This window comes from Nannobrachium achirus (genome assembly GCF_963921795.1).
Source record: "Nannobrachium achirus genome assembly, chromosome: 8".
NCBI lineage: Eukaryota > Metazoa > Chordata > Actinopteri > Myctophiformes > Myctophidae > Nannobrachium > Nannobrachium achirus.
This window is the reverse complement of record NC_137817.1, coordinates 55,518,712-55,590,800: the sequence shown is the minus strand read 5'-3', so window position 1 is coordinate 55,590,800 and position 72,089 is coordinate 55,518,712. Positions and strand designations below refer to the sequence as shown.

General features: G+C 41.7%; 2 protein-coding genes across 2 annotated transcripts; both read left to right on the top strand.

Annotated features, from left to right (window-relative positions):
* Positions 1-6,295: 6,295 nt before the first annotated feature.
* LOC308290225 (nudC domain-containing protein 3-like) lies at positions 6,296-7,159 on the top strand (the record flags this gene model as incomplete). Its single annotated transcript, XM_080732000.1, has 1 exon — positions 6,296-7,159. The coding sequence occupies one exon, from the start codon at positions 6,296-6,298 to the stop codon at positions 7,157-7,159; it is 864 nt and encodes a 287-aa protein (XP_080588126.1).
* A 13,867-nt stretch (positions 7,160-21,026) lies between these two features.
* On the top strand, positions 21,027-57,160 carry LOC308290224 (scavenger receptor cysteine-rich domain-containing protein DMBT1-like; the record flags this gene model as incomplete). The annotated part of the gene is made up of 18 exons (XM_080731999.1): positions 21,027-21,216; positions 28,647-28,742; positions 29,612-29,836; positions 35,759-36,079; positions 36,295-36,351; positions 37,603-37,830; positions 38,946-39,173; positions 40,419-40,739; positions 42,634-42,954; positions 45,342-45,662; positions 47,308-47,454; positions 48,022-48,243; positions 48,521-48,619; positions 51,282-51,452; positions 51,781-51,879; positions 54,538-54,659; positions 55,354-55,549; positions 56,832-57,160. The coding sequence occupies 18 exons, from the start codon at positions 21,027-21,029 to the stop codon at positions 57,158-57,160; spliced, it is 3,693 nt and encodes a 1,230-aa protein (XP_080588125.1).
* Positions 57,161-72,089: the final 14,929 nt, after the last annotated feature.

Here is a 72,089-nt window from a genome sequence, read left to right as displayed (position 1 = left end):
GTGCTCTGACAATAATATGTATTAAACACATTCGTCCATATTTTGTAAATGCATCATCATGTTGTTATTAATCATTTTACAGTAATGTCAATGAATGTATTTATTTTAGAATGTCCATCTTCATAGAATTCACACACATTAATAATAAACATTCAACTCCCAATGCAATGCATCTTAGTTAACTCCTTCTGCCGGAATGTGCACATATGACACTTTAAGCAGTAACCATGTCTTTGGAATACCTTTCTTATTAAAACCCTGCTGATAATCTTTATAGTGATAGTGCAGAGTGAACACAACACACGAGAAGAACAATAAATGTATACAATAACACTTTTGTATGATCAGCTCTGAGACTGTAGCGAAACAACAGTGAACGGTATTAGTATGAATTATATAATGGACACAGTTAAACCCTTCTTATTATAACTCTATGGTTAAACCCAACGTGAAGCATACAACTGGAAGGCTAATAATATAGCTACTTAGCACTTTACATTAGTAGTCCACAAGGACGTTTACACTCTATGAAATACACCATGTACTTTAGCAACACAAGCCTGCTCAAAACCACTCTTTTAGTAACCTACTAAAAACGGACATTTGTGTTTCTTTTGTGCCTTACAAACCTGTAAAATCAGGAAAATAACGTGAGACAGAGAGACGATGCTTTCTTTCAGTAATGGCGCTCCCCTGATTCAAGCACAGCACTGTCCTAGCTGAACCACTGTCTAATGCTGCCCCCTGCTGTTTGGGAGGACACATGAAAGGCTGCCAAAGAAATTGGTACATCTTAAATAAGTTAAGTGAATTACCACTTGTGACCACACAATAGTGGGCGGTTTTGATTGATTGAAGAGTTTATTAGCAGTTTGCAATAGAAAAAAAGTACAGTTTCATGACAGTACTTAAATCACTGGTACAAGGTCAACTAAAAGGAGTTCCTAGAAAGCCTTACGGCTTATGAACCACTTTATGTATCTCATATAGACCTAACATTGAAAGACAGACGGATAGAACATAGTACTTTATCTAGGATAACATCAATTTCAAAAGCAGAAAAAGGAGAACAACAATTATTGATGTTATCCTTTTTCTGCTTTAGTAATTATCACAAAAGCAGAAAGGGGGGGGGGGGTGGAAGCAAGCATGGGGGCTTAGTCTATTTACAAGTCTCGAGTAGCAGCCGCCTGAAGGTGACTTTTCATACCAATTTTGAAGGAAGCTAGGGATTTGCACTCCTTTAAGGCTTGTGGAAGGGCATTCCACATGTTGGTGGTATAGCAGGAGAACAAATTAGAGCCTTGTTAGTGTTAAATCTACATTGAACATGATTACTGGAGATGCCTCTGGTGTTGTGTTTGTGGATCGATATCCTTGACCTTTAGGAAGTAGTTTGTCAGGTAGCCCTACATATAGATAGATAGATAGATAGATAGATAGATAGATAGATAGATAGATAGATAGATAATGAGGATAACATATGTGTGCTCGCTTTCAGCGAGCCCACGATTAAGAAGTCAGTGTTGAAAATGGCCAACACGTTGTGAGCTTGTAGATCTGCTATTTTCACTCTTAATGGGTCCTGGGCAAACGTCTAATTTCTCTTTTGAGTCTCGAGTCAAAAAGTTTGGGAGCCACTGCAGTGTATCATGTCTGTCACAGCTCACTATATTCAACACAAGACAGTGAACACCATGCATACAGTCTACTATAACTGTGATATACAATTTAAAGTTTAGCCACAGGGTGGGGCTAGAGTGAAGGCAATGAAACCACCAAAATCAATAAGGTATAATTATGTGGTCATAGTATCCAGGTTTGATCATTTTATACTTAAGCTATTGAAAAGAAATAGCAGATATACAAGCTCACAGTGCGGCACCGAGTGCCGTGCTGCGAGCTTGGAGATCTGCTATTTTTGAAAAGTCATGAAAATTGTGCAAATCTTTTAATATAGGCCTATATGTATTGTTACATTCATTTATAACTACAATTTTGCTTCTGGGGGTCCCTGGAACTAAATATTTTGAGATGGGGTCCGTGGCCTTGACATGAAAAGGTTTGAGAACCACTGATGATGAAACATTACTTTTTCAAAGACCTAGAAGGATTTAGAGCAGGGGTTCTCAACCTTTTCAGGCCGCGACCACCAAAATAATCATATATTAACTGGGGACAACCCCACCACTCAGCACTAAGAGCTGAGGCATTACATTTTGTGTAACACGGTTCTATTGTGTTCTATTGTGAAAATAGCAGATCTACATGCTCATGAGCATGTAGATCGGCATGTAGATTCACAATTTCTGCCTTTATTATTTGACAATTTGGCCAAAGTTTAATTTGTTGTTTTAGAGGTATTAAAAAGTCCTTAAAGGGGAAGACCACCCATTTTCAATATTGAAATATGTCATTAATATACCTTAGAGGAGTTGTGTGGGGGAACTTTTTTTCTATTTCCACACAACTCCTCTAAGGTATATTAATGATGTTCAATATTGAAAATGGGTGGTCTTCCCCTTTAAATTGTCACTTTTGATATGTGCAGATGCCCTCTATACACTACAGGTTTGTTTACTGTTGAGAGTTAATTTCAACCCGACCCACAGGTTGAGAACCACTGATTTAGAAGACACTTATAGAATCGGGTCCAAAATATTGAAAGACTTGCACAAATGTTCAAGATTTATCAAAAATAGCAGATCTAAAGCTCGCAGAACGGCACAGTGAGCTTGTACATCTGCTATTTTTTTAATAGTTAAAGCATAATATAATGTGTAATAATGCGTTCTCGGCCTTAATGGTTTTAATTCCTCCTTGACTGTGCAGACACAATCATAATATGTAACATTCACAAATCACCAGGCTTGCACTTCAAGTAAGAAAGATCAACTTCAAGTAAGAAAGCTAAACCATGGAGACTAGAGTTGGTAACCAAATGGACCCTTATAGATCTTCAACTCTTGAGAGTGTAAAATGAAACATCATTGCTCAATTTACAAGAAGTGACAATCAGAGAATGTAGAATAATTTGTTATTCTGATCATCATTTGCCTGTTATCTCTCCTATATATGGCACCACATGAATACAGCATGGAATTGTGGACAACATTTTATCCAACGATAACAGTTTTGGGTCTGAGAGGCTAAATGGTGGTCCGTAGCTCAAATAAATGGACTTTGATTCGAAAAAGGGAAAACCATTGTTCTACACTCTAGAGCATCTTTAACTAGAAAGATGTAATTCTGGGGAATTGCAAGTGTGGTTGCACTATTTATGAGTTAATTTCATTAAGTGTCCCACTGGCCAATCACAGCGTGTCCTGCGAAGCTTGGCCAATGGGACCGTGGGTGTACAACAAACTTTGAGCCGTTTGTACCAAGATGTAGACAGATGTAGGCCACGCTTCAGAGCCCGGTCATGTTTGGGGGCCCAGAGATCTTTTGGGGACGTAACGCGATTTGAATTTGGAGACTTTTCCCCATTCAAGTCAAAGAGGGGAATTAATTCACTAATAAATGAATGGCCATATATATGCATGGCGATCTCTGTGTCAGGCTTGTCCCTTCTAAAGGAGTAGTTCACCCCCAAAATGACTTTTTTTTTCCTATTGATTACTCACACCATGGAGACCTCAGTTCAATAATATTTTTTGTTTTTTGTCACATTCCTAAGACAAAAATGTGATAACAATTAATTTAACCCCATTGCTTCCGGATGGGGACCCATGTGCATTCAGAATCAATGGGGGTAAATTTACTATAATCACATTGTTGTCGACAAATACAAAAACATTATTGAACTCAAGTCTCCATGGCGTGAGTAATCGATAGAAAAAAAGTCATTTTAGGGTTAACTATCCTTTAAGTCCATACATGGAGATCCCTGATGTCATCAAATCTTAGAATGACCATATATAGACATACTGTGTCAGTCTCATGTGGTCTATCTATGGTGTCATCTCCATATTTGGGAAAGTATTTTTTTTGCATTTTCCCATTCAAGTCAATGGAGATTATTAATTAATTCACTAATACATTCATATACAGTAAATAACATATCTCTTAGCAAAATGCAAGCACACGATTCCCGATGAAGCCGGGGCGATTTGACATACGGCCCAAGTGCTTGCTACCAAAACTGTGGGAGGAGTAGAGCAGAAAGCAGAAAGATCTAGATCTAGAGATGGATGGATGGAAGAAAGTCAGGCAAGTACTATAGTCTAGTTGCCCTGTTATACTTTTGAGAACCTATCAGGGACTTGCAGGGAATGTTAGAGAGGCAGGAGCTGAAATTTCTAAAAGGGCCTTGTGGTGGAAATATCAAAAATAGCAGATCTCCACGCTCCAACGCATATCAAGTCAATATTGGAGATGTGGCTTACTTCTTTCAACATGCTGCACTGAAGTTCAGGAGAGTTTGGACAAGGCAATTCTCTTGAATGCTGCCTTCAGGTATGGCATGGAAAGAGGACATTTGCATTTCTTTCACCATAGAAACTACATTCATGGTCTGTGTTACGGTCACTGCACACTGGCTCGAACACCAATGGCCATAATAACATAATAATAGGACAAAGTCAGTCTCAAAATGCAATACATTTTATTTTTAATTCAGACAAAAGTTATGTTCTTTATTAACAAGACTTCTCAGAGTCATGAGGGTCGGAGAAACAAAACTGAACCAAACTGAGACTAACTAAATCCTAACAAAACAAAAGAAAAGGATGGGCTGGCCTGAAACTAAAGAGAGGGGAGTCTGGTGGGCCAATCACTATGTGACCGTCGTCCCACCAGACTCCCATATTCTACCAAACCAAGGAAAACAAGTCTAAACTAACCACAAAAGAAAACGCCAAACAATACTTACAACCAAGCCCATCATAACTCAACTTAAACCAGAAAAAGGCAAAATGAACTACAGAACTACATGGCTGGTGTTCTCTGCTGGGTGCTGGGGAGATTCTGACTGAGCTGGCAACAGCTCCTCTTATATAGCCTACGCCCTAATCAAGCAATGGGACACAGCTGAGACAGGAAGGGGCAGCCAGCAACCTCAGGTGATTGACAGGTGAGCGTCTAGCCATGGAACAGATCAGAGCCAGGATAGACACTAAAGAGGACAAAGGAGCATTAGTGAACAGATAACTGATACATTACTGTGGACTGAGGTGTGAATATGTGCAGGCACATAACAGTCTGGAAAGGGCACTTTTTACAGACAGATAAAAGGAAGGGGATCCAGCCCCCTTTGATGTGTGCACGTGCCTGCAACCTATATATGGGCATATATATGGGACAACTCGATCTCTATTATACAGTATATTATACAGTATGCCTATAAGGGCCTATCAGTCGGATCTGTGTTTCTGGACATCTGGTAATCTCAAGACCGGACACAGCAATCCATCGGGTGGTCGGCGATGCGTGTGGCGAGTTTAAAGTTGGTCGTTCAGACAGCTTTCGACTGCAAACACACTGGCAGAGATTTTGCACGTAAAGGGTCAGGGACCAACAGATACATAGATCTCCATATATGGGCATACAAGTGAAACAGACAAACAACTCTGTATCTGTCTTTGTGTCTGTATGCTGTGTTCCTGTTATGCCCATATATGGAGATCCCTGATGTCATCGAGATATACAGTAGTACTATGAAAAATCACACCTAGTGTGAAGTGAGCGGTGCTATTTATGAGTTCATTTCATTAAGTGTGCCACTGGCCAATCACAGCGTGTCCTGCGAAGCTTGGCCAATGGGACCGTGGGCGTACAACAAACTTTGAGACGTTTGTACCAAAATGTAGGCCAGATGTAGGCCACGCTTCAGAGCCCGGACATGTTTGGGGGCCCAGAGATTTTTGGGGGGACCGGACAAAGCCTGATGTTGGAGCTTAGCTGCTTCCAGGAGCACCACTCAAAAAGGGTCCTGCACTAAGTACTCTGACAACAGGTAGAACGGGTATTGTATGACCACAGAGACATGCGTTCCCAAAATCCCTACATTTCTTGCCCATATGTCTGGAAAAGCCATATATGGTTATTACATTCTGACATCACTGTGAGGTCAGAACATTATAACCATATATGGCTTTGTCTGAGAGGCTATGTCACGCCATGGTGGGATCCTGACTGGTACTTAAACTGTTAAGCGGTTTGATTGTTGTCATTCCTTTCAAACTACTGATTGGTAAGTGTTTAGGAGCTCTTAAACTGTATTTATTGCTTAGCAAATCCTACTTGTCATAAACAATTTCTGTATTCCTAACATCGTGTCCAGTGCTAACTTGCAATGGCGCCGCCTATGAAGACAGACATGTACGACAACGCTTTGTTCGGCATCTTGCAGAATGTCGGAAACGTACAGGATTTTCTCCAGATCTATTTTGGATTTCTGTACCGCAAGACGAACTTCTACCGGACCAAGGATGGACATGCAGAGAAAATGGCCCTCAAGAAATTCAAGTTATTTGAACAGCCAACCATGGGGTCCTCCTCCGCAGTGTCAAGCAGCGCCCCTGCCCAGCAGTCACTACAGGGAGACCAGGCCACGACTGCAGCCAGCATCTCCAGCTCAGAAGAGGTGGACGAGCAGATGAAATTTCAGTCCAACCCAGAGAGTTATAACGGGGCCGTGAGGGACAACTACTGCTGGTCTCAGGACTTTACGGACGTGGAAGTACGGGTAAATGTTCCCGAAACGGTGGTCAGGGGCAAACAGGTGGCGGTCAGCATCCAGACCGGCAGCGTGCGCGTCTCCGTGAGGGACGGCGCAGAGGAGAGGGTCGTGATGGAGGGAGAGTTAACGGAGAAGATCAACGCCGAAGACTCGATGTGGAACCTGGAGCCCGGACGCTGCGTCGTTCTGTCACTCAGTAAGTGCGGAGAGATGTGGTGGAAAGCGGTGCTGAAAGGAGAGCCAGAGATCGATATCAGCAAGATTAACTGTGAGCGCCCCCTGGCCGCGCCTACTGCAGAGGAGCTCGCTAATGTCAAACCTAAATTCGACACCAAGCCGAAGAAGCCGCTGACGAGCGAGGAAATGAAGGTGCACGAGATGCTGCAAATGGGCTGGGATGCTAAAGATTCACCATTCAAAGGACAGCAGTTTGACCCCTCGCTGTTTAACATCCAAAATACAAAGAAATTGGATTAAAAAACGAAGAGTGCAGATTTGTAACTGACCTCAATTGCAACTGCCCTTTGACCACTTCTTTTTTTCCTGCATTAAATCTCTTCAGCAAAATAGCCCATCTGCAAGCGTCATGAGCTTGTAGGTCTGCTGTTTTCAGGCGATTGTTCCCCCGAGGATAAGCATGTTGGGCTTCAAGTGGTTATATTAATAGGTTTTATTTGTATAGCGAAGTGTTTTAAGAACCAACAACATGGAAGAGATTTGATAGATCTAAAAAAATATATATAAAAAAAAAAAAAAAAGATGAGCAAATGATAAGAGATGGCTATGTGCTGGTTTGCGCCCTGATATCTTCAGACTCTGCCTTTCTGTCTTCCAATTTTTTGTTGTAAATTGGAAGCTTTGCGGGGCCCAAATAGCACCGCTCACTTCACACTAGGTGTGATTTCTTTTCTTTTTTTTCCAAAGATGATCAGAAGTTAGAGGATGGCAGAACTCTTGGTTACTGTGGCTTCACCAATCTACGGTTGGTTTGGCTTTCAGCTTTCTGCATTCATGTAAACTTGCAAACTGAGGCAGGGCCTCTCCAGCCAGTCCCGGAAGCCTCAAGACTCAGTCAATTCAGCATCACCAACCATGAACAGGCCGTGCAAGTGATAACAGGGAGAGGGAATCTCAGTGGAAAGTTGCCATGGTAACACCAATCTTCAAATCTCCCACCAAAACTAGACTTGCCAAGGGCGATTTTTCCTTTGCAAAAGGGCAGTTTTTGAAGCAGTGAAAGCCGCTTTCAAGGTGTGGCTTTGTCTGTCTCGTACATGTCCCGTCCATTAGATTGGTCAATTTTGTCTGTCCCGTGCATGCTTGACCAATTGAGGATTGGTCAAGCTTCACATGCCAATTTGGCCCTCCAGACAAAATCATTCACTCATTCAGAAAAATAGAGAACTAAAGCACATAGAAAGTATAGATCTAGAACACAGAATGTATAGATCTAGAACACAGAGTTAATAGCTCTAGAACACATGGAATACAAATTCACCGCTTCACTTCGAACAGAGGAAAAATTGACCAGGTTAGTTCTGGCCCCGCTCAGTTATTCAAATATTTCACGAACCAACCAAGGGGGGCGGCCTATGCACTACTCTGGTTGTAGGTTTGAATCATTTTGTAACCGTGAGGTTTACATTGTGGCCGATTCATTTAACATGTATGTGATCAGTGAAATAGTTCCATAATTTCTTTTTTTATGAACTTCAAAACATTTTTGTGGATGGAAAAGCGCAGTTTCAGATCACGTCATCTCCCCAATGGATCATGGGAATTTGAGCTTTTTCATCAGTCCATGTGTGCGGAAAACCGCAGGCGAGGGTTTACAGTAGGAAACACTGTAACCCGACTTAAGTCGAGTTAAACAGTGAATGCATGGATTTGAAAACCGTTGGGCAGTAAAATGTGTTAAAATGTAAAATAAAAAACACCAAATTTTATTTATTTTGGAAATAGCTAATCTATCACCTCGTTAAGTAACGTTCCATAACTATGCTCTACCCACAGATTGATTTTAAAAAACATTTATTGACAAAAGATTGCATTGCTGTGGCTTTAAAACAACTACCGGTAATACAAACAGGTTAGAATCAAAAGAGAGACATTTATTTTAGTCATGTTGATATTGTCAGACTATGTGATTCCTGTGCATAAGTATCTATGACTCGTTGCTAGGGCTTTCACCACTAGACTAGTATAACCAATAGTCGATCTTGTTGGTACTAGTTAAATAGTGATAAGACAAAGAAATTGTCAACATTATAGTGGAGTCAATATGAAAAAATAACCCCCCCCCCAAAAAAAAAAATGTCACAAAGGTGTTAAGAAATTCACTACTTGTCGCCTGATCAGACATTGTCTGTGTGTGATATCATGTGTCAGCCTAGATGACTTCTTTGTTACCGTTCGACACTACTTTTGCACAAGGTAGTGCATTCCAAGATAGAGGGTGCCAGATCCCTTTCAGTCACACCCTACCACTACTTCCTGTTCATCCACAGAGCATTGATTCTAGTTGTTTTCTCCATTAGATTAAAGTGCTTTCTTTTCACTTTTTTCAACTTTTATTACTTGTGAAAATACATTTGATTTGTCTGCCTCATCATTTTACCATCCCAAGTAATAAAAGTTGAAAAAAGTGAAAAGAAATCTAATGGAGAAAATGACTAGAATCAATGCTCTGTGGATGAACAGGAAGTATTGGTAGGGTGTGACTAAAAGGGATCTGGCGCCCTCTATCTTGCAATGCACTACTTTGTGCAAAAGGAGAAGTTAATCCGTTGTGCATTTTACGGTACCAACACATTTGCTTCAAATTGCAACTAAAGGGCTTTTCCACAACGTGAGTCCTCGTGTGAGTTTCCAACCTACCCTTTGTTTACAATGTATCCTTTGCAACAAACTGTACCAAGTAAATGGTTTTTAACGTCTATGAGTCTTCATATGTGATCTTACATGAGTCATGCGACTATAGCCTTTACCACATATTGTACAAGTAAAGGGCTTTTCTCCTGTATGAGTCATAATGTGCGATTTTAGATGAGCCATTTGACTAAAGGCTTTGAAACAAACCGTACAAGTAAAGGGCTTTTCCTCTGTATGCATCTTTGTGTGTCTTTTTAGATCACCCTTATGACAATAACTTTTGCCACAAACTGTACAAGTAAAGGGCTTTTCCCCTGTATGAATGCTCATGTGTGCCTTTAGATAACACTTTCGACCAAAGCCTTTGCCACAATCTTTACAAGTAAACGGCTTTTCCTCAGCGTGAGTCATTAGTATGTGTATTTTGAGAACACTCTTTTGACTGTAGCTTTTATCACAAACTGTGCAAGCAAAGGGCCTTTCCCCAGTATGAATCATTGTGTGCCTCTTCAGATGTGCACTTTGACTAAACACTTGGCCACACTCTGTACAACTGAGCTTCCCTTTGCGACTCCTCTTGGAGCGAGGTTGTCTTGGTGATTTCCGGTTCTGGGCCCGCTTGCGGCTCAATGTCAGTCTTTGTCCTTTGACCTCGTCCCCTGTCTTTGTGTGTGATTTCAGTGTTTTTAAAGCTGACTTGTACTTCCAGGTATCCTCCCACTCATCACTGTCGTCAGTGTCAGATTCAGAACAGTGCGAAGAGAGGAGCTGGTCATCACCACTAGTCGGTTGTGATGATCCACGGTTCTCTGTGTGTGATTTCAGTGTTTTTAAAGCTGACTTGTACTTCCAGGTATAATCCCACTCATCACTGTCGTCAGTGTCAGATTCAGAACAGTGTGAAGAGAGGAGCTGGTCATCACCACTAGTCGGTTGTGATGATCCACGGTTCTCTACACCAGCCTGTGTTTCCATGTGTTCTTTTGAGGTGCTGGCTAGAGGCTCCGTCTCATCATGATCCTCACATTTCACTGCTGGTGATGTCAATGTTGACACATCAGCCTCCTCTGGCCTCTGAAGTAGCTCTTCTTGTTCGTCTTTAATCCGTGGAGGCTCTTGTTCCTCCCGGACCTGACCGGCGCTCCTCTCCTCTTCAGAGACAGGGAGGTGTAGGACATCTAGGGAAACGCATAAAATGGGAGAAACCATGTAAACTTATAAAGATTTCTATGCAGTAATTTGTCCATTTTATGGATGCGGTATTTGGAGGAATGTTAACTCGCAGTGTACTATAGTTCAAAACAACACTGCCATGACCATTTTCAGGCTAAGATTGATTTGACTTGGGCGTTTTGGAAAGTTTTAGCCGCCAGGTCCCTCTTATGTTTCTCTCCCCAATAGGGGCAAATTCAAAATGGCCCCTGGCACCAGTGTTTTCTGGTACAAGTACTAGATTGTGACGAGCTGCCAGTCTCATTTGCTGCCAGTCTCACAATATATATATTTTTTACACTTATAGGGCTGGGTGACATCCGTATTAACCGTATCACAGCCATTTTCATATATGCCATAAAAAAGAAAAGAAAAAGAAAAGGTAGACAAAAAAAAGTCATATAGTCACTTTTGACAGAAATCAGCAAATGGATGATATTTATATTGCTGATAAGGTGATAGCCCTAAAAAACAGAATTAAAGAATACAAGAAAGAAACAGTGGGCATGGTACTTACTGCTGTCCATGTGGTCTTTAGATTCCTGTTTAACAGAAACCATCCCGGTGTCCAGGTGGTCTTCATGTTTAACAGAAACCATCCCGGTGTCCAGGTGGTCTTCATGTTTAACAGAAACCATCCCGGTGTCCAGTTGGTCTTCAAGTTCCTGTTTAACAGAAACCGTCCACGTGTCCGGGTGGTCTTCATGTTTAACAGAAACCATCCCGGTGTCCAGGTGGTCTTCAGGTTCCTGTTTGACAGAAACCATCCCGGTGTCCAGGTGGTCTTCAGGTTCCTGTTTAACAGAAACCATCCCGGTGTCCAGGTGGTCTTCAGGTCCCTGTTTAACAGAAACCGTCCCGGTGTCTGGGTGGTCCTCAGGTTCCTGTTTAACAGAAATACTCCTGGATGGTGTTGGAGAACTGATCTTCAGCCGCAGACTGGACTCTCTCACACCCTGGTCTGGAATGAAGAAATAGAAAAAATAACGTTGACGTGACATGAGTTGTACTATACAAGTGGTTCTCAACCTGAGGGTCAGGGACCCTAGAATGCCTGTGCGCCACCATGAGGCAGATTTTTGACTCTACAATCATGTGATCGACATGGATCTGTCCCGATTTTCGAATTTTCAGAATTGGTCAGTGTTTAACAAAATGCCTCAAATCATGAACACAGCGTGCCATTTTGGTGAAATTGTGCACGTGCATTCCCAATAGGCAGAGGAAGAAATCCCACTTTTTTATTTTCAAATTAGCCTCATGGTGGTGCTATAACAGGCCAATTTGTGTTGTTACCTATAACTCCACTGATCAGTGTAAAACGTAGGCCTCCCAGAGGCTAAGGAAAAACCTTTTCCCTGCATTTTTCACATCTGCCTTTTATAGTGCACCAGGAGGTCGACTTATGTAAATGGTAAATAAAGTCAACACAAAGTCTTTACAGAGATTGTGCATTACATTCACCCATTCACGCACACATTCATACACCGGTGGCGGAGGAAACCATGCAAGGCACCAACCTACTCACCGGGAGCAATGTGGGGTTCAGAGTCTTGCCCAAGGACCCTTCGACATTAACTCAGGGGGAGCCCGGATTCGAACTGGGAACCCTTCGGGAACCCTTCGTGCTCTAATAACGGTTTCTCTACCCCTGAGCTATGCCGGCCCACAAAATCATGCATGTAGCGTCCGATTGTTGTGAAAGGCCAAAGAAGACATTTGCCTATTATAGCGCCACCAGGAGGTCAGAATAACCTTCCTGACCTGGCAGAGACCCGTGCTCGGAAGAGCACTGCTTCTAGTCACATTAAAAGTTGTGCGAAGTGAGCGGTGTGAGCGGTGCAAACGGCAAAATCTTGATATTGGATATTCCAAGGTCCTGTTGTTTCTTTCTGGGTCCCACTCCCAGTAGTTAACGTTAGGGTTATGGTTACTAAGACAAATACATTTCGTACTAATACAGACAGTGAAACGCAGGAGCGGTTTGCACCGCTCAAATATGTTTTCTTCATAACTGATAATTACTTGTGTAAGCAGAGTGCACAAGTACTGTAATCGTCTCGGTATGTATTGGGTGTCTGTATGTAGGCGTCTCCCTTTTTGAGCGGTGGTCACACCGTCTCCATAGCGTGGCCGTGTGTGTAGGTATGTATGTTTGTTTGTGGGTGGGTGGGTCTGTCTGTATGTAGCCTCAAGCCTGTGGTGTAGTACCTTTTATGACCACACATGTTAAGGGAGGGGCGCTGTTTTCAGGCCAGGCCAGGCCAGGCACACACAGTCACACACACACGCGCACACACACACACACACACACACAGGGGGGGGGGGGGGGGTAAACCACCGCTCAGTTCACACGGGTGTGATCTTTTGTAGACCGTAGCCCTGAAATAGCTGGTATTCTGGGAATGTATGTATGTCTCATCATTAACAGACCATGAGGGACCAGCATTCCTTGTGATGCCACTGGTGATGTCAGCATAGCCTGGTTAATAAACCAGACTGCACAACACCACCCCCTGTTGGTAGTGGTGGTGTTGTGTAGTCTAGCCCTTCACATTAAATAAGCTTTTTCCACCAGCCCTCAGAGAGGGGGCGAGCCAATCAGGGCTGTAGGCTTGGGGCACGTGGTGGGTGGTGGCCAGGTTCAAAACCTCCCCCCTCCACTCTTATTACAGACATCAAACAGATTGTAGTCTTTGATGCTTTCAGTGACTAACGAGCAGGGCTGTGCCGGACAAATGCGGGGCCCTGTGCGAAGTCCTGTGCGAGGCCCCCCCCACCCCCCCCCCCCCCCCCCCCGCAGCACGGGTGTGATTGTTTGCGTGTATGTGTGCGCACACGATTTCCAGTGGCTGTGCATCTATAAATGCAATGGAATTATGCAGCTACTCTACCTCTAAAACGGTAAGACAGTAGCATGTTTATTCTGCTGCTTTTATTGTCCACAACGGATAAAGTAATTATGAGGACACACACACACACACAGACACACCACCGCTCACTTTAAACTTGGTTTGATTTTTTCCCCCTTCTCCATCAGCATACAGTATCAGGTACTGTAGCTACAATTTCGACAGTCCAGTAACTACAAGCCCTGGCTTCTCTATCTCACAAAAACATCAATCAATCATGTAGCCACATGTATCACAGTCAAGCTCAAATGATAAATAACAATAGTGTAGCATATGCCCGAAGATGGTGTATGAAACAACAGAGACGTCCATACATTAGCATAATGAATTAATAGTGTGGTCTCAGTTGTTATATGAGATACATAAAGGTTTCCTGTGCAAATAAGCCGAAAAGCTTACTCGGATCTCCTTTTAGTTGTCCTTGTACCAGTGAACTGTACTGTCATGAACCTTTTCCTATGCAAACCTCTAAAGTCTTCAATCAATCAATCAACCAACCAATCAATCAGGGATAGATAGCACCTTACCTCTGGGGCTGCACGGAGGCACTCCAACACAATAGTGCACCAGTTATTTAACCACTAATGTTTCTTCAAAACCCTTAAGTGTATCCAGTCATTACAGACAGCAACGTTAGCTTAACTTAGCTTAGCTCATTTGAATATCTTTTGTTTACAGTTGATCCTCTGGTGCCCCCCTGGTGCCCCCACATCAAGCCCTATTATAAATCCGGCCCTGGCTATCAATCAGACACTGACAAGATCGTCAGATGAGTTAGATGAGGGGATTCCTCATAACTTTGTAGAACATTACCCTGGCCTTACCTCGCGCAGATATGATGCTCTCTCTCTCTCTCTCTCTCTCTCTCTCTCTCTCATAAGTAACGGAAGGGAAGGGAACGCTGAATCGAGTTGATCCTGGTACGTGTCTCAAGACTAGATACATTAAATCCCATAGCCCGAAGGGACAGTCAGCGTTTCACTGGTTGTTGCTGGTTGTCAGGGAGATATCACAGCCAATCGGTTGACAGGCTCTGTCTCCGTCCTTCAGATTGCGGTGTTTGTGTGAAGATTTAATATGAAAACAAAACTAAATCAATTAACCAAGCCTAGCGCGGGGCCCTTGCAGGGGCGGGGCCCTGAGCGACCGCACCGTTCGCTCTACCTTTGGCTCGGCCCTGCTAACGAGCTATTGACACTTGTATGGCTCAATCAATTACAGCAGCTCACAAGCCCTTTGAAGTTCAGAGGGAGCAATTAAGAGCAAGTCAACTTAACATTTTTTTAAACCACCCCCTGCCCGCCCCCCCATAAGTGGAATGTCTGCCCGAAATCTCAGACTCTCTTCCCAAAACAAAGTGTGTGATAGAGTCTGACGCTTGCAGTCAGGCTAATGTCAGCAGAGTTTAGTATAGTATATAAGAGCGTTCTTGATATTGTCTTCATTAACATCCAATGAGGCCAGCAGCGCACACGTCGTGGCGTTGCTCTACTTGCGCACAAGTATGCCTGCTTGTGTGGCCTGCTTGTACGTGAGGCGCAAGTTGGCACCTCAACAGAGTGCAGTTCTAATTTTAGGTGGTTTTTGAATGCCCGCAGAAACATTCAAGCTGCGAAATCAAGAATTGGTCTACGCAGAATCAGGATTGTTCTCTGCGGAATCAAGACCTTTTTCTCTGCAGATTCCTGGGGGACTAGTTAGTGGAAACGACCAATAAAAAAATAGAAAAATTAATAAATGACTTACCCGTTGTGAAGAACTTTACTACAGGTTTCATTCTTGCATGGAGAAGTCCACATCCCTGGTCCATCTCTCGCCGTTCCTCTGACAACGTGTAATACATTTTGAAGGCCATCTCCTCATAATGTAGATCTCTCCCTTGGTGGTCTGTGGAAATCACCAAGTTACAAATAAACCTTAATTACATTCAGCAACAAATAACCTTTAATTACATTCAGCAACAAATACACTTTAATTACCATTTAGCAAACAATAACCTTTAGTAACCATTCAGTGGCCAATAATAAACTTTAATTACCAGCAACCAATAAACTTAAATGAGTAGTTCACCCCCAAAATTACTTTTTCTCTATTGATTACTAACTCCATGAAGACTTAGTTAAATAATATTTATTTGGTATTTGTCGCATTCCTAAGACAACAATTTGATTAGAGTAAATGTACCCCCATTGATTCCGGATGGGGACCCAAATGCATTTGGTACTAAAATATAGTAGAGCACAAGATCTTTATCACATGGGAACCTGGGCTGTCCAGAGGACTCTTGTTATGCTCTAGACAAAATCTTAACCTGCCACTCACATCACATCAAGTGGAAGGGTCTATTTGAAATACCAACTCATTTGGGAAGCAGCCAAAACCAAAATACAATAAATCAAAAAACACAACGTAATAATACTAAGGGACAGTTTACAGTGAGGGCAGCTGCATACTGTTAAGTTCAATATAAAATACCAGTTTCCATACTAAAGGCCCATTCCCACTGGGCCAGATAACAGATATCTGGAGATATTTCTCCAGATACTTTTCCATTCAAAGTGGATGGTAGACACAGATAAAAAAAATATTTGCCACAGATATTTTCCACAGATACTTTTATCTGTGGCAAATATTTTTTTTATCTGTGTCTACCATCCACTTTGAATGGAAAAATATCTGGAGAAATATCTCCAGATATCTGTTATCTGGCCCAGTGGGAATGGGCCTTTATTCTCATTAATTACATGCCTATGTTTACTATATTGCCAATTGCCATATGGTCCATTCAGCACCACAAGCAGCTCACAGCTGTTGCCAAGCCCTACATAAACAAATCTCCCTTTATTTTGACACGCAGCAGTACCAAATAGATTAAAATGCATGCACAACAATAAAATCAAAGGTTTAATAAGAAATCGTAGTGCTCAAATGTTTGCCTACCCGCAGTTGCAGTTCTTCCCCAGCCAGCCGTGCGTCGCAATAGATGTACCAATCACCCCCGCACGGCTACCAACCCCGTACTTTTATACTAATCAGTGGCATAGGCTGCAGCTGGGAGGTCCCACAGGCTACATAACAATAACATTAAAGGGTGTGAAACTGAAATACCCATAGGAAATACCCCAAAGCAGGAGAAATGAGGCGCAGGAGACATGGCCAAATAAAGAGTGTCCTGACTCCAGGAGAGTTGGCAGCAGGTATGCAAATCCTACCACGAGAAGTTCTCTCAAGTCGCGTGCAACTGTTGCTGCATGCTGTCAGCTGTCAGGTCAGCTGTCAGCTGTCACAGCACCCATTAAACCACATTGTGTTCTTGCTAGCACTAGCATTAGTAGCCGGGCAGATAACAGAAATAATCGTTCACTTGCGGATACAAGCACCAAAATTGGCACACATACTCCTTAGGGATTGCTCTTTTCATAAAACCATCTGGCCAAATAAAATGTCAAGATGGCGGCCATTTTTCAAGATGGCCGCCATTGAATATACAGTAATCTTGCATTCCGCAATAAAATACCATAGACCTGTCCTATTTGAATGATCTTGGTGTCAAATCATACATTTTTCACTATGTAGAATCCACATTTGGACCCATGGACTTACTCACTGGCTTCCTTGTACCATATATCAGTCCCGGAATCCTAATATTCTGCTAAATTAGAGGTTTGTGTTATATCTGACTCGGGTAAAATGGGTGGTAGTGTATATCTTAGTATTGTTATAGGTTTATAGTGTGTGTGTGTGTATGTGTGTGTGTGTGTGTGTGTGTGTGTTTTTGTGTGTGTGTGTGTGTGTGTGTGTGTGTGTGTGTGTGTGTGTGTGTGTGTGTGTGTAATGTAGTAACTCAACAGAGCGGATTTCAATGCACAGCTGCTGACGCGGCTAAAATGCATGGTAGATATAATAGCGCCGTGGGATCACTCTTTGTCTAGTCTCTATTCTTCGACCTCTTCGACTTGGGTAACCCTGCCAGGAGTACAGGAGTACAAGACTCCTGCCGACATAGCTCTGGGGGTCTTGGAGACACGCAAACTGCCTAACCACGATAAGGTGATGATCCCGTCGAGGCAGGAGGTAGTTTTTTTTTGTCTTTTCTTTTTTTCTTTTTAATAGGGCCTAGGCAGTATAGTACAATAGTATAGTAGGCCTAGACTACAACGCTTCTAAACCTCGCACCTGCAGCTGCACAGTGCCGTGTAGGTCAGACCAAAGTGGTAGCATTTGCATCGACTGCAGCATTCCAACTTGCATCCACACTTGGTCAGCTGCTGGCAACTCTCTGCAATGGGTGGGAGCTCAGTCCAATCAATCTGCCACAGATCTCCTTTCTTGGTCCAGCCCCAGTTGTCAGGAGTCTGCATTTCTGGTTGACATACTGTTGACTGACTCCAGATGCAGGCCGCTTGATAGGAAGCGCGCTTCACATGTTGCTTCAGTGCTGCTTGCGTTGGAGGAATGGCTTCGTATGGCCTCTGCTTCCGAGCAAACAAGTCCAACCTCGCATCATTGACACCTTCAGCTGTGCTGGATCGGTCGTACATCATGACCACAAACTTCTCCAAGGTTTTCAGGTCTTCATCATCCACTACAGGTGGGTAATGGCTGAGTTTGCTGAAGACACCGGAAGCCTCATCACAAACATTCCAGGTTTGCCACGCAGACTTCTTCCCCTTTCCGCGGAATGCTGAAACAACATCGCAGCCAGTGAAGGCATGGACGAAGAGCATCCCTTTGCTCTTTTCTGCAAGAGTGCAACACAGGCCATGAACAGAATCCACTTTAAGTTCTGTCTTTGGCCAAAGGCAACCCACTGCCCAGCCCTGAGGCTCATAGGGCAGGAGTCTATGTCCTGTTTCTGTGAGGCTGCTTGATGTACATTAAGTACCCCTAGTGGACATGATAATAGTTTGTCACAGGGACATACCCCAAACCAGCCTTTGATGCTGAGGTCATAGATTCAAGATGTATGACAAGGTCCATATATGGAGTTCCCTGATGTCTTCAATATTAAGCCCATATCTAACAGGACTTCATATGGGAATGCCCATATATGGAGGCCACATTGGCCACATACCACACTAACAGAATCCATATATGGCCAAGACAGCCCATATCTGTGTGACTGGTTCTACAGACAAGGATCTCCGTGTATGGGCATAAAAGGGTATGTTGTCAGTTGTCATGGACATCATAGTACTTTCACATAACAAATAACTGAGTAAGCATGTTTGGGCTCTCACAGCATATCTCCATATACAGTACATGGATCTCCATATATGGGTACCAGGGGGTCTCCATATATGGGTAACAGGTCCGATACATCACTTGCCAGATGGCAAAGAATTGGCACCCTGAGGCATCTAACTAGTAAATAATACTGAGAATACTAATAAACCATCAAGTACACTACATAAACCCAGGATACATAAAACTAACAGTTTCTAATATTATTCTTGCAAGAATAGGGCCAAAACTGAAACAGCCGTTTGGATGGCCCCCTGTAGTAACGCTGAGGACACCTGGGGGTCCCGGACCCTGTGGAAGACCCCTGGTATTAGCTACAGAGCCCAGGTACAGGTACAAAAGCATTTATGCTTCAATTATGATCTAATTTGACACTGTTCTGGAGCAGGAGCAGAGCAAGGACTGTACTGAGATAGGCTCAGGGGTCATTCCGGGGGTCCCAGGTGAGGAGAGACCCCCACCAAAAGTCATAAAGGTTATTCTGGCTGCTTCAAAAAACCGTCAAAACAACTCTAATATTATGAAAATTGGACATTAACTGGCTGACATACTGTTCTGCGAGGTCCTAAAATAGATGACCCCCCAGAAAGGGGGCTGGGGTCAGGAAAATCTGACACCCATCATTTTCTGACAGTTTGGTCCCTATAAAAGCCAAAGCAGTAAAAAAATACATTTTAGCAAAGAAATCCTTAGAAGCACACTTCTTATCACACTAGGTAGTAACTCCGAGGACCCCCAGGGGTCCCGAAGCCCCTGTGGAAGACCCCTGGTATTTGTTACTACTTTTTTTTTGTTTTCAGAAAAAAAGTTTATGCTTCAATTATGATCTAATATGACATTGTTCTGGAGCAGGAGCAGAGCGAGTACTGAGAAAGGCTCAGGGGTCCATCTGGGGGGTCCCAGGTGAGGAAAGACCCCAACCAAAAGTCAGAAAGCTTAATAAATGAACTCAGAATGTTTTAAAACCTACAAAACAACCCTAATATTAAGACAATTGGACATTAACTGGCTGGCGTACTGTTCTGGCAGGTCCCAAACTAGATGACCCCCAGAAAGGGGGTGGGGGTCCGGAAAAGTTGACACCCATCATTTTCTCATAGTTTGGACTCTATAGAACCAGGATCTGCAAAAAGATCAATTTTAGCACAAAAATCCTACGGGAGCTGTTTTTTGGACGCATCGCACCACACTATTAGCAGAATATTACGATTCCGGGACTGATATATGGTACAAGGAAGCCATTGAGTAAGTCCATGGGTCCAAATTTGGATTCTACATAGTGATAAATGTATGATTTGACACCAAAATTATTCAAATAGGACAAGTCTATGGGATTTTATTGCGGAATGCAAGATTACTGTATATTCAATGGCGGCCATCATGAAAATTGGCCGCCATCTTGATTTTTTTTTTTGGCCAGATGGTTTTCTGAAAAGAGCAATGCCTAAGGAGTATGTGTGCCAATTTTGGTGCTTGTATCCGCAAGTGAACGATTCACCTGTAATATGCACTTTATCTGCCTCGCTATAGCAGCTATAATATGTTTTTCTATGTTTTTCCTGCATGTCATGTCATGTACAGAGGCCGAATATAAAGTGTTTTTACCTTCAAGCCACGGATATGTTTTCCGCCACTCACATCGCTTTGTGTTGACTTCAGACTGACTTACTGGCTGCACACACACAGTTTGGCAGGCAGCAGCTGTTCACGCCATTCACGCTTGTTGCGCTACACATGGCGCTACACTGCAGGATTGTGGGTAGTGTAGTCATTTATTTATTAAAGACCCAAGCGTTCTTTTCAATCTATGTCATTATATAATTTATTCCAATAGAAAACTGCTGCCGGTTTAGAAACAATATCTCTTTGAAATTGAATAATGCTCCTGAGTCCTAACACATTAATTAGTGGATTTATCACTCAATAATGGGCATATTGCCAATATATACTAAATAATGAGTGTGAAAATCTCAAATTTGCCACGAACAGGGACAAGTCTTGCCTCGGACACGTGTCCGTGTACGGACATAATGTACGTATGAATATATGGTGACCCTGGGCCCTGTGCGTTCACCCATGAATATTTGTCTCGCTTTTAGGACCACATGGAACATGGGAACTGGTGCAGATCCAAACTCTGGGTTCAGGGTGGCCATCTTGCCAACTGCAGAGCCAGAACTCCCTTCATCGCTGTCATCCCATGGCGCCGGGAACCAGAACTACGTCAAGACTCCCAGGGCCAGAACGAAACAAATCCCCAGGGGAACTATACGCGCGGCCCTCCAGCTATGCATGGTACTGTACCTCAAAACACTGGAGCTGTTACAGAAAGTGCCCCCTCTGGTGATGGTTTCAAGATGAATTGCACAGTATCTGTTATGCCAAATGTCTGTCCGTATGGCAGGTGATGGATTAAATCACTACCTTGGAAATAAGAGTCAACCCAGTAGTATTGTCGAGTATCTAGTCTAACCTAACGTGGACATTCTATGCCCCCGGCAGATCTCACCGGATCCTCTGGCATCTCGGAATGGACGCGGAGGGGGACATGACTCCTGCTGCTGTCCGCTTTGAGTAAATCAAGGTAGGAGTAAATGAGGAAGTGATCCGCGGTGGAAAACGAGTGATAAATCATAGCGTTTTTATAATTATAATGCCTAAACAAACCAGTTCACATGAACAATACTGATGTAAAATAAGAACTGAATGGCTACATATATTTAATTTTATATACAATTAACATTTTGTGAGCCACAGTTACAGGGGCGCTATCCCAGACTTTTCTCTTTGAAATGCATGGATCCCGAGGCTATCGAGTATGGAACCCGGAAAAGGTTGTTTCATCCAGAGTCAAAAGGATTTTAGATTTGGTTGTAATTCATAATAATAATGGTTCCTTCTAACGTTCTTCAAAGAGAGAAAATAGTGTGAGGTTACAGGCAGGCAAATCATTTTTGTCTTGTAAGGTCAAAGTTTTCTCTAGCAAAACAATGACAGGGCATTATATCTCAGCCCGATATCAGATGTTATGTTACAATGCAGTCCCAGTAAATTTACCGGCCCTGGTCATTGACCAATCAATGACAGGGCAAAATACATCATTGTGGAGTTGATTAGATCGTCTCTGGGTCCGGCCAGCAGGTTGTTGTCAGCTTTGGTGCTGTTTTATCAGCTTGTTTTTTAGAGAAGGCGCCTGTGTGTTCAAAACATTATGCTGGCTCTATCTTTCTGTGTCGAGGTTTGTTATTTGACATGGTTGGGGATGACATTACACACACACACACACACACACACACACACACACACACACACACACACACACACACACACACACTATATATTTACATCACTTGTAAGGACATTACACAGACTGCATTCATTTTTATGCAAGTCCTGTGGCCTTACCCTAACCTCTATCCCTAAACCTAACCCCTAACTGTTGTGGGGACCTACTATTTTGTCCCCACACTGTCAGAGGTCCCCTGGAGGTGACTGTGTGAACATGCGTTTAGTCCCCATAAGTATAGCTAGACAAACTCAGACACACACACACACACACACACACACACACACACACACACACACACACACACACACCATCATCATCATCATCATCATCATCACATCATCTATCTTGAGCCTGAGGCAAGGGAGACTTTGATTTGACACTTATACAAAATGGTACACAAATCAGAAATATTTAAGAAAGCGGCAAACATTTTGACATGCTCACAGGAGCTTGTAGATCGGCTATTTTCTATCTGTGGAACAGAGTCAAACAAAATTGTGATGCCTCAATTGATTGATTGATTGATTGATTGATTGATTGATTGATTGATAGTTTATTAGCAGTTCGCATTGGAAAAGCACACTACAGTACAGTTCAGATACAAGGTCTACTAATAGTAATTCACCCAATAAAGCACTATGGCCTGTTTACATTAGGGCAGGGGTCGTCAACGTTTTCAGGCCAAGGACCCCTTATTCGAGAGAGAGAGAGATGAAGCAGGGAGCCCCACAACCCATATACCATATAGTTTTAGTGTATGTTGGATTCATGACAATTTGTGTTTTCAGATATTTAACCACTTGAACTGTCAATAGGCCTACTTAATAAACTTACGCTATGTACTTAGTCTTCCCTTTTTCCCCCTCTAAACCAAACCTCTTAGACGATCTACAATCTCACAAGAAGATGAGAAGAACTGGCCTAGAGAGCAAGGACATTCCAACAAACAAGAACACACAAGCCAAGAGCATGTTTGAATAAGATAAGATAAGTAGAGTTTTTCCACAAATGTATCAGATGACATGCAGCCCAGTGGCTCCTGGTCATTGATAACTGGCCAATGATTCTAATGAAGGCTCTGTTCCATTTCATGTAGCACAGTGGTTGTCAAACCTTTTATTTCAAGGACTCCCATATCTCTTGAGAGCATATAAATGGAACCCAATGGGTTCCATTTGTATGCTCTCAGAGTTATACAACTTTTAAGGGGTAATTTTGAACCCCCAAGTTACCCTGGACCACACTTTGGGACCCACCGGTGTAGCAGAGTATTTCCAGTGAGCCAACATGCACAATATCAGCACCCTGACTCTGTTTCACCAGAATGTAATGGAGCCTTCATTAAGGCCTGTCCATACTTTGATCGAAACCGAACTTTTCGGTCAAAAGGTTCGGTTCGACTACAAAATGACGTCACTCGCGACCCCTGAAAAGTATTAGACCGAATGAGAGTTCTCTCCAAAATGGCTGCTGTGCATATAGCCTATGTAGATAAAAATGACTTTAAAGCTATACTGTGTAAGTTGCTCAACTGGTGGTCTGTAGCAGTATATATATATTTTCGTCCGTTTTTTGCTCGCGGACCGGGCCGTCAGACCACCGCGTCCGCCTCGCCTCGCCTCGGCCAGAACCGATTTCAATGAGGTCTCCCGTGTCCTTCTACGAGCAGCGGTTGGAGAGTTACATGCTAGACTCCTCCAGTGTAAACACTGCAGTGTACTTCCTGAAGGTGTGTTTCCTAAACCCACCAGAGAGCCCGGCAGTGTATGTTCTGCGCTGTGATTGGCCGGCAGTGTATAACCCTCGCTGTGATTGGCCGGTAGTGTGATGACACAATTTTTTCGCGAAAACCGGTCCCGGGCAGGGATCATAGAAAACATATAAAGAGAAGGCTTTAGAAGCTGAAAATAACGGAGTGGGGGTTCTAAAACTTTAGCGATTTAACAGCTAGGACCATTTTAAGATTTGTTTTATAAAAAAAGTTACATGGTATAACTTTAAATGACCAGAGGCCAAGCTTTGCATGAGCTTATTTTGACACTTTTTATCTGTTACAGACACTCTGGAACGGTTTGCTACAATGCCATGGCGAAGGACACATGACCTGATGTCCAAGCGGTGGACTATGTGCAGCAAAGGTTGGCTTTCTGCCTAAATGGCTGTTGTTGAGGCCTCATGTGTAAACACACACCTTACTATAGCTCTGGGCGGGACACAACACAGTTTGTATCATACTGTATTTAGAGATCATACTGTATCCAGAGAAGGAGACACATGATATAGTTATTAATTCAAGGAACCCATCGTGAGTGACCATTCGTCAGACCAAGGCCTGGCAAGGTGCGCTCCTCACCCATTGACATGCATGTTGTATGACGGACAGTGGTGGAAAAAGAACTCACATATGTTACTTAAAGCTATACTGTGTAAGTTGCTCAACTAGTGGTCAGTAGCGGTATTGCTTTTTTCGGCCGTTTTTCGGCCGGAGTCGTCGCGGACCACCGCCGCGGACCACCGGTGCGGCGCCAGCAAACCACCGCGACCGATAGTAATCCGTGGAGGGGTAGAACGCATGGTAGAACGTAATTTTCTGGCCAGGATTTGTGGATTAAGAGGTTAAAATCCTTCACCATGGTAAACACTGTAGCCAAGCGGAGGCGCTTCCTGGAGACCAGAGCAGATAAGCTGTGATTGGCCGGTAGTGTACCATGTGTGCATGATCGGCGATGTGATTGGGCAACGTATACACAACGTATACAGATGATGCAGATTACGTCATTTTGGCGCGAAATCCCGCCCCTGTCACTGCTAAGAAGAAAACATATAAAGAGAAGGCTTCAGAAGCTGAAAATAACGGAGTGGGTGTTCTAAAACTTTAGCGATTTAACAGTTAGGACAATTTTAAGATTTGTTTTATAAAAAAAGTTACATGGTACAACTTTAAGTAAAAGTATCAATATTGCAATGTAGGAATACTCCGCTACAAGTAAAAGTAAAAATGTACATGGGTAAAAGTATGAAAGTGTTGGTGTCGAAATATATTTAAACTAAGGTAGCACAAGTAGAAAGTACTCATTGTGTAGATTATCCCATTTCAAGTTTTCAATTGTGTAAAAAAAAAAAAAAAAGTTTGAAAATAGCAGATGTACGTGCGTTGTGAGCTTGTAGATCTGCTATTTTCAAATGGCCAAAATGTCTATAGGGCTGAAGTGGTTTATGTATGTTTTATAATAATAATAATAAATATCTACAAAGTAGACAATATTTGGATCCGAGATGTAGTGTAGTAGAAGTAAAAGTATTGGAAATGCGAAATACTCAAGTAAAGTATACAAATACCTCAAAATTGTACTTGCGTGCAGTGCTTAAGTAAATGTACTTTGTTACTTTACACCACTGGACATTTTATATGACAGATATCCCCGTATAAATGAATGAATGAATGAATTAATATACTTTGTCATGTTTTATGAAGATGATTTTCTTAACAATACTATTTCTTTTTTTTCTAGGAGGGCCACAGTGGCGCAGTCGGCAGAGCTGTCACCCCACAGCTAGGAGGTCCGGGGTTCGATTCCCGCTGGGGACGCTGTGGACACTGTGGGCGTGTTCTCTCCCACACACCATCAGTGCCCATATACCCTAGGTGGTGTTGGCGAAAGGGCCTTTCTGTGTGGAGTTTGCATGTTCTCCCCGTGTCTCCGAGGGTAAGTACCCTAGGAGAAAACATGCAGCAATCCTGATCTCTATATACTGCCTCCCCCTGGCCGGCCGGGGCACCTGATGGAGGGGAAAGGAACTGGTTGGAAAAACGTGTTCCTTACGCGCGATACGTCCAACCGGGGAACCTTTCCCCTGTCAGGTGAATAGCAGTTAAGTGGCTTTGACTCCTCATGCACAGAAGGAAGCATGAGATCAGTTCGTTGCTCTCCCCAGGTTGGCAGGGGGAGTGTAGCGCCCAGGATTACATTAGACAATTGGATTAAAAAAAAATATACTTTTGTTTTATAATAACCTTTTGTGATTGTTGTCCCCTGATGGAATCATTTTACTTGGATGTGTTGATCTTATGATCAACAAGGAGTGGAATTGCAGAATAATTATTCACTATACTAAAATATAGAGGTTAGACATAAGCAACCATAATAACAATATGGCACCTAGGCTGGTAATCTGGCCTGACAGAGTCCTGATCCCGACGACCCGCTGCGTGTCGGGAGAGTGTTTTTTGCAGGTCTTTCAGTTCGGGAGTATAAAAAAAAGCACCTCGGGTTAAGGTGGAGACGACCTCCCGTTGGTCTGACCAGTTTAACATTCACCAGGTTAACATTCAACAGCGTCGGCAGGATAGCATTTCACCAGCATTTACCAGCGTTAGTTTTACTGAGGTTAGGGTTAGGTTTAGGTGTATCTCCGTCCCCCCGACTTTCGACACCTCCGCGCAGCCAATCACAAGCTTCCGCTGCCTTAACCCAGTTGCATTTTTGATACACTCGGACTGAAAGACCTGCAAAAAACACTCTCCCGCTGTGTGTCACCCCCCATCTCTCTCCCCATTTCATGTCAACCTACTGTATATCTATCAATAAAGGCAGAAAAGGCCCCCAAAATATCTTAAAAATAGAATAATAATAACAATATGGTTGCTTATATCTAGCCTTTATATTTTATCACTTATTGCAATTATATACACTAGACCTTACCCGTTGGAAGATATGTGCTGCAAAATTATGTGCAGAGTGTGGGTTATGGGGAAAGTAACTGTACTGGTGCGTGCGTGAGAATATGTGGGAGCATCATAATGTAAGGAGCAGCCCATGGAGGAGTGTATATTTATGATGGATACAAATAATTTAACAGCAAAATTAGGTGAATAGAAGTATGGGGATGTATGTGCTTGCTTAATTTTTCCATACCCGTTGGGGGGGGGGGGGGGGGGAGAGAGAGAGAGAGAGAGATAACATTCCTAACTGTGAGAGAGGTGTGTGTGGGCCCGGGGCTACAGATCCCATGGCCTGGAGGAACGGACCGTAACCCTGACAACAGGCTGTAGAGCTGTAGAGAGAAGAAACGCTAATAAATAGCTTGAATTCGGGAAAAATGAAATTCGGGGTCCGTCACCGTGTGTATTATACACACGGTGACGGATGGCCAATGCCATGTTAAATTTGAGATCAGTCGCTGAAGCGAGTGAATAGATAATGCATTGTGTGACTGACCTACTGACTGACCTCTCTCTCTAATTATAGTATGGATTATGATATTTTGTAGCTCGTAAGAACCTAGATGTCTCCACTATAGGCCTGATAGCTATTGTTTTGGTACAGCGCTATCTTGTTATGGTTCTGCTTGTCCTTGTAGCAGCTACAGTATAACTTTAGTTTGAGTCCTGTGCTCGTTGGCAGAACTATCATACCGCCGACCTGCTGTTACTGTATTCTACCTCTCCCCATGATATCTAGAATACTGTCTACACTCCTATTAACCGCTGCAAGGTAAGAGCTAGGCAAAAATGTGTATTTTGGCACTCAAATATTTCAGCATGATAACATATTTTATGTGGTCGCTATAGGTCAGTGGTTTTCAAATGGGGTTTACGCAGAGTTACTAGAGGGGTTACTTGAGAGAAAATGGAAACATTTATTTTACTGTTATGTTTAATGATAAAACATTGACACAATGTACGTGCTGCTCTGTAAGGTTTTTAAACCAAATTAAGTACACATTTTGGGATACTGGACTTTTGATGTCAGTATTTTCTGATCAAAATGTTGTTGTCGATCAAAGGGGGTACTTAGATTCAGCAATCAGGAAAAGGGGGTGCTGAAGCCCAAAAAGTTTGAGAAACAACACTGCTATAGGCACCCATACTATTGTTCTAAAGGTTTTCTGTAAACTTGTAGCCTGTTCCACCTAGAGTAAACCTGTGTTCACAACTTCAGGTCACTTAACTTTTCAACATTGAGTTCAATGGACAGATTTTTGTCATCTTTTCTGTAACCCCCAAAGTCCATTGAGTTCAATGGCCCTTTTCCTGTCCCTTTTCTGACTGGACAATATGAAGTCCAATCTGACAGCATTGGTCACGCTTCACGTGACAATAAAAATGTGTAATATAAAGGGTAAGGCGGAATTCATTTCCCAGTGGATTCCTTTTGACTCACGTTAGTGCAACCACACCTTCTAGTTTGTAAATACTCTAAATTTACATTCTATCTTTTTTTCTCGCTCTCTTCTCTCTGAGGCGTCAATTGGGAAGGGGGAGAAAAAAAATGACTTAAAATAAATTCATCATGCCTAGGTATGGCAACATGACTGGTGCGAGCGCGTGCAAGACACCAGTCATGTTGCCATACCTTGCTGAACTGACGCTACTGCTCTCTCTCTCTCTCTCTGTGTGCTACAGTCTGTCTAAACATGTTTTGTACCTTTCCAGCAGGAGTGTGTCAGACCTCCAGGATGTGGACTGTGGTGAGAATGTCAGCTGTTCTGTTGGTTCTGTTCACACAGAATGTTAGTGGAAACAGTCCAGGTGAGCTGACACTAATGTTCTCTCATCGGTATGCAGTAGATACGATGCTTGGCAAACACAACACAGTTGGTTGGTGAGGGATTGAGTCTGACCGCAGCAGAAAATAATGTTGAAAATGAATGAATGTTAAAATAGAACAACTCTTTTTGTACTTAACATATTATACTTGAGGTATACAAAAAAAAGTTATACTTGGCAAAAAACATTCATATATTGTAGATAGATTGCACATTCAGTGAATTATTCCAACCTTTTTTTTGTTAAGACTTATAACATACAGCTCATGAATATCAAAAGTCCATATTTCAAAATATTACAATATTACACGAGACCACTCAAAACAAGGATTTATAATAGAGAAATGTCAACCTTCATATGTTAACTGGGGACCCCCCAGTCTGACGAGCAGTAAGAGTTGAGGCAAGAAATGTATTTTACAGATATTGTATATTAGTACTATAGTAGTATAGTATTCTCTGTAATATAGCATTTATTTAAATTGCCATTACACTATAAATCGCTATTACACTATAACATGATGACATGATAGAGCACAACAATACTATTTAAATATACTTAGTCTACTTTATCAAAATTACATACAAAATTTTGTTCTTGGCATTTGAACATATTGTGTTTAAGTATACTATTTATTTACCATTGTCAAAACACAACTTAAGTACATTTTGTTTTAACTCAGTGTGCACAGAAGTAGTTCATTTAAAAGGATTTCATTCTAATGTAAATGATAGGCCTATGTAGAGAGTTTTCAATGTGTTAATATTAATGTTTATCTCACAAAACTGACCATAAATGGTGTACATAGCAGTGCAAGTGTCATCTCTGTATCATTTATTATAACTTCGCAGATGATGGGGACATTCGACTGGTAGATGGAACGAGCAACTGTGCCGGCAGAGTGGAGATCTTCTCCAGTGGACGGTGGGGGACAGTGTGTGACGATGACTGGGACATGGATAATGCCCAGGTGGTGTGTAGACAGTTAGGGTGTGGCAGGGCACAGTCGGCACCACAGAGCGCACATTTTGGAGGAGGCAATGGTCCCATCTTGTTGGATAATGTCCAATGCACAGGCAATGAATCAGCGCTCAGACTGTGCCCACATAGAGGTTTGGGAACCCAAGACTGTAGTCACAAAGAAGATGCTGGTGTCGTCTGTGATGAAGGTAAACGTGAATACATGCTGAAAATGGCACAGGCCTATTGGCTATTTTCGCTATACATTATGTATAGGGTTTAAGTGTTTTTTTTTGTTTTTTTTTTATCTAAACAAAACATACAACCAATATTTTATATAATAAACATATAATCTACAATTTCAGACAATTCAGCTAATTGTTTTAGGCACATTCTATTTGTGTGTTTCACTCAGGCCTGGAATTTCATCATTTTAGGGGCAAAGCCACTTGGCCTTGGGCTTGTCCATTTCTGAGGGCACAAAGGCCAAATGCCAGGGCAGGAAGGCTATAAAATAAAACAAGATTTTTGTATTTTTTTAAGGGGCACAATGCCAAACTGAGGGGCAACGATGGCCATGGCCCCTTCATGGCCTCCCTGAAATTCCTGCCCTGGTTTCACTGATCAAAACACTGTAAATGTAGATTTTTAAATAAGCATTTTGGTGGCATTAATGACATAATGCCCTTCTTTCTTTCATATTTTGTATTTCAAATCATACTGTAATCATACATTCTAGTGTATTTCTTTGGGTAGCACTGAAGGCCTGACTGTTGCTTTCCACTTTAAAGTAGTGACCAGTAATACAACTTCATGGCCTGTTACAATGACTACACTTTATGAAAGTAATCAAATACATATGTATACTGTAAACCACTGTGTTCCTATTTCCTAGTGATTTTGTTATTGTATTAAAGGGATATTATTATGCATTTTGCATCATATGATGCAATATCATGCTACAAAGCATCATATGATGCTTTGTGACGGGCCATTTCACATTAATTCTTGCATGAGGCTGCCCTCTACTGCTAGTATGACCAAAGTGCACTATGTAATGAGGGAAAAAACCAAAAAAAACAAACAAAAAAACGAATAGATCTTTGTCTATAACCTCGCAAAGGTAAGCTGCTTTTGCTGGCACAAGACCCAATAAATAAATAATAACATCTGGCAGTAAAACTGTTAACTATGTTGTAAATATAGCTTACTTTGACCTCACATTTAAATTAATTATTACCACTTTAAGTAAGTTTTAAGTACAACACATTTCATAGGATTTCATTAATAATGTAAATACAAATATGTACATAGTTTTCATTTTGTTAATATTATATCTCACATACAATCACAAAGCTGACCATAATTGTGCACATGGCAGTGCAAGTGTCATCTCAGTATCGTTTATTATACCTTCACAGATCATGAAGGGGCCATTCGACTGGTAGATGGAGCGAGCAACTGTTCTGGCAGAGTGGAGATCTTCTCCAGTGAACGGTGGGGGACAGTGTGTGACGATGACTGGGACATGGATAATGCCCAGGTGGTGTGTAGACAGTTAGGGTGTGGCAGGGCACAGTCGGCACCACAGAGCGCACATTTTGGAGGAGGCAACGATCCCATCTGGTTGGATAATGTCAAATGCAAGGGAAATGAATCAGCGCTCAGACTGTGCCCACATAGAGGTTTGGGAACCCAAGACTGTAGTCACAAAGAAGATGCTGGTGTCGTCTGTGATGAAGGTAAACGTGAATACATGCTGTAATGCATTTTGATCTGTTGTGTTCCTATGACCTAGTGGGCAAAAAAAAAAAGAAAAAAAAAAATAACAAAAACGTTAAAAAAAACATTTGATTGCATTTATCATATTTAAATCATGTTGTAAATGTTTAGAAATGTAGGCCTATACTATTAGTTTAACTTAACCACATGAACCATAGTGTCCCATTCGGGACCTATTAGGCCAACATTCTGTGAAAATAGCATAGGCCTATTGGCTATTTGTGCTATTCATGATGTATAGTGTTAGTGTGAACTAAATAAATGGGTCTTTACAATCTGATGCTCAGCCCTGCACAAATCAAAGATACTGGATTGGTTTAAAAATGGGGATTCAACAAGACACTGGTGTCTACATGACAAGAAAGACACTGGTGTCTACATATTGACAAGACAGAGACAGAGGAGAACGTACGGTCAGCTGGGGCATTAAGGCCACTGTGACCTCAAGGCATGCCATTTTTTGAAGGGGCACAATGCCAAACTGAGGGGATGGCCATGCATGGCCTTCATGGCCTCCCTGAAATTCCTGCCCTGGTTTCACTGATCAAAACACTCTAAATGTAGATTTTCTTTGTGTGGATATTTTTAAATACCGTAAGCATTTTGGTGGCATTGGTGACATAATGCCCTTCTTTCTTTCATATTTAGTATTTAAAATCATACTGTAACTAGAAGCAGTGCTCTTCCGAGCACAGGTCTCCACCAGGCCGTGCGTCCTGGTGGTGCTACTGTATAATAGGCCAATGTAAAAAGGGTGGCATATGTTCTTCACCTTAGATCTTTCATGGCAATCTGATGCTGCATGCATGATTTGAAGCATTGTGTTCCAAAAATGAGTTTTGCTAAAGTCTACCTGCTGGTGGCGCTATAACAGGCCAATGTGAAAAAGGTAGCATTTGTTCCTTGACCTAGTGGGAATATGTGTGGCAAATTTCACGGTAATCGCAAGCTGCGTTGATGATTTGAGGCATTTTGTTCAAAAACGGAGCAATCCTGCAAGCTTTGGAAGCCAATATTAGCCAATCAGGATGGAATATGAAATACAGACGGATCGGACTTGATCACATGACTATAGAGATACTGTTTACCGATTTGCGTGATTTTTGGATAAAATCTCAAGGAGTAATATCCAAAAATGTGTTTTACATAAGTCGGCCCAAAGGTGGCGCTATAAGAGGCTGATGTGAAAAATGCAGGGTAAAGGTTTATCCTTAGCCTCTAGGGAGTGCGCTTACAAAGTTTGAAACGGATCGGTGGAGTTATAGGTAAAACCACAAATCGGCCTGTTATAGCGCCACCATGAGGCTGATTAAAAAAGATTTAAGTGGTATTTCTTCCTCGGCCTAGTGGGAACGTGTGTGCGCGATTTCATGATAATTGCACTTTGCGTTTGTGATTTGAGGCATTTTGTCCAAAACGGCTCAATCCTACAAACTTTGGAAGCCAATCTTAGCCAATCAGGATGGAATATGCAAAATCGGACAGATCCGTGTCGATCACATGACTGTTGAGATACTGCCTACCGATTTGTAGGATTTTTGGACAAAATCTGTAAGAGTAGTGCACAGAAATGTGTTTTGCGAACATCGGCCACTAGGTGGCGCTAGAAAAGGCCCATTTGAAAATTTTAGGGCAGAGGTTCTAGATTGGCATCCAGGGAATGTGTGTGCTCACTTTGGCAGCGACCGGGCCAACGGCGACTGAAATTAGCTGCACACAAACTGCGAGGACGCACGCACGGACACACGGACGGACGGACGGACACACGGACGGACGGAGGGGAAAACATACTCTCCCCCATGCCTTCGGCTGGTGGAGACAATCATACATTGTAATGTATTTCTTTGGGTATGCAGAGCTTAAGACCTGACTGTTGTTTTCCACTTTACAGTAGAGGCCGTTAATACAACTTCATGGCCTGTTACAATGACTACACTTTATGAAGGTAATCAAATACATATACTGTAAACCACTGTGTTCCTATTTCCTAGTGATTTTGTTATTGTATTAAAGGGATATTTCACTTTCAAAAAAACTATTTGGGTTATTTTATCATCTACTCAGGATTTTTTTAAGCACCCCAGACATTTTTAAGTTGCTCGATTCAGTATTTAGATATTTGATATTCATTTTTATCAGATCCACGCCCCCTTGCTACAAAAACCCTGTATGTGTCACCAGAACTGAGGAATGGTGTTTTCAATTAATCTATCATAGTTAAAATGGAGTTTGAAGTTAACATGACTTTGTATAGGGAGGGGGCGTGTCTGATAACGTTAATATCAAATATCCAAATACTGAATCAAGTAACTTAAAAAAAAGTGTCTGGGGTGTTCCCAAAAGCATGAGTAGAGGATAAAATTACGCAAACATTTTTTAAAATTGAATATCCCTTTAACTATGTTATAAATATAGCCTACTTTGACCTCACATTTAAATAAGTATTTACCACTTTAAGTAAGTTTTAAGTACAACTCATTTCAGAGTATTTCATTAATGTAAATGCAAATATGTAAATAGTTTTCATTTTGTTCATATTATATCTCACATACAATCACAAAGCTGACCATATATGGTGCACATAGCAGTGCAAGTGTCATCTCAGTATCGTTTATTATACCTTCACAGATCATGAAGGGGCCATTCGACTGGTAGATGGAGCGAGCAACTGTTCTGGCAGAGTGGAGATCTTCTCCAGTGAACGGTGGGGGACAGTGTGTGATGATGACTGGGACATGGATAATGCCCAGGTGGTGTGTAGACAGTTAGGGTGTGGCAGGGCACAGTCGGCACCACAGAGCGCACATTTTGGAGGAGGCAACGATCCCATCTGGTTGGATAATGTCCAATGCACAGGCAATGAATCAGCGCTCAGACTGTGCCCACATAGAGGTTTGGGAACCCAAGACTGTAGTCACAAAGAAGATGCTGGTGTCGTCTGTGATGAAGGTAAAGTGAATACATGCTGTAAATGCATTTTGAGCTGTTGTGTTCGAAAAGCAAACAAACCAACCGAACCAAAAATATTTAAGTGCATTTACAATATTGCTATCATTTGAAATATGTTGTAAATGATTAGACATGTATACTATTAGTTTTACTTATGAACCCTAGCGTCACATTCGGAAACAATTAGGCCAACATTCTGTGAAAATAGCTTTAGGTCTATTGGCTATTTTCACTACATGATGCAGCATATAGGGTTTAAGTGTTTTATTTTTATCTGAATAGAACATCCAACCACTATTTTGTGATACAATTAACATGTCATCTACAATATCAATCATTTCAACTAGTTGTTATAGGTACATTTTATTTGAGTGTTTCACTGATCAAAACACTGTAAATTTATATATATATTTTTTTGTGGATAGCATTTTGGTGGCATTGGTGGCATAATGCCCCTGTTTCTTTCATATTTAGCATTTCAAATCATACTGTAATCACACATTGTAGTGTATTTCTTTAGGTATGCAGCGCTTACGACCTGACTGTTGTTTTCCACTTTACAGTAGAGGCCGTTAATACAACTTCATGGCCTGTTACAATGACTACACTTTATGAAGGTAATCAAATACGTATACTGTAAACCACTGTGTTCCTATGTCCTAGTGATTTTGTTATTGTATTAAAGGGATATTTCATTTAAAAAAAACAAAAAAAACAACAATTTGGGTTATTGTATCGTCTACTCTGACTTTTTTAAGCACCCCAGACATTTTTAAGTTGCTCGTTTGTATATTTAGATATTTGATATTGTTTTTTATCAGATCCACGCCCCCTTGCTATACAAACCCAGTATGTGTCACCAGAACCAAGGAATGGTGATTTCAATGAATCTCTCATAGTTAAAATGGAGTTTGAAGTTACAATGACTTTGTATAGGGAGGGGGCGTGTCTGATAACGTTAATATCACATAATCTAAATACTGAATCAAGTAACTTAAAATGTGTCTGGTGTTTTCCCAAAAGAATGACAATAAAATGACCCAAACATTTTTTGAAAGTGAAATATCCCTATTTATATGTTGTAAATATAGCCTACTTTGAATTAACATTTAAATTAAATATTTACCACATTAAGTAAGTTTTAAGTACAACACATTTCAGAGTATTTCATTAATAATGTAAATACAAATATGTAAATAGTTTTCATTTTGTTAGTATTAATATTCATCTCACAATCACAAAGCTGACCATATATTGTGCAAATAGCAGTGCAAGTGACGTCTCAGTGTCGATTATTAACTTCACAGATCATGATGGGGCCATTCGACTGGTAGATGGATCGAGCAACTGTTCCGGCAGAGTGGAGATCTTCTCCAGTGGACGGTGGGGGACAGTGTGTGATGATGACTGGGACATGGATAATGCCCAGGTGGTGTGTAGACAGTTAGGATGTGGCAGGGCACAGTCGGCACCACAGAGCGCACATTTTGGATCAGGCAGTGATCCCATCTGGTTGGATAATGTCCAATGCGCAGGCAATGAATCAGCGCTTAGACTGTGCCCACATAGAGGTTTGGGAACACAAGACTGTAGTCACAAAGAAGATGCTGGTGTCGTCTGTGAAGGAGGTAAACGTGAATACATGCTGTAATGCATTTTGAGCTGTTGTTGTGTTCCTACAAATCCAGACATTTCAACTAGTTGTTATACACACATTTTTTTTGTTGATATAAATACGCATTTTGGTGGAATAATGCCCCTCTTTCTTTAATATTTAGTATTTCAAATCTGTGATCATACATTCTAGTGTATTTCTGTCTGACTGTTGTTTTCCACTTTACAGTAGAGACCAGTAATAAAACTTCATGGCCTGTTACAATGACTACAACTCCTGATGAAGGTAAACAAATACTGTACATACAGTATACTGTAAACCACTTCTTAATGATTTTCTATTGTATTTGTGTTATTTTATCGTCTCCTTTTTTGAGCACCCCAGACATTTTTAAGTCACTCAATTCAGTATTTAGATATCTGATATTCATTTCATCAGACCCACACCCCCTTGCTATTCAACCCCATTGTAACATCAAACAAACATCCATTTTAACCATGATAGATTCATCAAAAACAGCCTTCCTTGGTTCTAGTGGCTCATACTGTCCTCCTAATGTGTGAAGAGGCCATGTTTTTTTTTTTTTTTTCGTTTAATCTTTTAAATTTGTTTAATTATTATCTTTTAATATAGCCTTTTTTAAGAAAAGACATTTTAAAACAGTAAGTGAAAAACCACGTGCCCCTCACGTATTAGGAGGACAGTACGTGTAACCAGAATCATGGAAGGGTGTTTTTGGTGAATCTGTCTTGGTTAAAATGTTACAATGGGTTTGTGTAAGAAGGGTGCATGTCTAGTTAATATCAAATATCTAAATACAGAATCAAGTAACTTAAAAACGGTCCAGGGTGTTACCAAAAGCATGAGTGGACGATACTGGGACCCAGGGCAGGAATTTCATGGAGGCCATGAAGGCCATGGCCGTCGTTGCCCCTCAGTTTGGCCTTGTGCCCCTCAAACCAATGGCATGACCTACCACTTTCTCCTCTGTCTCTTTCTTATCATGTAGACACCAGTTTCTTTTGTTGAGATTCTGAAATCTTAACTCCCCCGAGTCCCCATCTTTAAACCAATCCAGTGACTTTGATTGGTGCAGGGCTGAGCATGGATCAGATTGTAAATACCATCATTTATCGATTAGGTTATCATCCCTAACCCTTAAATTAAACAAATTCTTTCAATGGACTAAAATCTTGTTTTATTTGATGGCCTTCCTGCCCTGGCATTTGGTCTTTGTGCCCTCACACAATGGACAACACCAAAGGCCAAGTGGCCTTGCCCCTAAAATGATGAAATTCCAGGCCTGCTGGGACCCAAATATCTTTTTTTAAATTGAAATATGCCTTTAAGTTTGTTGTAAACATAGCCTACTTTAGACATAGCTAAACATAGCCTCTCACATTTAAATTGGGTATTTACCACTTAAGTTAGTATTAATATTCATTTCACAATTACAAAGCTGACAATTACAAAGCGGATATGGTATGATGTACATACGTGCAAGTGTTTTCTCAGCATCGATTATTAACTTCACAGATCATGAAGGGGCCATTCGACTGGTAGATGGATTGAGCAACTGTTCCGGCAGAGTGGAGATCTTCTCCAGTGGACGGTGGGGGACAGTGTGTGATGATGACTGGGACATGGATAATGCCCAGGTGGTGTGTAGACAGTTAGGGTGTGGCAGGGCACAGTCGGCACCACAGAGCGCACATTTTGGATCAGGCAGTGATCCCATCTGGTTGGATAATGTCCAATGCGCAGGCAATGAATCAGCGCTCAGACTGTGCCCACATAGAGGTTTGGGAACGCAAGACTGTAGTCACAAAGAAGATGCTGGTGTCGTCTGTGAAGGAGGTATTTTGGTGGCATAATGCCCCTCTTTCTTTCATGTTTAGAATGTCAAATCTGTGATCATACATTCTAGTGTATTTCTGTCTGACTGTTGTTTTCTTCTTTACAGTAGAGACCAGTAATACAACTTCATGGCCTATTACAATGACTACAACTCCTGATGAAGGTAAACAAATACATTCAGTATACTGTAAACCACTGTGTGCCCCTTCTTAGAGATTTCTATTGTATTAAAGGGATATTTCACAAAAAAAAACAAAAAAAAAACAACAACATTTGTGTTATTTTATTGTCTCCTTTTTTGAGCACCCCAGACATTTTTAAGTTGCTCAATTCAGTATTTAGATATCTGATATTCATTTCATCAGACCCACACCCCCTTGCTATTCAACCCCTTTGTAACATCAAACAAACATCCATTTTAACCATGATAGATTCATCAAAAACAGCCTTCCTTGGTTCTAGTGGCTCATACTGTCCTCCTAATGTGTGAAGAGGCCATGTTTTTTTTTTCGTTTAATCTTTTAAATTTGTTTAATTATTATCTTTTAATGTAGTCTTTTTTAAGAAAAGAAAAATGAAAACAGTAAGTGAAAAACCACGTCCCCCTCACGTATTAGGAGGACAGTACGTGTAACCAGAATCAAGAAAGGGTGTTTTTGGTGAATCTGTCATGGTTAAAATGTTACAATGGGTTTGTGTAGGAAGGGTGCATGTCTAGTTAATATTACATATCTAAATACAGAATCAAGTAACTTAAAAACGGCCCAGGGTGTTACCAAAAGCACGAGTGGACGATACAATGACCCAAATCATTTTTTTAAAAGTGAAATATCCCTTTAAGTATGTTGTAAACATAGCCTACTTTAGACATAGCTAAACATAGCCTCTCACGTTTAAATTAGGTATTTACCACTTAAGTTAGTATTAATATTCATTTCACAATTACAAAGCTGACAATTACAAAGCAGTTATGGTGTACATACGTGCAAGTGTCTTCTCAGTATCGATTATTAACTTTACAGATCATGAAGGGGCCATTCGACTGGTAAATGGATCGAGCAACTGTTCCGGCAGAGTGGAAATGTTCTCCAGTGGACAGTGGGGGACAGTGTGTGACGATGACTGGGACATGGATAATGCCCAGGTGGTGTGTAGACAGTTAGGGTGTGGCAGGGCACAGTTGGCACCAAAGAGAGCACGTTTTGGAGCAGGCAGTGATCCCATCTTGCTGGATAATGTCCAATGCACAGGCAATGAATCAGCGCTTAGACTGTGCCAACATAGAGGTTTGGGAATCCACAACTGTGGTCACAATGAAGATGCTGGTGTCGTCTGTGATGAAGGTAAACGTGAATACATGCTGTACTGCAGAATGTCCGTTTAATTACCATATATGGTGATCTCAGTCCAGAATGAACAGGGTTTTTCAAAAACACAATGTATGTCACCTCATGTCCATATATGGTCACTCCAGGCCAGAATGAACAGGTTTTTCCTGTCCCGTACGTGCAAAATATCAGTCCAGAATGAATAGGCTTTTTCAAAAAGTAAAATGTGTGTCCCATGTCCATATATGGTCATTTCAGTTCAGAGTTAATAGGCTTTATCTGTCCTGTACGTCCAGAATATGTGAGCGGTGTCCCTCCCGGTCAGATGAATGGATACTTTGAGGATTGGTTAAGCTTCACATGATAATTTGGCCTTCAGGTTTTATCTGTCTTGTACATGCAATAGGTCTCACCTATTGCAGCAATGACAAATAGCCGCATAAGAGCAAAAGCAAAGGCACAATAAGAATATACAGATTCTAACAGAATGGTAAAAAGGAGCATTAAGGCAGACAAGTTGAAAGATTTAGTAGGCCACAAAGATAACAGAAACTGAAATAATTATAGAGGGATGCAGTTGACAAACAACTAAGAGAGCAGCAAGCAGGACTTTTTATATATATTTTTAAAACCTATTATACCGGCTGTCATGCCGGCTCTCCAGACAATTCTATACTAAGATTCACCGCTTCACTTCGAACCGAGGTTTGATTTTTTGATTACCAGATGAGTCACCAGACTCAAGGAAGGGTGTTTTCGTTTTCGATTAATCTATCATGGTTCAAATGGAGTTTGAAGTTACAATGGCTTTGTATAGGAAAGGGGGTTCTGAATTTTTTTTATATCACATAATGTAAATACTGAATCAAGTAACTTAAAAACTGTCCAGGACTTTCCCAAAAGCATGGGTAGACGATAAAATGACCAAACGGTTTTTGAAAGTGAAATATCCCATTAAGTATATTGTAACATAGCCTAGTTTGACCTCACATTTAAATGAATTATTTACCACTTTAAGTGAGTGTTAAGTACAACATATATACAGTAAATACAAATGTAAATTGTTTTCAATGAGGTATTATAAATGTTAATCTCACAAAAATAACCATACATTTTTTACATAGCAGTGCAAGTGTCATCTCAGTGTCGTTTATTATATCTTCACAGCAAATGAGGGGGCCATTCGACTGGTAGATGGAACGGGCAACTGTTCCGGCAGAGTGGAGATCTTCTCCAGTGGACGGTGGGGGACAGTGTGTGACGATGACTGGGACATGGATGATGCCCAGGTGGTGTGTAGACAGTTAGGATGTGGCAGGGCACAGTTGGCATCGCAGAGCGCACATTTTGGAGAAGGCATCGATCCCATCTTGTTTGATAATGTCCAATGCACAGGCAATGAATCAGCGCTTAGACTGTGCCCACATAGAGGTCTGGGAACCCACAACTGTGGTCACAGTGAAGATGCTGGTGTCGTCTGTGATGAAGGTAAACGTGAATACATGCTGCACTGCATTTTGAGTGTGGAGAACAATAATAAAAAAAAAAAGTAGAAATCATTTGAAGTACATTGTAAAAGTTTAGAAACTATTAGTTAGTATTAGTTTTACTCGACCATATGAACCCTAGAGTTCCGTTTGACAATAATTCTTTGATAATAGCATAAGCCAATTGGTTCTTTTTTCTACTTGATGTTGTATACTGTATAGGGGATTAAGTGTTGTTATCTTTATTTATAACCTCAATATAACATCTAAACACTATTTTATGATATAGTAAACATGTACTCTGAAATTGCAGACAATTCAACTCATTGTTATAGGCACACTTTATTTGAGTGTTTCACTGATCAAAACACTGTAACCATAGATTTTGTTTGTGGATATTTTTAAATAAGCATTTTGGTGGCATTGGTGGCATAATGCCCCTCTTTCGTCCATATTTAGTATTTCAAATCATACTGTAATAATCATACATTGTAATGTATTTCTTTGGGTAGCGCTGAAGGCCTGACTGTTGTTTTCCACTTTACAGTAGAGACCAGCAATACAACTTCTTGGCCTGTTACAATGACTACACTTTATGAAGGTAATCAAATACATATACTGTAAACCACTGTTCCTATGGCCTAGTGATTTTTTATTATTTTTTTTATTTAAAGGGATATTTCACTTTCCAAGCTATTTGGCTTATTGTATTGTCTACTACGGCTTTTTTCAGCACCCCAGACATTTTTAAGTTACTCGATTCAGTATTTAGATATTTGATATTCATTTTATCAGACAAACCCATTATAACATCAAACATCCATTTTAACCATGAGAGATTCAAGCGGGCACGGTGGTGCAGTCCGTAGTGCTGTCACCTCACAGTTAGAAGGTCCTGGGTTCGATACCCACCGGGGGACGCTGCTCCACGTCATTAGCGGTCACACTCGAGGTGGGGTTGTCGAATATAAAGGTGATATACCATGCATTTGAAAAGTATTTATGTCATATTGTTTATGTCCCAAAAACGTTTTTCAAAAGGTTTGAGGCTAAATTACCACTCCTGAATAGAGAGCCTCTCATTTTTGAATGGCTCTCAGAGCATTTTCAGCTGCAGTACCACCATTGGCCTGAACTGCGCCACCCCCCCCCCAAGATGTTTTTGAAAAAAAAAAGAAGAAAAAAAAAATCTTTTGAAAAAAAATGTTTTTTTGAAAGATTTTTTTCCCTTTCAAAAACGGCCGTCTCTGGACAGCCTGTTTTGAGAACCTGTGGGATGCTTTTAACCTCCGCCTTCCAAAAACCAGAGAAAGACACAATGGTCAGAAATTGGACTTTGTGAGGATAGAAGGCGCTAGTGGGACCCCAAAAAAAGGTTTTAAAATAGGAAAAGTGAAATTTCATGGTGTATCACCTTTAAGGGCCTTTCTGTGAGGAGTTTGCATGTTCTCCCCATGCCCCTCGCGTAATATGGGGACAGTATGAGTTACGAGAATCAAGGAAGGGTGTTTTCGACAAATCTATCATGGTTAAAATGGAGTTTGAAGTTACAATGGCTTTGTATAGGAAAGGGGGGTCTGAAAAAAGTTAATATGACATTTTTAAATACCGAATCAAGTAACTTAAAAACTGTCCCGGGTTTTCCCAAAAGCATGAGTGTACGATAAAATGACCCAAACATTTTTTGAAAGTGAAATATCCCATTAAGTATATTGTAAACATAGTCTACTTTGACCTCACATTTAAATTAATTATTTACCACTTTAAGTAAGTTTTAAATACAACAAATGTAAATAGAAATGTAAATTCTTTTCACCAGGGTATTATGAATATTTATCTCACAAAAATATAGCAGTGCAAGTGTCATCTCAGTGTCGTTTATTATACCTTCACAGATCATGAAGGGGACATTCGACTGGTAGATGGAGCGAGCAACTGTTCTGGCAGAGTGGAGATCTTCTCCAGTGAACGGTGGGGGACAGTGTGTGACGATGACTGGGACATGGATAATGCCCAGGTGGTGTGTAGAGAGTTAGGGTGTGGCAGGGCACAGTTGGCATCGCAGAGCGCACATTTTGGAGGAGGCATTGATCCCATCTTGTTGGATAATGTCCAATGCACAGGCAATGAATCAGCCCTCAGACTGTGCCCACATAGAGGTTTGGGAACCCACAACTGTGGTCACAATGAAGATGCTGGTGTCGTCTGTGATGAAGGTAAACGTGAATACATGCTGTACTGCATTTCCATCTGTTGTGTTCCTATGGCCTAGTGGGCGAAAAGCAATAAATAAATACATACATAAACTTTAAATTGCATTTACAATATTGAAATCATTTGAAGCATATTGTAAAAGTTTAGAAATGTAGGTCTGGGGTGCCCGCTGGCCTGGTGGTCAGGGCGCATACCACATTCTAGGCTATGATGCCTGCTGGCGTCGCCGGTTCGATTCCCGATCCGGACGACCTTTGCCGCATGTCATTCCCCGTCTCTCTCCCCATTTCCTGTCAGTCTACTATCCTATCCAAATAAAGGCAGAAAAAGCCCAAAAACAAATCTTAAAAAGAAATGTAGGTCTATACTATTAATTTTACTTAACCACATAAACCCTAGAGTTCCATTTGACAATAATTAGGCCAACATTCTTAATTGATAGCATAGGCCAATTGGCTATTTTTTCTACTTGATCTATAGGGTTTTAAAGGACAACTTCTATTGTTTTAGTGATTTTAGTATTTTGATTTCAGTGGGTGGGGGCATGCGTATAAGTGGCTAAATACTGGTATGTCTTTTTAAAATATGCCGGCAATTTCTTTGTTACTATTTACACCAGCCCCCATAAGTCACATCTGCCCATGAAAGATTGCAGTGCATCTTGGGAATGGGCTTATTGTGTATAAAAAATATATATTTAGACACTTGTATGCCCCCAACCTGGGGGCATGCATGCAAATCAAAATCACTAAAATGATAGAAAGAATAAATGAAAACATTTTAACACTCATCTTTTCTTTTCTCTAATTACAATCTAAAATATGACCCCTTAAATGTTTTTGTTATTTTCAACCTCAATATAACATCTAAACACTATTTTATGATATAGGCACATTTTAACCCGCTAACCCTAACCCCTTTTTTGTGGATATTTATAAATAAGCATTTTGGTGGCCCATCTTTCTTTCATGTTTAATATTTCAAATCATACTGTAATAATACATGCATTCTAATGCATTTCTTTGTGTAGCACTGAAGGCTTGACTGTTGTTTTCCATTTTACAGTAGAGACCAGTAATACAACTTCATGGCCTGTTACAATGACTACACTTTATGGAGGTAATCAAATACATACGCATACTGTAAACCACTGTGTTCCCATGGCCTAGTGATTTATTTTATTTTGTTATTATTCTTTTTTTATTAAAGGGATACTTCAATTTCAAAAAGATATTTGGCTTATTTTATCATCTACTCAGGTTTTTTTTAGCACTCCAGACATTTTTAAGTTGCTCGATTCGGTATTTAGATATTTGATATTCATTTTATCAGACCCACGCCCCCTTGCTATACAAGCCCACATTGTAACAACAAACTCCTTTACCAGTTCTTTTCCCCTCCATCAGGCGCCCCGGCTGGCCAGCAGTAGACCAGGATTACTGCATGTTTTTGTGAGGGTACCTACTGTACCCTAGGAGACATGGGGTGAAAATGCAAACTCCACTCAGAAAGGCCCTTTTGCCAACCCCACATAGGGAATGGGCACTGATGACTCGGAGGAGAGAACACGCCGCCAGCGCCCACAACATCCACGGTGGGAATCGAACCCAGGGACCTTCTAGCTATGCTGCGACAGCACTACCGACTGCGTTATCGTGCCCCCGAAACGCCATTTTAAGATTCAGGAGGGCACTGTCGCCTCACAGCTAGAAGGTCCTGGTTTCGATTCCGGCCTGGGGGACGCTGTGGGCGTGTTCTCTCTTCCACTTCATCAGCACCCATACCCTTGGTGGGGTGGTTGAAAGGGCCTTCCGTGTGGAGTGTACATGTTCTTCCCGTGTCCCCTTGGGCAGATACCCTCACAAAAATTCATATAATGCCTCCCCTTGCCTGCCGAGGGGGCCTGATGGAGGGGAAAGGAACTGGTTGGAATGACGTGTTCCTTCTAAGTGCTACGTCCAACCGGGGAAGCTCCCCCTGTCAGGTGATAAGAAGGGGCGTGCTGTGCTCACTCCTTATACACTGAAGGAAGCATGAGCTCAGTTCGGGGCTCTCCTCAGGTTGGCAGAGGGTTGAGGGATAGTGGGTTACAAATTCGTGGGATAAAAAATTAAGAAAAAACAACAACATGAGAGATTCAATGATAGGTCTGAAATTAATTCTAAATACTGAATTAAGTACCTCACATTTAAATGAATTCTTTACCACTTTAAGTAAGTTGTAAGTACAGTACAACACATTTAAGAGGATTTCATTAATAATGTAAATACAAATATGTAAATAGTTCTCATTGTGAGATAATATTTATCTCACAATCACAAAGCTGAACATATATGGTGCAAATAGCAGTGCAAGTGTCATCTCAGTATCGTTTATTATAAATTCACAGAACATGAAAGGGCCATTCGACTGGTAGATGGAACGGGCAACTGTTCCGGCAGAGTGGAGATCTTCTCCAGTGGACGGTGGGGGACAGTGTGTGATGATGACTGGGACTTGGATAATGCCCAGGTGGTGTGTAGACAGTTAGGATGTGGCGAGGCACTGTCGGCACCACAGAGCGCACGTTTTGGAGCAGGCCTTGATCCCATCTGGCTGGATAATGTCCAATGCACAGGCAATGAATCAGCGCTTAGACTGTGCCCACATAGAGGTCTGGGAACTCACAACTGTGGTCACAATGAAGATGCTGGTGTCGTCTGTGCTAAAGGTAAACGTGAATACATGCTTTACTGCATTTTGAGCTGTTGTGTTCCTATGGGGCTGTTAAGTCTGACATCATTTTGTAGGCAGAGGAGAACTTTTGCCCCCCAAAAAAGCGAATCTTTTTACTATTTTCTAATTTTTATTCTCGTTGTTGTTGAAAGGAAAGTGGTAGAATTATACTTTTATTTTTGTCTCGGACCTGTTGAAATAGCGAGGGACAGATATTGACAATAAATCTGCTTGGAGGTCTGACTACAAAATGATGTCGTGGCTTAAAAGCCCCATGGCCTAGTGGGCGAAAAACAAACACACAAACAAGACAAAAAACAAATTTGCATTTAATGATAATAATGAATACCTATACTATCCCGCGGGGGAAATTCAGATATCGCAGCCCAACCCAGCTGCTTTTTTTATCAGCTTTGACCCAGCTGAACTCGACCAAGTGATGCCCACAAGGAGCGCAAGGGGGAAGGGGAGCAGTGGTAGCTGGAGTGGGGAATCGTACCTGTGACCTCTGGGGCCTCCGGAGTCCTAGGTGTGGACACTAACCACTCAGCCACCACTGCTCTAACTGCTGCTCTTACTGCTCTTATTTACAATAATGAAATCATTTGAAGTACATATAGTACATCTAAACAATATTTTATGATATTGTAAACGTGTACTCTAAATTCACAGACATTTCAACTTGACATTGGCACATTTTATTTGAGTGTGTCACTGATAAAAAACACAGCTGTAAAGGTAACTTTTTTATGGCTATCTTTAAATATGCATTTTTGGCATTGGTGCATGGCATAATGCCCTATTTTCTTTCATATTTAGTATTTCACATCATACTGTAATCATACATTGTAGTGTATTATTTGTTTGGGTAGCGCTGAAGGTCTGACTGTTGTTTCCCACTTTACAGTAACGACTACAACACCTGATGAAGGTAAACAAATACATATAAACCACTGTGTTCCTATGGCCTAGTGATTTTGTTTTATTGCATTATAAGGGAGAACCACCCATTTTCAATATTGAACTATGTCATTAATATACATTTCAGATGTTATGTGAAAATAAGAAAAAAGGTTCCCCCCTTCTGTGTTGCCTACTGGAGGATTGATTTTTGGGTTTGTATTGCAAATCACACCGGTGTGATGTCATCACGGCGTGATTTGCAATACAAACCCCAAAATCAATCCTCCAGTTCTAGGCAACACAGAAGGGGGGGGAACTTTTTACTTATTTCCACACAACTCCTCTGAGGTATATTCATGACATAGTTCAATGTTGAAAATGGGTGGTTCTCCCCTTGAAGTAGGTTGTAAATATAGCCTGAGGAGTATCCATCGCGCCTCTAGCCTAGTTCAGGCCGGTCCGGTGCATCTCAGGAACTGGACTTGAATGTGTAGGAGTATACTGGAGCAAACACGGACTTTTAGGGCCTTATAGCCTATTTTGACCTCACATTTAAAATTTAAGTAAGTTATTAGTAGGCTACAACACATTTAAGAGGATTTCATTAATAATGTAAATACAAACATGTAAATAGTTTTCACTGCAGTATTGTGTTTATCTCACAAAAATGACCATACATGGTGCACATGCAGTAGCAGTGCAAGTGTCATCTCAGTCTATTTATCATACTTTCACAGCACAAGAGGGGGACATTCGACTGGTGGACGGAAAGAGCAACTGTTCCGGCAGAGTGGAAATCTTCTCCGGTGGACAGTGGGGGACAGTGTGTGACGATGACTGGGACATGGATAATGCCCAGGTGGTGTGTAGACAGTTAGGGTGTGGCGAGGCACAGTCGGCACCACATAGAGCACATTTTGGATCAGGCGGTGATCCCATCTGGTTGGATAATGTCAAATGCACAGGCTTTGAATCAGCGCTTGCACTTTGCCCACATAGAGGTCTGGGTACCCACAACTGTGGTCACAATGAAGATGCTGGTGTCGTCTGTGCTAAAGGTAAACGTGAATGCATGCTTGAGCTGTTGTGTTCCTATGGCCTAGTGGGCGAAAAAACAAACAAACGAACAAAACAAGTATGTTGTAAATAGGCTACTTAGAAATGTAGGTCTACTGTATACTATTAGTTGTTCTTAAACACATCAACCCTGCATCCCATTCGGCCAAAACTAGGCCAATATTCTATGAAAATAGCATATTGGCATTTTCGTTACATTGTAGTATATCAGGTTTTGGTGTAATTTGTCTAAACACTATTTCATGTTATAGTAAACGACATGTACACCTTTCAACTTGTTGTAATTTGGAACATTTTATTTGAGTGTACATACTTTGTGTACATACTGTAGCAGTGCAAGTGTCATCTCAGTATTGATTATTATAACTTCACAGCACAAGAGGGGGACATTCGACTGGTAAATGGAACCACCACCTGTTCCGGCAGAGTGGAGATCTACTTCAGTGGACAGTGGGGGACAGTGTGTGATGATGACTGGGACCTGAATGATACCCAGGTGGTGTGTAGACAGTCAGGATGTGGCGAGGCAGCTGCTAGCAATGCAAGTTTTGGAGCAGGCAGTGATCTCATCTGGTTGCATGTGGTCGACTGCCATGGCAATGAATCAGAGCTTGCAAACTGCAGCCAAGGAAATAACACACTTTTGGGAAATCAGACATGTGGTCACGATGAAGATGTTGGTGTCGTCTGTAAAGGTAGCTTTTTTTGTGGCTATTTTTAAATAAGCATGTTTTGGCATTGGAGGCATAATGCCCCCCTTTCTTTCATATTTAGTATTGCAGATCATACTCTAATCATACATTGTAGAGTATTATTTGTTTGACTAACGCTGATGTTATTGGAGGTTGCTGACTGTTGATTTCCACTTTACAGGAGAGATGTCGAACGACTACTATTTCGTTGATTACTCGAATCTCCAGGACTCAGGCAAGGACAAAGTGCAGGGTGAAGAGGCCCTTAGCTCTGGACTAGGTAAGATCTGCACCTGGCTCACTGATAACAAACTATCAAGGACAGTATTTCTAAGTTTTCTAACATTTATCTGAAAACTTTAGTTACTAGTTACTTTGTAGATTTAAATTATTATTTAAAAAAAAAACATACATTACCCTCTTCAGCCCTATTTCAGCTTTGGCTATTTGAAAAAAGCCGATCTACCGGTACAAGCTCACAATTTGTTTGCGATGCAACGCATTGTGAGCTTGTAGGCTAGATCTGCTATTTTCAAAAGAGTGTTATACACTTGAAAACAATGGGACATTCTGCATTAATGAGTACTTTTACTTTAGTACATTTTGAATTTGTGGGGACGGGCCTCACTTCCTCCCACCACCACCCACTTTCTCTCACCTCCACCCACCCACCTCCACCAACTTTAACCCACCCATCTCTACCCACTTTCACCCAACTCCACCCACTTTCTCCCACATCCACCCACTTTGGCCCCCCCACCTCCACCCACTTTCACCCGACTCCAAGGGGCAGGAAAGTGGATGGAGTTGGGTAAAAGTGGGTGGGCCTGGGTGAAAGTGGGTGGAGGTTGGGGGAAAGTGAATAGAGCTGGGTGAAAGTAGGTGGAGGTTGATGGAGTGGATGGAGGTGAAATTGAGCGGAGGTAGGTGGGGGTGGCTGAAAGTTGGATGTGGGTGAAAATGTGTGGTGGTGGGTGGGGATGGGTGAAAATGGTTGGAGGTGGGGAAAATGGGTGGATGTGAGTGAAAGTAGGTGGAGGTGTGTGGAGGTAGGTGAAAGTTAGTGGAGGTGGGTGGGGCTGGGTGAAACTTGGTGGATGTGGGTACAGTTGGGGGTGGAGGTTGGTGGTGTGGATGGAGGTGGGTGGGTGGGGTAGGTGAAAGTGGGTAGAGGTGGGTGGAGATGTGTGGAGTTGGGTGAAATTGGGTGGAGGTTGAGAGTTGGTGGGGGTGGGTGGAGGTGGGTGAAAGTGGGTGGAGGTTGGTGGGGGTGGATGGAGGTGGGTGAAAATGAAACTGCATATTCGGAATGGTGGTGTTTCTTATTTTTGGAATGGTGGGGTCTTATAGAACAATGGGAAACCCCAACATTCCGAATAATGGAAGTCAATCTTCGGAATGGTGGGGTTTCGGAATGAAGTACATTTTGAATTCCGGACTTGTAACAGAGTATTTCCACCTTGCAGCATTGATACGTCTACATTATGTAACAAATGTGTGTACTTTTTCCACCACTGCACCTGGGTAAAACTGAATCCATCATCTTTGGGTCCAGTTTTAAGTAACCTTGGCAAGGTTGACAACTTCAGTCAAAGTGGGTGGAAATGTTATCACAAGAAAATATGAAATTACCTATCTAGGTTGCATTTTAAAGGCACATCTTACAGTACAGGCACCTCAAAGGCCTTAAAAACAAGGCTCCAAAGTTAAACATCCTAAAACAAACGGGTTAGGCTACTGCTTAACCTTCAATCTCAGGCTCATCTTGACCCTGATCATTTTGAAAGGGTGGGATGGCTCAGGGTAGATGACTGAGTAGCATCTTGCAATGGGACTGGTGTATAAGATACACTACAACACTAATACCCATGTACCTGACAAACTACTGGTCTACAAGATATGCTATACAGCACTAAGACACCCATGTACCTGACACTTCAAAGACATCAAAGAAGTCCACAATCACAACACCAGAAGCAGCTGCTGCACTAATCACGTTCGGTTCAACCAAGATTTGGCACAAACCAAGAGTAAAATTTGTTCTCCTGTCTGCCACAAAAAATGTGGAATGCCCTACCAATGGCCTTAAAGGAGAGTAAATCCTTACTCTTCTTTAAAACCGCTCTGAAAGAACACCTACAGGTACATTAGCTGCAACTCGAAACTGGCCCCTGTAAAAATTCAAAGCCCACTTTGAGTATCCCGGAGAAGGCCATATGGGCCGAAACGCATGGATTATCCCAGTTTTAGTTGTTCAAACATGAATTAGCCGTCATAAAATAAAGGCTTTTGTATTTTTCACTAGAAGAGTGCCTTGGTTTCTTTTTCTTTAGTTCCCACTTTGCTTATGTTTTAAGTACAGCACAAATATGAATTTCATTCTAATGTACGGTAAATACAAATATGTGATTTGTTCACTGGGGTATTAGAGATGTTTATCTCACAAAACAATGACCATAAATGGTGTACATACTGTAGCAGTGCAAGTGTCATCTCAGTATCGATTATTATGCCCTTCTTTCTCTCATATTTAGTATTTCACATCATACTGTAATCATACATTGTAGTGTATTATTTGTTTGGGTAGCGCTGACGGTCTGACTGTTGTTTTCCACTTTACAGTAACGGATACAATGATGAATGATGATGAAGGTAAACAAATATATATAAACCGCTGTGTTCCTATTGCCTCGTGATTAACTTTTTTATTATTGTATTAAGTATGTTGTAAATATAGCCTATCGTGACCTCACGTTTAAAATTACGTATTCACCACTTAAAGTACGTTTTATGTACAACCTAAGAGGATTTCATTCAATAATGTAAATTGTTTTCAATGGGGTATTATATTAATGTTTATCTCACAAAGCTGACGATACTGTACATGGTGTACAGATAGCAGTGCAAGTGTCATCTCAGTATCGATTATTATAACTTCACAGCACAAGAGGGGGACATTCGACTGGTAAATGGAACCACCACCTGTTCCGGCAGAGTGGAGATCTACTTCAGTGGACAGTGGGGGACAGTGTGTGATGATGACTGGGACCTGAATGATACCCAGGTGGTGTGTAGACAGTCAGGATGTGGCGAGGCAGCTGCTAGCAATGCAAGTTTTGGAGCAGGCAGTGATCTCATCTGGTTACATGGGGTCGACTGCCATGGCAATGAATCAGAGCTTGCAAACTGCAGCCAAGGAAATAACACACTTTTGGGAAATCAGACATGTGGTCACGATGAAGATGTTGGTGTCGTCTGTAAAGGTAGCTTTTTTTGTGGCTATTTTTAAATAAGCATGTTTTGGCATTGGAGGCATAATGCCCCCCTTTCTTTCATATTTAGTATTGCAGATCATACTCTAATCATACATTGTAGAGTATTATTTGTTTGACTAACGCTGATGTTATTGGAGGTTGCTGACTGTTGATTTCCACTTTACAGGAGAGATGTCGAACGACTACTATTTCGTTGATTACTCGAATCTCCAGGACTCAGGCAAGGACAAAGTGCAGGGTGAAGAGGCCCTTAGCTCTGGACTAGGTAAGATCTGCACCTGGCTCACTGATAACAAACTATCAAGTACAGTATTTCTAAGTTTTCTAACATTTATCTGAAAACTTTAGTTACTAGTTACTTTGTAGATTTAAATTATTATAAAAAAAAAAAACATACATTACCCTCTTCAGCCCTATTTCAGCTTTGGCTATTTGAAAAAAGCCGATCTACAAGCTCACAATTTGTTTGCGATGCAACGCATTGTGAGCTTGTAGGCTAGATCTGCTATTTTCAAAAGAGTGTTATACACTTGAAAACAATGGGACATTCTGCATTAATGAGTACTTTTACTTTAGTACATTTTGAATTTGTGGGGACGGGCCTCACTTCCTCCCACCACCACCCACTTTCTCTCACCTCCACCCACCCACCTCCACCAACTTTAACCCACCCATCTCTACCCACTTTCACCCAACTCCACCCACTTTCTCCCACATCCACCCACTTTGGCCCCCCCACCTCCACCCACTTTCACCCGACTCCAAGGGGCAGGAAAGTGGATGGAGTTGGGTAAAAGTGGGTGGGCCTGGGTGAAAGTGGGTGGAGGTTGGGGGAAAGTGAATAGAGCTGGGTGAAAGTAGGTGGAGGTTGATGGAGTGGATGGAGGTGAAATTGAGCGGAGGTAGGTGGGGGTGGCTGAAAGTTGGATGTGGGTGAAAATGTGTGGTGGTGGGTGGGGATGGGTGAAAATGGTTGGAGGTGGGGAAAATGGGTGGATGTGAGTGAAAGTAGGTGGAGGTGTGTGGAGGTAGGTGAAAGTTAGTGGAGGTGGGTGGGGCTGGGTGAAACTTGGTGGATGTGGGTACAGTTGGGGGTGGAGGTTGGTGGTGTGGATGGAGGTGGGTGGGTGGGGTAGGTGAAAGTGGGTAGAGGTGGGTGGAGATGTGTGGAGTTGGGTGAAATTGGGTGGAGGTTGAGAGTGGGTGGGGGTGGGTGGAGGTGGGTGAAAGTGGGTGGAGGTTGGTGGGGGTGGATGGAGGTGGGTGAAAATGAAACTGCATATTCGGAATGGTGGTGTTTCTTATTTTTGGAATGGTGGGGTCTTATAGAACAATGGGAAACCCCAACATTCCGAATAATGGAAGTCAATCTTCGGAATGGTGGGGTTTCGGAATGAAGTACATTTTGAATTCCGGACTTGTAACAGAGTATTTCCACCTTGCAGCATTGATACGTTTACATTATGTAACAAATGTGTGTACTTTTTCCACCACTGCACCTGGGTAAAACTGAATCCATCATCTTTGGGTCCAGTTTTAAGTAACCTTGGCAAGGTTGACAACTTCAGTCAAAGTGGGTGGAAATGTTATCACAAGAAAATATGAAATTACCTATCTAGGTTGCATTTTAAAGGCACATCTTACAGTACAGGCACCTCAAAGGCCTTAAAAACAAGGCTCCAAAGTTAAACATCCTAAAACAAACGGGTTAGGCTACTGCTTAACCTTCAATCTCAGGCTCATCTTGACCCTGATCATTTTGAAAGGGTGGGATGGCTCAGGGTAGATGACTGAGTAGCATCTTGCAATGGGACTGGTGTATAAGATACACTACAACACTAATACCCATGTACCTGACAAACTACTGGTCTACAAGATATGCTATACAGCACTAAGACACCCATGTACCTGACACTTCAAAGACATCAAAGAAGTCCACAATCACAACACCAGAAGCAGCTGCTGCACTAATCACGTTCGGTTCAACCAAGATTCGGCACAAACCAAGAGTAAAATTTGTTCTCCTGTCTGCCACAAAAAATGTGGAATGCCCTACCAATGGCCTTAAAGGAGAGTAAATCCTTACTCTTCTTTAAAACCGCTCTGAAAGAACACCTACAGGTACATTAGCTGCAACTCGAAACTGGCCCCTGTAAAAATTCAAAGCCCACTTTGAGTATCCCGGAGAAGGCCATATGGGCCGAAACGCATGGATTATCCCAGTTTTAGTTGTTCAAACATGAATTAGCCGTCATAAAATAAAGGCTTTTGTATTTTTCACTAGAAGAGTGCCTTGGTTTATTTTTCTTTAGTTCCCACTTTGCTTATGTTTTAAGTACAGCACAAATATGAATTTCATTCTAATGTACGGTAAATACAAATATGTGATTTGTTTTTACGGGGGTATTAGAGATGTTTATCTCACAAAACAATGACCATAAATGGTGTACATACTGTAGCAGTGCAAGTGTCATCTCAGTATCGATTATTATGCCCTTCTTTCTCTCATATTTAGTATTTCACATCATACTGTAATCATACATTGTAGTGTATTATTTGTTTGGGTAGCGCTGACGGTCTGACTGTTGTTTTCCACTTTACAGTAACGGATACAATGATGAATGATGATGAAGGTAAACAAATATATATAAACCGCTGTGTTCCTATTGCCTCGTGATTAACTTTTTTATTATTGTATTAAGTATGTTGTAAATATAGCCTATCGTGACCTCACGTTTAAAATTACGTATTCACCACTTAAAGTACGTTTTATGTACAACCTAAGAGGATTTCATTCAATAATGTAAATTGTTTTCAATGGGGTATTATATTAATGTTTATCTCACAAAGCTGACCATACTGTACATGGTGTACAGATAGCAGTGCAAGTGTCATCTCAGTATCGATTGTTATAACTTCACAGCACATGAGGGGGCCATTCGACTGGTACATGGAACGAACAACTGTTCCGGCAGAGTGGAAATCTACTCCAATGGACAGTGGGGGACAGTGTGTGATGACAGCTGGGACCTGCATGACGCCCAGGTTAGCGGTGGGCGTTATGGTGATACATATCGTGGAGACGATACAATACGATATGCCTTTTCAGAGATATCGTATATATCGTGATACAATGAGGAAGAGCCTTGTAAAAAAAAGAATCCTGGTGAATTTTTAATACAGATTCATTGCAGTTTCATTTCAAACCTGCATTTTGGTTTTAGTTCTCAAACTTTAAATTGGGAAGGTCTCTCTCTTAACTCTGACAGTGTACAAATGAAACCAAATGTAAGGGTCCATTTGGTTTCATTTGTACACTGTCAGAGTTACATACTTGTAAGGGTCAATTTAGACCTCCCAAAAGGAACCCAGAGAGTCCCTGGACCCCACTTAAGCCTGTATCAGAGTCGGGTCGGTGTAGTGCCGTGTAGTCTTTTTGAGTCATAAAACTACAACGTTAACGCTCAAAAAGACTACACGGCACTACACCGCGGAGGATACCCTTCCACCGCGGACCCGACTCTGATACGGGCTTTAGAGGACCACTGGTCTAATGGTCTGTTACTCCTTTTTCTTTTAGTTTTTGTTACCTCGTAGGTGGTTGTACTGTTAAGTAACTTGAAAAATAACCATAAAAACCCAACATGAAAAAGAATCGTGGTAAGATTGTGTATCGTGATACAGCTTGGAAAAACATTGTGATATTGTATTTCTCCATATCGCCCACCCCTACGCCCAGGTGGTGTGTAGACAGTTGGGGTGTGGCAGTACCCTGGCACCACACACTGCACATTTCGGACCAGGCAGTGTTCCCATCTTGCTGGACGAGGTCCGCTGCACAGGCCGTGAATCAGAGCTTCTACAGTGCAGACGTGGAGGTTTGGGAACCCACGACTGTGAACACGAAGAAGATGCCGGTGTGGTCTGTGATGGAGGTAAACGTCAATACTGTACATGCCGTGCTGCATTTTGAGCTGTTGTGTTTCTTTATGGCCTAGTGGGCGAAATAATATTAATAATAATAACTAGAAATTCGCGGCCGCTGTGCGGCCGCTCATATCTAGAAATCGCGCCCTAACGGGCGCTCATATTTAAAAAAAAAAAAAAAAAAAAAAAAAAAAAAAAATTGATGGTCAGCAAGGAACTCATATTTAAAAAAAAAAAAAAAAAAAGTTGATGGTCAGCAAGGAACATGCGTTGTTGATTTTTGTATTATGTTTTTGAGACGATTGAACAACTGCTGAACGTGGAGTTGCAGATGCAAATTTGGGACATACATACATACAGACAGACATACACACGACCCCATTCTGATTAGGTTGTGAGATATTTGGATTCACAATATTTAAATCATTTGAAAATAAGTAGAAATGTAGGCCTATAATAATATTAGTTTTACTTAACCACATGAACCCTAGCGTCCCATTTGGAAAAAAAAGATAGTCGAACAGGGTACACACGAAATAGAACACTGTTTTATGATATAGTAAATGTCTACTTTAAAATTGCATACATTTAGTTGTTATTGGCACAGTTTATTTGAGTGTTTCACTGATCAAAACACAGCTGTAAAGGTAGCTTTTTTTGTGACTATCAATAAGTATTTTTGGCATTGGTGTTATAATGCCCTTCATTCTTTCATATTTATTATTTCACATCATACTGTAATCATACATTGTAGTGTATTATTTGTTTGGTTAGCGCTGAAGGTCTGACTGTTGTTTTCCACTTTACAGTAACGGCAACAATGATGAATGATGATGAAGGTAAACAAATATACATATAAACCACTGTGTTCCTATGGCCTAGTGATTCTGTTTTTAAATTATTTTATTAAGTATGTTGTAAATATAGCCTACTTTTGAACCAGAGTTAATGTCGAGGAGTCCTTGAGCAAGACTCTGAATCCCTAGTTGCTCCCGGTGAGCAGTTTGGTGCCCTGCATGGTTTCCTCCGCCATCGGTGTATGAATGTGTGTGTGAATGGACGAATGCAATGCACAATGCGCATCTCTGTAAAGCACCTTGGCTAAAAGCTTTATATACATTTTACCATTTAAGTACATTTAAGAGGATTTCATTAATAATGTAAATACAAATGTAAATTGTTTTCACTGGGGTATTATGAATGCTTGTCTCAAAAAAATAACCATAAATGGTGCACACATACTGTAGCAGTGCAAGTGTCATCTCAGTATCAATTATCATAACTTCACAGGACAAGAGGGGGACATTCGACTGGCAAATGGAACCACCTGTTCCGGCAGAGTGGAGATCTTCTCCAGGGGACGGTGGGGGACAGTGTGTGACGACAGATGGGACATGGATGACGCCCAGGTGGTGTGTAGACAGTCAGGGTGTGGCGAGGCACTAATAGCTTCACGCAACGCCCGTTTTGGTGAAGGCAGTGATCCCATCTGGCTGGACGGTGTCCAATGCACTGGTAGTGAATCGGAGCTCAGACTGTGCCCACATAAAGGTTTGGGAAGCCACGACTGTAGTCACAAAGAAGATGCTGGTGTCGTCTGTGATGGAGGTAAACATTAATGTATTTTGTACTGCAATTGAGCTGAGCTGAGCTGTTGTGTTCCTATGGCCTAGTGGGCGAAAAATGAAACAAACAAATAATAATAATAATAATAATAATTGCATATTGAAATAACTGTAATCCCTGTAAATAAGGAAGCATTTTTTTTGTGTAGCTATTAATCAATACATATTTTCATCACTTTCTTCATTCTTACTGCATTCAGTATTAAATGTGTTGAACAAACTTAATTTCTTTAGTAATATTTACAGATAATTAGGTTAACTCAATATTTTCTGTTAGTATGAACTAAAGATATTTGCTTAAGTGTTAAATCATTTAGTTTGTTTCAATTTAAATTACTCATATTAAATGCATTACATTAAATGATCAAATGTGAGTTATATCTATATTACAAGCCAATAATATTCACTCAATAACATTTTAGGCAGGAACATTCACGTCAAGAATATAACAATTAATAACATAATGAACAGATAGACTCGGCAAGATATTGGCAAGGATATTTAACCATTTATTGCATAAATGGAATACAGTTAAACTTGGCGTTTGAAGGGCTCCGCGATCGGAGATGCTCCCTGAATTTTGTGCAGGCATTTCTGAGCATGCTAAGCAAAATCAGGGAACGCAGCAATACCCCCCATAGGGATAGAATAGCAAATAGCAATAACCGTGACATGTAACATAGTCAAATCACAGTATTGAGCTTAACAACATTGACATGAACTTACACAAAATCACAGTATGAGCTTAACAACATGACATGAAACTTAGACAAGATCACAGTACTTGCTTAACCACATTGACATGTAACTTAATCAGACAATCACAAGTATTTGAGCTTAGCCAGAGTGATCATGCAAAGGTGGAGGCTGGGGTGGAGGAGGAAGCAAGCAGCAAATGATTCCGAAGCTTCGGAACCAAGCATTGGTAGGGAAAGCAAGCTCTATTTAAAGGAGCCTTCCCTACTGATTGAGAGCTCTGATTGGAGTATGGCAGTCATGTGACATAATGACCAGCAGATATGTTAATGAGGTATGAGAACAGAGCTGACTGACAACTGACACTCAGACTGGCGGCGACTTGACTCCCATGCCCTGCATAAACTTACGCTATGCTTTATTTTAGGCAGGAACATTCACGTCAAGAATATAACAATTAATAACATAATGAACAGATAGACTCGGCAAGATATTGGCAAGGATATTTAACCATTTATTGCATAAATGGAATACAGTTAAACTTGGCGTTTGAAGGGCTCCGCGATCGGAGATGCTCCCTGAATTTTGTGCAGGCATTTCTGAGCATGCTAAGCAAAATCAGGGAACGCAGCAATACCCCCCAAAACTAATGAGCTTGCTCTCTGTCTTGGCAGGGCTCGGCCAACCAGAGAGCGCTTTAAAACCCCCCAAAACACGGAACCCAACGCCACATAAAACCTGTGTCAGTCAGACTCTGGTTATGTGAAGCAGCAGAGCGCCACTGCAGACTTCTATATGATTAAAGCAAAAAGACTGCAGAGTCTTTACCACAAAGAAGCCATCCTAACGCTTAGCAGTAACTATGTGAACAGCCGCTGGCTGCGATCTCTACGTTGAATTTATTTAACTTATGCAAAAAAGATACAGCTGCATCTTAAAGAGAGATCATTCTATGGATAGTGAAAATGTACCTATTCTGTGTAGCTGCGAAGCTTCGCCTATTCTTGAATGATTAGCCTATTTTAAGAAGCAGATGTTCTTAAAGAAAGGCCATTCGAGCCGGGAAGCTCCCCTGCTGGCCTTGGATTAATTTAATTGCATGATTGATAATTATTTGTATTTTATTATTTTTTATTTATTTATTTTAATTTACTTTTACTTTTAATGTACTTTACTGAGCTGTGCACCGCGCTTAAGGGGAGTGGGCTAATTAAAGTTACCTATGTTTATTGGACATCAACCTGCATGGAGTAGCCTAATCCCTACCAGCTGCGCTGCCCATGCCACCACCTTGTTGCTTCGGATAGACCGACTCCTCATTCCATCGCGCCCATGGCTTTTTGGGCCGCCAGAATGTCCGCTGTCCCTGGGCGAATGTAACGTTCGAACGCTGTTGACGACCAGCGGCCCATGACTTTGAGTGTTGAAGCTGGGACCAGGGTGGCTGCTGATGTAGCTGCGCCGATGCGGAACGAGTGGGACGTGTACAGCTCTGGAGGCATCCCGCATCTTTTGCAGAGGAGACGGAGTCTGGCCGTAAACCATGCCCTTGACATTGACTTCCCCTTGTCCGTCAGGAACAGGGGCTCGTCTTGCCTCGCCAGGGGACGCTTTTGCAGGTACCGGACCATGGAGGACAGAGGACAAAACATGGTTTTAGTTTGAGAAATAATTACTTGTCCCTTCCTTGTCTGTTTTAGAGTGCTTGAGAAATATTGAATACATGTGAGAATCGACCGTGATATTTGCCATGCTAAGGTCGTGAAGAGGATCCAAGCGATCTGTATTAGAGGTAAATTCCCCACACCTGAGAAACCCGTAGAAAGCAGAGAAGAAAACTGTTTCTAGTAACAAATCAACATATGCACCGAAACACCCCTGCCTTAAGTGAGCCACCAGTTTGTGCACAAGGGGTATAGTAAGAGGAAGTCGCTTGATACAGCTTGCCTCGCCAGAGGCCACGCAGATACCATGAAATGGAGGATAAAAAGAAGTATTAGTTGAGAACGTAGACTGGATTGCCTTGTTGCACTACCCGGCTGAATATCAATTAACTCATACCATCATAAGGTGCTGCAGAGACTTGAATATACTTAGAATCATCTTGAGCCTTGTTGCAACGATCATTATTATAATTATAATTAATTATAATACAACCATGCAATGTATATAATACATCTGACTTATCAGCCATATAATTATGCCTTTAGATGAAGATGCAGTTTGATTAACGAATGACCTGCCTTTCATGGCTCGGGAGGAGGTCCAGGTGAGCATCCTCGATCCAGAATCCTCGATCATCCCATTCCCGACACATGGATGTCGCTCATGAAACAGGCAGGCAGCCCGTCTGCCGAATCTGTAGCGTGCAAGCAGGCGGGCCAGCAGGGGGCGGGCGCGCAGCAGGAAGGCGGGCGGGCGGGTGTGCAGCAGGCGGGCAGGCAGCGTGCAGGCAGGCGGGAGTACAGGCAGCATGCAGGCAGGCGGGCTCATGGTTGCAGCAGAAGTAGCGTTAGCTGAAGCTGTAGTAGCAATGCCCTCTGCAGTGCCGACCGGCTCCTGACTGGCCTCATGGTATTATACAGTAGTGGACGAACTATAAAGATAAACATGTTAGCAGAAAGCACGCAGCACTGCAGCACAACGCTGCAATGAAATGCTGCAGCAGCTCCAGTATGAAGCTGAAAAGTTAAACATGATGTTAGCAGCAGACATGTAGCAGCCTCAGCAAGAAGCTATAAAGAAAAACACAATTTAGCAGAACATGTAGCAGCTTTAGCCTGAAGCTGCAATGATAAAACCTGAGGCCGTAGCAGTGGGCATGCCGCAGCTCCGGCATGGAGCTGTAATGATAACATGATGTTAGCAACCGACATGTATCAGCTTTAGCATGAGTTGTAAAGTTAAACATGATGTCAGCATTAACTAGCAGTAGCATTAGCTGTAATTATTAGCAGTTATGCTAGCAGGCAGCAGCAGGTTGAGTGGAGCTAGCAATAGCTGAAATTATAGGACACATGATAGTATCTGACTGAAGCAGCAGCAACAAGCCATTAGCACAATTATGTGATCATTGTAGCATCCGAGATAGCAGCACGACTGATAAAGAAAGAAGCCTGGAAATGAAACATGTTGTTAGCAACAGACATGTAGCAGCTTTAGCATGAGCATAAGTTGAGCATACAGAGAAATGGTAGAGTCAAAGCAACAGCCAGCCTGCAGTAAATAGTTTTTACACCGAAGAGCCTTTCAGTGTGCAAAATTACAGAACAAGTGTTTAACGCTGTTCCGAACAACGTTCAGCATGTACTGGCTGTGCATAGATACAATAATCAACTCAGTTTATCCATTTCACATGGCCACTTAAGTGTTATCATGCTAGCGTTTGTAGCACAAGACATTAGCGTTAGCCGCTAACATAAGCATTTAGCAGTGAACAAGCTTTTCACATGGCTATCCCAGTGTTGCCATGCTAGCGTTGTAGCATGAGACAATGACAACCCCTGAGTTACTAGCATTAGCCTCAAACATTAGCATTTAGCAGTGAACAAGCCTCTCCCCATGCTGGAATGTATCCTCTTACTCTATACAACTCAAAGGTTCCAAATGCGCTAACATTAGCATTTAGCAGTGAACAAACCTCTCACCATGCTGGAATATTCCTCTCACTCAAACCTCTCTCTCAAAGGTTCCTGAGTAAATAGGGAGAGCTTCCTAGGATCTCCTTTTAGTAGAACTGTACCATCATGCAACTGTACTTTTCCCATGCAACCTTCTAACAAGTCTTCAACTCTCCCCACACTACACACACAGTAGCTGCTTGACCTCATGTGGCTCAAAAAGGGAATTAACCCACTCTGCACACAGACTAGGCTGATTCTAACAGGAAGCATGTTGGAAGGATGTTGAAAGCAAGCCAAATAAGCAACTTTACTTCAGAACAAGCCCGAACAAAACAACCCACAACTAGAAGTTATGGAGAAACAAGACCGAGTTGCTTATAATGGGCAGACCTGGCAACACTGCTAGACTGAGAACAGTGTGAATGTGTATGGTAGCAGTACATAGACTACACTACCCATGATGCATTGCCCATTTAACAACCTCCCTTATCAACTTTCCACCATTCCACCACATAGGACATTAACTATGGTGTTTGTAAAGCCAAATAATCACCTGTGCAAGAACCTTCATTTCCATACTTAAGCAAGTGTGAGAGTGAGCGTGTTTGATCCTCGCTTGAATGCCGCAATCTCACCTACTTTACTCCAAGTAGTGGCAGTTAGTTGAATATGGACTAATTCAACTGTAGCACATGACAATCTCTCTCATGGTAACAAGTTCTTACACCCATGAAAGGCATATGTTAACCATTAAACATTTAAACCCCCTCCATAAAACTTCTAACATCTTGAAATGCTGTACCACTGAATTATCTAATCATCAATATTTGATTCAAGACTCTTACCGAATACTAGCTGAACCACTCCTCAAGGACAGGTCCCCAACAAACACTCGGACTCAGGCTTCTGCATGGCCAAACAGGCCCAGACGCAGACACCTCCCCTTATGCTCTGCCCTTAAAGGGGCAGTGCTACTCCTGTAAACACTTGACATGATTCCTGAATGAGCAAAGCATTAATCTTAATACACAAATATACTCAGTAGTTCCAACCTGCCTGCAGAGTAAAAGTAGCATTAGTATATGATTAGCAGCAATGTTGGGAAAAGAGGCATATATTAGAAGTGAGCAATAGCATCAGAATATCATCCATGCATGATATCAATAATAGCATAGGCTACACCTGTTTAAAGCAGGATGGGAATCCCTGCATGGAGCCATGCATCTGAAGGGAGTATGGCCACACCGGCCAACATGTTGGATTAGCTGCCGAACTAGCTGGTGTTTGCAGAGTGTAGCCCTGCGATTAAAGATTTAAGAAACCCAGTGTGGCATCTGCTGGAGACAAACAGCACTGGAAGCTGGGCAGGAACAACAGTTCACATACTGTTCTAGGCAGCACAAATCACAGCCAATGCCATCATGGTTCGGGGTGCACTGTAGAGCAAAGCATGCTGTTAGCTTATGTTGCTACAAACAATTTGAAGCTTCCACTACTACCACTGTTAGCATATGCTATACTGTTGAAATGTTTTCTCTTCTGAGAAGCAAGCATGCTAGTAATACATTTTAGATGAGACCTTGTTCAAGTTATGAGTAGTAGTAAACACGTAAATGAGAACTAATGAAGTAGTGCATCATGATAGCTGTAGTTAACATTAGGCATAATACTGTTAGCAGTAGCATAGTGATAGCAACAGATATAAAAGCAGGCTAGCATTGCTATTGAAGCAGCACGGCAGTAAGCAGTATCTAAAGCAGAACCATATGGTATCACCAAGCTTTCGAGCAGAACCAGAGAGTAGAGCAGCCGCAGCAGCAAGCAGCAAATGATTCCGAAGCTTCGGAACCAAGCATTGGTAGGGAAAGCAAGCTCTATTTAAAGGAGCCTTCCCTACTGATTGAGAGCTCTGATTGGAGTATGGCAGTCATGTGACATAATGACCAGCAGATATGTTAATGAGGTATGAGAACAGAGCTGACTGACAACTGACACTCAGACTGGCGGCGACTTGACTCCCATGCCCTGCATAAACTTACGCTATGCTTTATTAATTGTACATAGTTGCCATAATTGTATTGAGTAGCTCTTGTGTAAGTCTACTGAATTAATTTGCTCTTGCTGTTCTTGCTCTGTTTCGTCTTTGACCCATTACCTTCCAACCTGTGTGTTTCTCCTCTGTAATCCATCTCCCTCCAGCTTCTGAACTCATTTGCGGTCAGAGTCAAATCCAAATGGCCCTGAGTCTATTCAGCCTGGAATCCTTTGGTTTGAATGGATCCTCCGGTCACCTCCAAGACCCGCGCTGCTCATTTTTCACAGAGCGTGATGGAGCAGTGTGGTACCAAGTGGAACGCCAGGCTGACACCTGTGGGAACGTAGTGACGGTGAGGATCTGTCCGTTAACGTGTTGCTGTTGTTACATTATCGTCTGTGTTCAGGGGTGTTGCACCAAATCCTGGGCCCTGGGTACAAGGATTCACTGCGGGGCCCCCCATGAATGTTCTTCATAGGGGGAAGGGGTTTTATCCCATTTAGACTGGGAACGCATTCTTTTGTGCTTTAACTATTGAGAAATAGCAGATCTACAAGCTCACAGCGCGGCACCGAATGCAGCGCTGCGAGCTTGTAGATGTTATATTTCAACGTTTCTTTTTGAAAAACCTTGTTGATCTATGTCAGTGCCGGTGCTCAGACTTCTTCATGTGAAGGACCCCCAAAATGATATGTATTTGGCCACGGACCCCCATCTCAAAACATTTAGTTCCAGGGAGGGGACCCCCCAAAAGCAAAATTTTAGTTACAAATGTTCGCTTAAAAAACACATATTCAAAGAATTGCACACATTTTCAAGACTTTTCAAAAATAGCAGATCTACAAGCTCGCAGGTGATCTTGTTGTGAGCGTTAGGTCGCAGTTACTTACAGTATACTATCCAAACCTCCACCGGCTGTCAGTCCATCAGTCCCTCCGTACATCCGTCCTTCCGTCAGTCACGTCACACGTCACACTTTTCCCCTACTCATATCTCCGCCACCGTTGCCCCTATCCATGCCAAAATTTCCACACACACTCCTTGACTCATTTATTCTAGCGCCACCATGATGCCGATTCTTGCAAGACACATTTTTGGACACTGCTCCTACAAATTTTGTCCTAAAATCACACAAATCGGTACACACTTGGTCTACACTCATGTCTTCAACATGAATCTGTCCCATATAGCGCCACCATCAGGACGATTTTATCAAACACATTTTTGGACGCTGCACTGCTCCTACAGATTTTGCCTTAAAATCACGCAAATCGGTACAGAGTATGTCTACACTCATGTCATCAACATGGATCTGTCCCATATAGCGCCACCATCAGGACGATTTTTTCAAACACTTTTTTTGGACACTGCTCCTACACATTTTGCTCTAAAATCACGCTGCGACCTTGCGGTCGCTTATCTCCCGATTAGGGAGTCTTACTGGTGTTAGAAGTTCTCATTAACACTGTGTCAGTGATGATCCAGTGTGCCCGCAAGAAAAGGCTGTGCACCTAAGAAATACAGTTTCGCTACTCACCTAAACAACTAGACGGCTGTAGTGAGTTGAAAGCCTACTATAGTGGAAGCACTCTGAGCCACACATTGTGACGCGTTGTGAGCTTGTAGATCTGCTATTTTTGGTGAACCTTCCCCCCAGAATAGGGATGCAGGGTTCAAGTGGTTAAACGTCAAGTAAAAAGTTATTTTCAGTCAGTTCTGAATCTGATGGAAACGGATATTTCACTGTGACATACATACTGCATCACAGTGTTCAGGGGTGCCGTGGATGAAAAAGTTATTTACAGGTGTGCCCTGAGTCAAAAACATTTGAAAACCCCTGGGCTAGATGATTCACCGGACTGACCAGTCAGTTAACCTCTGTCTTTTCAGACCAACAGCACGCATGCCATCTACTCCAACACTTTGTTTGTCTACCCTGACAATAACGTCTCAACTCATGAGAGTTTTCCCTTCGCCTGTATCTATCCTCTGGACACAGAGGCCAGCCTAGGTGTGGCTATCAGACCGGAAAAACCTCAGTGAGTATCCCATTATTCAATATTGCAAATGCAGTGGAACTCTGTTGATATGCAATGTATTGCAGTAGGGCCTATACAGTAAATGTGAACTGCATGGGCGTCCCGCTGGCCTGGTGGTCAAGGCGCATACCACATACTAGGCTACAATGCCTGCTGGCGTCGCCAGTTCGATTCCCGATTCGGACGACCTTTGCCACATGTCATTCCCCATCTCTCTCCCCATTTCCTGTCAGTCTACTGTCCTATCAATAAAGGCATAAAAAGCCCAAAAACAAATCTTAAAAAAAAGAAAAATGTGAACTGCATTGCACCAAACAGCCTCAGGACAGAACTGTGAAAAGGCAGACAAAATGACAAAAGTAACAGATAACATATAATAATTCCCTACCTACTCAGCCCTGAAATTACAGCCAACCGGAAACCAAAGTTTTATTTTGTTAGGCCTAACGGTGACTGTCTGCCATGCAGTGGTTCTCAACCTGTGGTTTGGGACCCCCAGGGTGGTCCCCACATTATTTTGGGGGGTCCCCAGATGATTACCTTAATGTACAACAAACCAACATAAAGTTTAAGTGTATAGAGGTTATCTAACATTTTTAAAGTGACAATTTAAGGATTTTTGTAAATCTCTAAAATGACAAATTAAACCTTGGCCAAATTGTCTAATATTAGTGGCAGAAATTGTGAAAATAGCCGATCTGCATGCTCACAACGGCTGATCTACATGATCACAACGGCGTTGTGAGCAAGTAGATCTGCTATTTTCACAATAGAACACCGTGTTATACAAAATGTAATGCTTCAACTGTTGCTTGAGGCATTCCAAGTGCTTGTCAGGGTGTGTGGCACAAATGGCACATTTATGACAAAATATGACTATTTTGGGGGTCGCGGCCTGAAAAGGTTGAGAACCACTGCTTTAAATGCCATCATGTTTCCTTCACAGGCTTGAAGGTGCCATGTCAGGTGTGGGTTCACCAGTCAGTGCCACCATGCTCTTGTACAAAAACTCCAACTACACAGAGCCTTTCCCGGCAGGACCAGTCAGCCTGGGCACTCCCCTGTACGTAGGAGTATCTGTAGGGATGACGGATCCACGGTTTGTGGTCGTTTTGGACACCTGCTACGGCACTCACTCCTCCAGCCACGATGACCTCAAGCGCCACTTCTTCATTAAAAACCAGTATGTTTCATTCTTCAGCAGACACGTGCACACATAGACATGAAATGGGGGCTTGAGCCCCTGCCCTGTTATCTGTCTGTAAAAAGTGCCCTCTCAAGACCATGAATGCAGTTTTTTACAATGGTGAAAGAAATACAAATGCCCCTCTTTCCCTGCCATACGTGAAGGCGGCATTCTGAAGCATCTTATGTTGAAAGAATTGCCTTCTCTGTTTAGAAATCCATGCTGTACGCCACATTGCCTTTTTTATGCTTAGTTTAGTGTGGTATCAAGTACTGAAAATAGCCGACCTCCAAGCAGATTTTGGAGGTCTGCTATTTTCAATATTTTCACCAAAAGGCCCTTTTTAGATATTTCAGCCCCTGCCTCTCTAACAATCATTGCAGGTCCCTGTTCTTCAGCCTCAGCTGATTGATCGTGTCCTTCCTATATTCGAAGACTTTCCAAAATAACAGATCTACAAGCTCGCAGCGCATATCTGCTATTTTTTCAATAGTTAAAGCATTCAATAATTCGAGGCCTAAATGGGTTAATAAAGATGAGGGATGAAATAGTGATGGTGTGTTTTCTCCAGGTGTCCTACCAACCGCCGTCAGGTGAAAATGGACGAGAACGGCTCTTCCCTCCGGGCTCGTTTCTCTGCCCTGCTGTACCTGTTCCATGGAGACTACAAAGATGTCTACCTCCACTGCAACCTCCGCCTGTGTGACCAGAGAGCCGCCTCGTGTGTTCCTGTAGGTTTCACACTTTTAGAAATATTTTCTATATACTTACTGTACCTAATGACCAGCTGCCAGCATTGAGCAATTTATTTCATGTGTACTGTATATAGCAGGGGCATAGTTCTGCCGATTTAAAATGACTCCAATACGGAACTAAAACATCCTATGATTGGCCGCTAGTTGCGCTGTTTTCCCCCCCGGCCGATCGCAAAAAGAATTGTTCTCCATTGGTTCCCATTCATTTTCCCCTTTCGTTTTCTAACCTTAATTAACATTTTCATGAATACTGTATGGTTCCTATCGCTAGTTAAACATTGCCTTTCAATCATCATCATATTCGTTTTGTCGGAATGTGGTCCAATTTCTTTTAAAATAAATTATAAAGTTGCAGGGGGCGTGGCCAACTAAACTGATATCAGCCGGCTGTGTTCTTCGTGTGCTGTATTTCCGGAGGCTCCGACCACATTCTCCCATGTATCCCTGCGGTTGCACGTGACCGTTGGCAGCCAATAGCATCTCTGATGCCTTTACAATTCTATGATGGCGACACCCATTCCAAGGGGTAGAAAAGGGCCGTTTGCGCTGCATAGAAACCAATGGCTTCGCATCGTCCATATTTTTCTACAGTCTATGGTATATAGTCCAGGCAAACTATAGCTCATTTTGGATCTCAAAATCAAAGTAATTGTAACAAAATGTTTTTCTTCACAGACCATTTCTATTATGTAGGCCTATATGAATGAATGAAAAGCCGGTCAGCAGGTGGTTTCATGAATGTATGTATATAGACAATATTTTAGGCAAAAATAATATTACCAAATGTCATAACCCACCTCAGGAGCTGCCGGACTATTTCCACACTTGTTTCACACCAGACAGTTAAAGGAGTAGGTCACCCCCAAAATGACATTTTTTTCTATTGATTACTCACACCATGGAGACTTGAGTTCAATAATATGTTTTGTTTTTTGTCACATTCCTTGGACAATAATTTTATTTCAATAAATGTATCGCCATTGATTCCGGATGGGGACGCAAATGCATCTGGGTCCCCATCCGGAATCAATGGGGGCAAATTTACTATAATCAATTTTTTGTCTTATGAATGCGATAAATACAAAAAAAAATTTTTTATTGAACTCAAGTCTCCATGGCGTGAGTAATCAATAGAACGTTTTTCATTTTGGGGGTGAACTAACTCCTTTAAAGGACAACTTTGTTTTTTTACAACAAGGGTTCATATTTTAGATAAAAGAAAAGAAAAGATGAGTGTTAAAATGTTATCATGTACTGCTTTCTTTCATTTTAGCCATTTTAGTGACTTAGATTTCAGTGGGTGGGGGCATGTGTACAAGTGACTAGTGTGCTTACTGCTATTCCTTCACCATTCACAGGTTTGCTCAGGGAGGCGCCGTCGTTCCGTTTCCCCATCCGCACCCTTAAAAAACGTCACCATTGGACCAATCGCCTGTGAGTATAAGATCAGCCATAAGAAAGACTGTATTTATGTCGACATACAAGGATCTGGAAGTGCTGACTGCTCTATGGTGTTAAAGTGGATTACATTTGTTTGTTTGTTTTTGTTCCTTTCTCTTTGCTTTGGATCTCCAGGGGACATGGAGCAGGTGGTGTGAACCAGTGGACATCTTTAGCTGACTGACTCCAGTTATTCAATTGTCTAATCACATGATTGTAATATATATATATATATATATATATATATATATATATATATATATATACATATATATAATTTTAGGTGCATAGTTTTTTTTGTGCTATGTTATCTAACCCAGTGTTTCTCAATCTTTTTTGGCTTGAGTACCCCCTTTCCCTGATTTCTGAATCCAAGTACCCCCTTTACCCTGCAACAACATTTTGCTTGTAAAACTGTAATTAAAATATAAATAAATAGTGGTATATGATGCTATTTCAAGAATATAAAATCAGAAATAAGGAATGGAGTGAAAGAGTTTCAAATGGTTTTCATGTCAATAACTTCAATACATTCAAACAATTTTAAAACACATCCCAGTTACCTGGTACCATGTAATTTGGGTTAGCAACTCAGACTCATATCAAGTTTCTCTGTTTGTCATCATTAAACATAACAGTAGGCCTACATGTTTTTCGCCTCCTAATTCAATTGTAGTCATTATTTAACTATGAACAATATTAGCATGATTTATATTTCTATTTTTCTTTTTTGGGGGGCAATTTCTGAGTACCCCCTGCAGTACCTCCGTGTACCCCCAGGGGTACACGTACCCCCATTTGAGAAACACTGATCTAACCAATCATTAGCAATTTTAGTATTTCTCTGAAAGCAATTAAATGGTGATTTGATGGATTCAATTAAAAATAAGTGTGAAATGGCGAATCTGTGTCTGCTTCTTCAATGTTCAAGACCCAAATAAAACACTATTTAGTTATAGAATGTGAATGATCAATAATGAAGTATATTCATACACAAATAAAATGTTTGTAGCCTCAAAGAGCTTTAAAACATATCTAATCTGGAGTTTTATAATATGTTTTTCATGTGTCAATCGTCACGGTAATGTACACACCCTCTCATGTTATTAACTTATTACAAATTCATCATTCAAGAATGTGGAAATCTGTTAACCTACTTTTCAAAGCTGCTGCACAGACAGACAGACAGACAGACAGACAGACAGACAGACAGACAGACAGACAGACAGACAGACTGACTGACTCATAGCCAGGTTTAACATCAGCTTCTACTGGCTTTCCAGTTTACCTAAAAATCGAATGGAGATCCAGGTGATGATAGTCAGCAGTCTTGACAGTCAACACAGGTTACGGAAGGACAGACTGACAGACAGACAGACAGACAGACAGACAGACAGACAGACAGACAGGATTTCATAGTAAACTGCAGTGTGTTTTGGCCATTTGCCTATATTTACCCATTCGAAGCCCATTTGTGTAATTGCTTTATTTTGCATTGTGAAATGCATTGTGGGATGTATTCAGTGAAAAATACAACAGGGCGAAATAAAACAATCAAAACTATGACATTTAGTTTATGTAATCTACTCCATAATGTGGCTGTGTGCATACATAGGGACTGGACAATATATTTTATTGTAGTCAAATGCTTAAAGGACAACTCCGCCCTAAATCACTTCTAGGCTCATTTTCCTACTTATATTGATCCATAAAGACTGTCCATGGGGTCTATTAGGCAGAAATGCCCCTGTTGTCCAGTTTACCTAGCAGAACCCAGCAGCTGTCATAGCATAGAGTGGAGCCTATAAGCCTATCGCTTTTACACTATTTGGTGTGGTCAAAAGTGATTTCTTTTTTTCATGAATGTGTTACTAGTTGTCATTACAAACACATCCATGCCTTGTTTGCTCCACACAAGCCACCACAGTCATATAAATCATGTTTTGGGGTGAGCATTCGGCACAACTGCCAATCAAAGTGACTGTACTGGCCAATCACAGGGCATCTTTTCCGGGACTTGGTAAAACACATAAAAGCATAACATCTGTTTAGCAGAGTGCGATGGCTTTTGTGGGACAACGATGGCATGGATGTGTTTGTAATGACAACTAGTAACACATTCATGAAAAATAAAATCACTTTTGACCACAACAAATAGTGTAAAAGTGATAGGCTTATAGGCTCCACTCTATGCTATGAGAGCTGCTGGGGAAACTGGACAACAGGGGCATTTGTGCCTAATAGACCCCATGGACAGTAATTTTGGATCAATCTAAGTAGGAAAATGAGCCTAGAAGTGATTTAGGGCGGAGTTGTCCTTAATGCTCACTGTGTGTATTCATTCATATTGTATTTCAGACAATAAAGGGTTTACGTTTATACTACTAGCTTGATATTGGATTTAATTGTACCATGGGATATTAGGAACTCAAATTTCATTTTCATCAAATGTAATTCCTTTTAAAATTAAAGGGGAAGACCACCCATTTTCAATATCGAACTGTGTCATTAATATACCTTAGAGGAGTTGTGTGGAAATAGAAAAAAAGTTCCCCCCCCTTCTGTGTTGCCTAGAACTGGAGGATTGATTTTGGGGTTTGTATTGTAACGTACAACTTGATGACATCACACATTGTACTTTACAATACAAACCCCAAAATCAATCCTCCAGTTCTAGGCAACACAGAAGGGGGTGAACTTTTTTTCTATTTCCACACAACTCCTCTAAGGTATATTAATGACATATTTCAATATTGAAAATGGGTGGTCTTCCCCTTTAAGATATAGGCCTAGGCTATACTGTACATATAAGGAATTATGATTTCTGGGCCGAAACGTTATTGTAGATTTTTTACTGTACATTGTCCTCTTATACCAGTGGTTTTCAACCTGAGAGTCCAAAAGATTTTGGGGGTCCCCAGATATTTTGGGGGGGTCCCCAGATGATTTGCTTAATGTGCAACTTTGTTTATTCACTCAACAGTTGGATCAATGCCGAGCTATGCCGCCCCTGGGCGGCATAGCTCAGGGGTAGAGAAACTGGTATTAGAGCACGAAGGGTATAAATCCCGAAGGGTTCCCAGTTCGAATCCGGGCTCCCCCTGAGTTAATGTCGAAGGGTCCTTGGGCAAGACTCTGAACCCCTAATT